The sequence below is a fragment of the Balaenoptera physalus genome (genome assembly GCF_965194825.1).
Source record: "Balaenoptera physalus genome assembly, chromosome: 7".
NCBI classification, from domain to species: domain Eukaryota; kingdom Metazoa; phylum Chordata; class Mammalia; order Artiodactyla; family Balaenopteridae; genus Balaenoptera; species Balaenoptera physalus.
Genome location: NC_138886.1, coordinates 44464005 through 44536093, shown reverse-complemented (window position 1 = coordinate 44536093; position 72089 = coordinate 44464005). Strand labels below are relative to the sequence as shown.

Below are 72089 nucleotides of genomic sequence, written 5' to 3'. Positions count from 1 at the left end.
TTTCTGTGCGAGGGCTTTCTCTAGTTGCGGCGAGTGGGGGCCACTCTTCATCGCGGTGTGCAGGCCTCTCACTATCGTGGCCTCTCTTGTTGTGGAGCACAGGCTCCGGACGCGCAGGCTCAGTAGTTGTGGCTCACGGGCCAGTTGCTCCGCGGCATGTGGGATCTTCCCAGACCAGGGCTTGAACCCGTGTCCCCTGCATTTGCAGGCAGATTCTCAACCACTGCGCCACCAGGGAAGCCCTATTCTGCCATTTTTAAATATCTTTTTTGTCAGTTCCTGGGATTTAGATGAGAGGGAGGGATCTGCCTGCCATTTTGATTTAACGTCCTGTTTAAACTTTTAATGTAATGACTAGTTTGTCCCTCTTCACTCAGGACTTTGTTGGGTGTAGCACTGAAAGTCCTATATTGTAGGAAACTCCTCAGTCCCTGGAAAATAGAAACAGCTGGTCACCCTATTTCCACAAGACTGTGGTAAAATGACTCTAACTTACTTTCTATATCTAACTGACATCTTCAGCTGTGTCTTCTCCCCTATACTCATGAAAGGACAGTTCAGATAATTCATGTAATAAGAGTGGTGAAAAGGTTCTGACTTTTGGTGGGGGAGGAGGAATGGAAAAATTTAGAAAGAATATGGCTATCCAAGAAGGGTAATGTATCGTGAGGCTCAAAGCAGCTACGATAGAATTACTGCCATTAAATAATTCAAGAAAGGCAATTTCGTTGTCCATTCTCATCAAAGTACTGAGAAAAAAATAAGGTTCACTGCCACCCCCACCCCACCCTTACACTTACTATGCCCTCTAGATAGCTGTGGGTCCGCAGTGTTGCCACGTTATGTATCAGGGCATGAATTTCTTTTATTAGTGTCAAATCAAGAGTCTCGAAACATTTTTGCACATATGATACCTACAGGACCCAGAGAAGAATCTCATACAGATAATCATTTTTGCATCTTCGACTCATTAAAACTATGGAAAGTTGTACTTACTCTAGGCAACATAGAGTAATTCAAGTAATTGTGGATCAAAACAGACAAAAGCAAAGAGAAGGTTACCAGCAACATGCAAATCAGGAATTAGCTCTTCCCATCCAGTATTTATTTTTCTGTACAGAATTAGGTTAATGGTCTACATGTATGGCCACCAAATTTTATAGACCAATCATGATTTAAATATTCTGTCCTGTTTTCTACATGACTTACATTGGCCTGCCGCCTGGTTTGGGGTTTGAAAATATGGATACTGTGACTAATTGAAAAGCCAAAGTAGCACATGGGTGGTAAAACTGTGAACCATACAAAGTGTGTTGGGGCAGGTTCCTACTTCTTGGAACATGTTCTGCCTCTTAACTCCCATGTCTTCCTTCCCAGTTGCTTAGCCTGAGTCACAGTCATCCCTTTGTTCCCTTCTACCATGACTTCTTACCGAGCTAGTGTCAACGTCAGATAGTAAGACTTAAAACCATTCTGCAGTTCTTGTAGGGTAACAATGGCTCTGAAAAGTAAAGAACAAACAAAACAAACATCAGGATTCTGGGTTACAGAAGGAAGGACAAGAATTGTGTGGTTATTGCACTGTAGACACTGCATCCAGAGCTGCCATGTGTGGTTGTATAGCTTTGAGACATGATGTAGATTTTATCCTCATAGGACAAAATAGATGTAAAATTCTCTCCTCAAAACATTGTAGTGGCTGGACGATTCTGATCAGTTGGATCAGTTTGGGGTTATTGGGGAAGTATTTCCAGGCTGAGGAACCTAAAATGTGGTCAAGATGAAAGAGTATATCATATCAGAGGGTAATGCCAGGAGAGTCAAGAACTGGCCTGGGTAAGGTGCAAACACAGGTTGGAGGGTGGTTCAGTATTTAGCTTATGTAGGATGTGTAAGGGCTGAAGTGTACTGAGTTACAATGTCGTGGAATGCAATTAGATGGATACTTCTAGTCTAGGGTCACAGTTCAAATTACAATTTGTTAGTTCTTTTCAAAATATTGGGACTGAAATTAAAGAGTTTACATGCCCTTTTCTTTGTGCCACTTAAGATTTGGTGCTGTAGAAATCAGAGCCTAATAATGAAAAGATCACTTGGAATTCTTATTCTAGATGCCTATTTTGATTCATTATGTACTTTGAGGTAAGCTGCCATGCAGTTTTCTTTCAATTTATCCAATTGATAATACTACCTTTTCTACTTTTCTCACCAAAATGTAAGTGATCATTGAAATGATGTTATAATCAAAAGTATTACAGTGGTTACTGTAATAATAAGTTACAGTGCAAACTGTTAAGTGCTTAGAATACCAGCAAGTTAACAATTGAATTTATGCTTACAGATCAATCCCTAAAAATATGAAACAACTGACTGGAAGTGAAAACATATTCAAAAAGACATGTAAGGTGAAAGTTAATATATAGGTGAAAAGATAATGGTAACAAACACATAACAAATTTACTGTGTGCCAGGCACTGTTCTAAGCACTGTATGTACATTAACAGGTTTTAAAAATATCATTTAGTGAAAGATTAAAGATTCAATTCAAAGAATGATGGACAATATAATCAAGTTATTCAATAAAGTAAGACTGTATAACTAACAAAGGAGAATCTCAGAGCACAGCTACGTGTTGTGAGACCAGATGTGTTCTGGAGTATACACGGAGTACCTTCTAAGTAGGGAATGAGACAGAAAGGCTAATAATCCAGTACAATGTGATCAGTGCTATAACTGTATAAGAGAGGAAGCAGAGGGAGTGACTGATTCCACACATGGGGGAGGAGGGGAAAGCCTTCCAGAGAAAATGACATCTGAGAGGACAGTGAATAAACAAGGGGCGTCTTGAGCCCCCTTGAATTTGGTGTAAAGAAACTAAAGAAATGGGATCTCTTGGGGGCATTCCTTTCAAATGAAGTATTTTGAAACCAATTTTCCCTGAACCACATGTCTAAATCAAATAAGATTTTCCATTATCCACATAAAATGTGCTGACTGGTGTCTGTTCAGTGCTGAGGGTTCATGACTATTTGGCTGATCCCTGGGAGCCTGCATACTGTCACTCCCACCAGTTAAGTCACATGCTTCTCAAAGTCCGTTCACTTTCTTCTTAAACTTCCTGTGGCAGTTGTACTTAGCAAATGATATAATTTGATTAAATATTTATGCCAGTTGTACTTATATAATTAGGACTTTAATTAAATATTAAATAAATCAATGAAATGTAAGTGATAAAAAAGAAAAGTTATTATTCATTTCAAAACAAAGTTGAATACTTTGGAAAGACTCCATAAAGGCCAGTCACAAAATAAAGATATTCTAATGACTTACATGTAGACAACGACTATTAAAGTTTGAAGAGGGGATTATAAAACTAGAAGGATCCTGAACTCAGATTGTGCCAAAATTGTGTGTAACTGTCCATAAGTATTTTCATTAAAGTGTCTTGTATCACTTTAAAGAAGTTGATACAAAAGAGAATAAGCAGTAGATTGGAAATAGTAGTTTATTCCTTGTGGATATGATTTATAGAAGAAGGATCTGGAATTCTAATCATAGTTCCCATACTCAAAGGAAAGACCATGACCCTATATCAAATGATTACCAATGAATATAGATTTATATACTTTAAGTTCAAAGTAAGAAGTCTATAGTATTTATGTATTTTTTATAATTTTCAATTTAAAACTTTATAAAATTACTCAACTAACAACTGATCCCAACTGTACTTGAAAAGAAACCCCATAGGGTATCATGAAAACCACTTATTTCTCCTCTTTAACCACAAGTAGCACTTTTGAGTGAATCATGCTAAATATGAATAAATGGTATGAGATGGTGTGTGTGTGTGAGTGAAAATTTATCATTAAGAAATCTGCTAAAAATCATAATTCTGTTTCTGCTGTTATTGTATTCAAGTCTTACTCTTTTTTAAATTTATTTTTTATTGCACTGTAGTTATTTACAATGTTATGTTAATTTCTGCTGTACAGCACAGTGACTCAGTTATCCACATATATATACATTCTTTTTTATATTCTTTTCCATTATGGTTTATCCCAGGATATTGAATATAGTTCCCTGTGCTATACAGTAGGACCTTGCTGTTTATCCATTCTATATGTAATAGTTTGCATCTACTAACCCCAAACTCCCAATCCATCCTTCCCCCACCCCCCACCTTGGCAACCACAAGTCTGTTCTCTATGTGTATGAGTCTGTTTCTGTTTCATAGATAGGTTCATTTGTGCCATATTTTAGATTCCACATATAAGTGATATCATATGGTATTTGTCTTTCTCTCTCTGATTTACTTCATTTAGTGTGATATTCTCTAGTTGTGTCCATGTTGCTGCAAATGGCATTATTTTGTTCTTTTTTATGGCTGAGTAGTATTCCATTGTATATATGTACCATATCTTCTTTATCCATTCATCTGTTGATGGACATTTAGGTTGTTTCCATGTCTTGGCTATTGTGAATAGTGCTGCTATGAACACAGGGGTGCATGTATCTTTTTTTTTTTTTTTCTTGGCTGCATTGGGTCTTCATTGCTGCATGTGGGCTTTCTCTAGTTGTGGCGAGCGGGGGCTACTCTTCATTGTGGGGCATGGGCTTCTAATTGTGGTGGCTTCTCTTGTTGCGGAGCACAGGCTCTAGGTGCATGGGGTTCAGTAGTTGCAGCATGTGGGCTCAGTAGTTGTGGCACATGGGCTCAGTAGTTGTGGCACACGGGCTCTAGAGTGCAGGCTCAGTAGTTGTGACGCACAGGCTTAGTTGTTCTGCAGCGTGTGGGATCTTCCTGGACCAGGGATTGAACCCATGTCCCCTGCATTGGCAGGCAGATTCTTAACCACTGCGCCACCAGGGAAGTCCCCGCATGTATCTTTTTAAATTAAGTTTTGTCTGGATACATGCCCAGGAGTGGGATTGCTGGATCATATGATAATTCTATTTTTAGTTTTCTGAGGAACCTCCATATTGATTTCCATAGTGGCTGTACCAACTTACATTCCCACCAACAGTGTAGGAAGGTTCCCTCTTCTCCACACCCTCTCCAGCATTTATTATTTGTAGGCTTTTAGATGATGGTCATTCTGACCAGTGTGAGGTGGTACCTCTTTGTAGTTTTGATTTGCATTTCTCTAATAATTAGCGATGTTGAGCATCTTTTCATGTGCCTATTGGCCATCTGTATGCCTTCTTTGGAGAAATGTCTGTTTAGGTCTTCTGACCATTTTTCAATTGGGTTGTTTGTGTTTTTGTTGTTGAGTTGTATGAGCTGTTTGTAATGTTTGGAAATTAAGCCCTTGTCAGTTGCATCATTTGCAAATATTTTCTCCCATTCTGTAGGTTGTCTTTTTGTTTCGCTTATAGTTTCCTTTGCTGTGCAAAAGCTTGTAAGTTTGGTTAGGTCCCATTTGCAAGTCTTACTCTTTTATCATCAACTTTTTAAAAGTTAGTTTTGGTTGGTCATTAATGCTGCTAGAGTTCATGAGGGCAGGGCCAGCTTTCTGGATGCCTGACCTGGGCAGCCTCACAAGGCTGTACTCAGAAGGACCCTGACTTTGGTTTGAAGCTTTGCTATCACCATCTTGAACTTCTTAATAATTTTTTCTTTGAACCTCTGTTCTGTGAGTGAACTTATGTTCTGTGAGGGGCAATGGAGCATGCAGTTGAGCAGACAAGATACGTGCCACATGTAGTTCCCCACTTCCTAGCTGCCCCATTCATTTATGGTGTGTGCAGTGCCCCGTGAGTACAGAATTCCAGTGGCCCCATGATGCATGGGAGTTCAGCAAGTCTAAAAGTGAGTACAAGGTAAATGTGTTACATCTGTGGCAAAGTGAGAACACTGACCATCCAAGAGGCCACACTTTGCTTTCCATTGGAACCAGAACTTGTTTTGAATGTAGAAAAAAGGCAACGGTATTCTAAGAAACAAGAACCACTAAAGAATCCTGTGGTAGGCAGAATGATTCATCTTCAGCCCCAAAGATGACCACATCCTAATACCTGTAGACTTGAATATATGAGGTTACATGGCAGAGGGAGATTTAAGATTGCAGATAGAATGAAGGGTGCTAATCAGCTGACCTTGAGATGGGGAGATTATCCTGGATTATCTGCACCCGTTGTAATCACAAGGGTCCTTATGAGTGAAAGCGGAAGAGAGAGATCGATGACAGCATGAGAAGGACTTGGTGGCTTTGAAGATGGAAGAAGGTGCCACGAGCCAAGGAAGGAGGGTGACCTCGCAAAGCTGGAAAAGGCAAAGGACCAGATTCTTCCCTAGAGACTCCACAAGGAACACAGCCCTGCTGATACCTTGATTTTAGCCCAGTGAGACCTATTTCAGACTTCTGACCTCCGGAACTGTCAGATAAGAAATCTGTGTTGTTTTAAGTCAGTAAGTTTGTGGTAATTGGTTACAGTAGCTGCAGAAAATTAACAAATCCCCGTCATACTCTGTCTTATTGATATTATTGATACTTTCCTATATTAACCAACTATTTGTGCTGAAAAAGATGACAGAAGGAAAGGGAAGGGTAGAACAACCCGCAGTTCTTTTTCATTTGAGTCCTTCCTTACTCATCAGTGAGCTGAAGGTAGAGCGGTGGTCAAATGTGACCATAGCAAGGAGCAAAATGAAAACAGTCAAGTTACTTTTGTGAAGCATTTCCACTTGTGGTAAGAACGAAATACATATGCATGTATGAGCTACAGAATGCAAATGGTGTGATTTCTGTGATTCCGCATGTGAGTTAAATGCTCTTGTGTTTGTATTTAAGATGGGAATTGCAAAATATAATGACAAATGGCAAAATTCATGCTAAAATTTAGCATATTTAATATTTCCTTACTTAGAACAACATTAAATTGCAAAATTAAAGACACCATAAGAAGTTGAGAGACCACAAAGACAGGAAAACATTTATATTTTAATACTATTGGGAGAAACTTTTTCCTGCTTTTTGAATAAGGGTCTCCACATTTGCAGTTTTGCACAGGACCCTGCAATTTATATAGCTGGCCTTGCACCAGGTGCAGGGCCCGGCACTCCATAGATACTCCACAAGTGTTTTATTTAAAAAACCATGAGGAATGAAACAATCTTAAAGTACAAGTTGAATGAGTTTGGTCTTTCCAACACCAGTCTGCCCAATAGATATTTTTACCCCAGACAGACACCCCACAGTAACCTCAGAGCTGCCCCTCAGGTGGCATCTAGCATTTGGTAGGTTTGTTTTTGTACTTCAGTGGTGCCCACCCTTTGACCCAGTGCAGTACACCCCTGGGAAGGGCTGGTATAGGGAGACTGGTCTTAGGCCCCCTCAAAAGCAGAGCTCCCTGCACCCTGAGAAGCCCTCAGAAGCCTCCCAAATACACTTACGCACTGCACAAGAAACACAATGTGATTACGAGTGCGTTTCCTTTAGGGATAAAGATGACATTGCCCTGCTCATTTAATCCGGCAAAAACATCCACTCACCCTATCAGAAGTCTTGTGGCCTCCTTGGGTCCCTTCCCCCTGTGGAACTCCTTTCCACATTCCTTCCTCAAGTCCCTGGAGCCCCTGCTACCTTCAGGTGTCATCCCTTCTTCTAACCCAGCAATCCCCGCCCGATTCCATTGCCTTCCTGTCAGGTACCCCCAGCTAATTCCTCTCCTGTGAGACAGCCTGGATGGGGATGTATAACAAGTGCCTAACAGTTTGTTTAGGACCAGAAGAAATAAAAACCATGAACAATCCTTGAAGCCAGAAGCCCAATACTTTCTAGAAATTGAAAAGAAAAAGTTAACTCTTCATTCTTCTGGAGTCCCCTCTGCAGGGAGTCGGAACAGCAATTAATAGCTTGGTAAATTACCCTGTGACAAATGTAAATTATCTAAAAGAAGTTAAGGTAGATAAGAAATCAACCTATAGACAGGAATAAAGATGCAGGCGTAGAGAATGGACTTGAGGACAAGGGGAGAGGGAAGGGTAAGCTGGGACGAAGTGAGAGTGGCATGGACATATATACGCTACCAAATGTAAAATAGATAGCTAGTGGGAAGCAGCTGCATAGCACAGGGAGATTAGCTCGGTGCTTTGTGACCATCTAGAGGGGTGGCATAGGGAGGGTGGGAGGGAGACGCAAGAGGGAGGAGATATGGGGATATATGTATATGTATAGCTGATTCACTTTGTTATAAAGCAGAAACTAACACACCATTGTAAAGCAATTATACTCCCATAAAGATGTTAAAAAAAAAAAAGAAAGAAATCGACCTATAGAGAGAAACAACCACGTCCTATCACTGTCACCTTAAGCTCCATACCAGGCTGAAGAACCTGAAGAATCAGCACCCTCCCAAGCCTCTCTAACAGAAGGAAGGAACAGAGCCTGATGCTCAGGGGAGGTAGGGGAGGCAGCTGCCACAAGTCTCCTAGGTGCCCTTTGGCATTCCTAAAGAAACCCAAACCTGGTTTTGTGGCCACAAGAAAATACCAGGCTTATTTTGGCTCAGGTTTCCATGGTTAGTGGAATTTTTAGATGAAAATTCTCAAAGGTCATGTGAGCAGGTAGAAATGAAAATATCCTGGATGGTGATGGGTATGCAAAGCCCCTCTCAACCTCCCTCCATGCACCTGGCTAGGCTTTAGAAATCAGGGCAGGCACTCAGGTAAAGCTGAAGGTGACCCTTTCTTCTCAAAGCCCAAGCCCCAGGGATAATGCAAACCTCAACCCAAATTAACACACAGACAGAAGATGCCACTTTCGTATTAGAAGAAACAAATGTAACTGAGAAGGTAAACACTGATTACAAAAACCAGAGACTATCCTCATCTGAGGATGTGCTCTTGTGAAAATTAATGGAGTTGCTGAGACTGGATGGAAACATTTCTTTGAGCAAAATTTTCATCTCAGGAGTGGTTGGAGGAGAACTTTCTGGTTGACAATGAAACACACCTCTCCAGAGATGGAGATGGTGTCCTGAGGTTCCTGGCAAGGCTCCCTGGAGGCCAATGTAGAGTGGGCAGCAAGCCATGAGAAGGCTCAGCACAGGGGCCCATCCCTGGTGGATCTTCCCAGCCTCTTGCCACATGGACTCTTGGGTGTCATCCAGTTGCCTTTGGTCTTGGTTCTACCTTTGCCCCTTGGGAATTCATTCCCTGAGTCTTTCCTTGAGTGATTCACCCAGTTACTTGCCTCCTTCTCAGGGCAGCCCCCAGACCCATCACCACGTAGAATTTAGAACCCCTTATTATGTTATTTTTGAGGCTCTTCTCCAGGCCATGCCTGAGACCCTTCCACATGTCCTTCCTTGGAAGAATCTTTGCTGGGCCCCTCACACAGAAGCTTCCTGGGTGGCAATGCAATCTCCCCAAGATCCTTGTTGCTCTGGCTCTTAAACTCAGAAGGCTTTGAGGGTACAATCTGCCCTTTGGCTGAGATGTCCTTAGTGATTCACCCTGAAGGTACGCCAGGGCCAGGGATGCTAGGGTCCTATGATCCAGGTCCCACCACTGTTAAATATGTCTCTTTTAAAGGTGGTGCTCTAGGTGCTTCCCAGCCCTACGTGTTGTAAAATGTCCAGGAAGATGGAAACCAGCAAACAGGTTTAGAAGGCAAGGCAGCACTGAGGAAGCTTGGGAGTGGGAGGACTCAAGGATTACTGAGATTTTTGGACAGAAGGGAGTAAACTCTATGGACAACTTCTTTTGCAACAAGAACCAGTTAAGATGTTCAGTTTTAGTGGGAGTGATAGACATACCTCATTTAGTGCCATGTAGAAGGGTACTCCCAGGTCCTAATCAGCAGTGGAGTAGAAGTAGGACAAGTAAGAAAGAAAGAGGATTGAAGCTGGGCCTAGGCTCTGTCTGGGGCAGATGTGGGGTGGTAACTGGTGGGGTGTCAGCTGAGCTGTAGCGTGACCGTGGAGTGGGGCAGGTTCCAGGCAGGGAAGGAGTGGGGATCCCTTAGCCTGCATTAGGACTGAGGGCCACGAGATGGTCCTATGAATAAGGGAGAAGGGGCTCTAATGGGGAAGAGCCACAGCAATGAGGACCATCACAGACTCGTGCAGGCAAGGGTGCCCTAGAAGAGCTGGCTCCATGTCTGCTACCCCGGGTGCCCATGGGCATGGCGGGGCTGCCATGGCCTGTGCACCTGCTCTCATTTGCCTTCCTTGCTCTTGAAGGATTGGACAGCTGTGGTGTCCTGCTTGTCTGCAAGTGACTCTAAGGTGTTCCCAGACTTCACTTGGTAGCCTGACCTCAGGAGTTTTGGAAATGGTCCCTTTTTGTTCTCTTCCTAAATGCAGAAATCCCCTCTGTTGATGACTCTTCTCTCCAGGTGCTCCTGGACATCAAGGAAGAGGAAAGAGTCCAGCAGCTTCCACATGCTGCTTGCAGGGTCCCCCCACCACCACCAAGAGAGGCCTCTGGTGAGATCAGGTCAGGGACCAAGTGAAGTTTGCACCAGAATCTGAGTGTGCTTTGGTGCTAGAAAGGGGATATCCATTATTTCCTGGTTCATGTGACGCACCACACACAGTGCAAGACATATAATAGACACTTAATAAGGAATGTCTAAAGAAACCAGTGAAGGGATGAATCCTTGAGCTCATAAAAATAATCTAGGGCAGCAAATGAATAGTGACTTAAGATACTTTTTTGGGAGACATTACATACTTGAGAATAAATTCTACATATAAATATTATTTGTTTTCTGAATAGTGCTATTAAAATTTCTAATCTAGTTATATTGTTCTTCCTCCCACTCCTGTCCTTCATCTATTCAATTCTGCCCCCAGCCTCTGCCACCCCAAGTAAAAATTTCTTATTAGGTCCTTAAGTATTTTCCAGAGTTTTTAATGTAAAAGTAAGCAAATCCAAATATATTTTCTTATCCTCCCTCCTTTTCTACAAGAAATGTCGTGTTATATTTATTGTTTTGCATGCTACTTTTCCACCTGATAACAGATGTTAGAAATCTTTCCTTATTATTTGTGCCCTCATTCTTTATTACCAAATTGCATAGTAATGATGGACATTTGTTTGTTTTTTCCTCATCTTTTGTATTATCAACAATGCTTCAATGAATAACTTTTTCAAGGTTGCAAGTTCCTTGTAGAATAAATTTTCATTAATGGCATTTCTGACTGAAAGGGTACATGCATTTATAATTTTTGTGGCCATTGCTGAAAGCCCTCCATATAGGATGTACAAATTTATATTCACACCAGAAATATATGTGCCCATTCACCACAGTCTTGCCAACAGAGCATGTCATCAAACTTCTTACAATTTTGCCAGTCCAAGAGGTAAATTATATATGGATTTATGTAATTGCTTATATTTCAGTGTCATCCTCCCCCTCACCCCTTTCCCCCGATACACACACACACACACACACACACACACACACCCACACACACACCCTTTTTCATTAAAGGTTTCTGTTAAGTGAATAAGTGAAGGGGGTCACTGGCCTAAGAAGATAGTATAGTATCTTACTCTTTCAGGAGAAAAGAAAAGCCTAATTGTCTGAAGCCCACGCTTTGGAGACAAGGGGATAAATGACATGATCCACCCAGACCTAAGCATTGTGTCCTATAAATTCAGGAAGAAGTAAAACACTACTGGAAAGTACCAGGTTGTAAATCGCTGAGAAAGAACAATCTCCCATACGTAATTCTGTGACACTGTCCAGTTGCTTTTATGATAAATGTTTGATGTGAATCTCTTTCTGTCAACAGAGCTATACATTATAAGGTGAGGCTAATCAATGTCATCAAGAAAGGTTGCATATTTCAGTGATTTGAGGAGAGAGAGGCAGTGCAATGAGACAAACCAGAATGGATTCATGCATTTTCTGACTGTGAGCATAATTTGCTTCTGTAATTTTATTCAGCAACTCCCAGATGGAATATAAAGAGATTTCCGTTTTTGTTTATCTTGTCATAGATCATGCTTTTGGTTAAATTAGCCTACAAAAAGTTTTCTTCAGTATTTTAGTCCATCAAAATATCTTTGGTTTACAGATGTCTATCTGTAAACCATCTTTGGTTTACAGATGTGTAAGAAACTGTTGACATTATACAAATGACACCTCCATTTAATTACCCTCTTTTTTTACTTCCTACTGCATCCCACCACTCTAAATGAAGGAGTATTTGTAATTTAAAATTAAATTAAGCAGCTTTCTACAGTAACCTTAGTCCCAAGTTTTCAAAGGCATTTCAGCTCTATTGAAATTATTGTAATAGTTAACCAGTATTAAGCAGTTACTAAGTGTCAGGCTATGTACTTGTATAAGATGATTAATCCTCACAGTAATTTTATGAGATAGGTATGGTTATTATTTCCATTTTAAAAATGGGAAACTGAGGACCTGATAGGATAAATAATTCACCCATTATCTCTTCCTACAAGAATGGAGTCTGGTTTTGAATGCAGATAGTTTTGCTCCAGAAAATGGAAATTTAAAGAGAGAGAGAGAGAGAGAGCGCATGTTTCTTTAGGTCAAGTAACTGCTTGATTTCATCCAAGGCTCATTTAGCTGACTCAGATCTTTCCCCCCAACTCAAAAATTTTTTAATAACTTTAAAGGCACTAAAATAATAATAATGTTGAAAATTTCACCTTTACTATGACCACCACAGAAGATTTCATAATTTTTCTATGTTTTCTTTGTCTTTGAACACATACATAGTTTATGTAGTTGTAATCATAGCAATCATAGTAACTTTATATTTTGCTTTTTCAATTAATAGTATATCATAAATATTTTTCACACTGTTACATGGTATCCGTAATTATTTTTAATGACTTCATAATATTCTATGCAGGCAACCCACTAAATCGATTTAGCTATTCCTCTATTGTTGGAATCACAAGTTCTTTTAAATTTTTCTACAGTCATAGGTCATATGGCAATAAATATTTTAATGCTTATAGCTTTATGCCTCACTTTGAATCACTTTCATAGGATAAATTCCTAGAAGTGGGTAAAAGAGGCAGAAAAGACCGTCCCAAGTGCTGCTGCCTTGGCAGTTAATGAGCCTCTGCCTTTCTCCCCACAAACTCACCAGCAGTGGTAATTACCTAAGATTTTGAAGCAGTTGGGTCAATTTAGCAGATTACAGTACTATCTGAGTGTGAATTATTTATTTTTATTTCATTGCTAAGTTGAATGATAATTCACTTTAGAAATAATATGAGATACATTAAACAAATAAACAAACTAATCTTCTAATTTACATCAATTATGCTTTATTCTTTCTCCTACCTCAACACCTAAACTAGGTCCTGAGCGTACTGTGTTTGATCAGGAAGAAAACAGTCTTCTTAGCTTTCTGCTATCATTAGAGAGTGATGCATTGTGTTCTGACCTGGGGAACCTTGGCCCAGTGCCCTTGAAGGACCTGTACTATGTTTTCATTGCCAAGATCTCAAGGTACATTGAGTGACATCCTCTGGTAAAAGGAATAGAGGAAGTGGGTAAGGACATGGTACAAAAATGAAACTAGAGACTCATTGTCCTTAACTCATTCTAATAAGAAAAGATGCAGACACAACTCCCAATTGCCGCCAAAGTGAAAATCTACAGTTTCCTCCGTGAAAAACCATCTACATTGATTTTTTTCTTGTATCAGTAAATGTCAGAATGAAAAATACCTCGTCCTTTAAGATTATCCCATAAATAGGCTAGTTTTTGCTGAGAGTGAGAATTTTCCCACACAGCTCTAATATCTCATTCATCTCCTCTCCTCTACAGACACAAACAGCTTAGGCATTATGAACAAGCCCACTACAAAGAAAAGCCCATATGGGGGGCCTTGGCACTGTAATTCATAGGGACAAAATGCCTTGATATATATTCCTTAGACACTGGAATTATTGTATAAAGCTGATAGTTTTGTCACTTTGCTCAACACACATCACATTACCTGAATTCCTTTCTATAACAGGGCATAAATAAGATGTAAAATGACACCACTGAACATTGCAAGGCCTTTTTAGGGATTGCATTACATGAGAGGAAATGGACAAAAGAAACCTGTATCAGTGATCAATTTTTCTTCTTCACACATCAAATAAAGACAATCTCCAGAGCAGTTACAGTGGTGTGCAATACCATATTTTTTTATTTTTTTGTAATTAATGAGTAAAGCATAAGGTCCAGAGAGAGTTCTTGGAAATCTGAGTGTTTGAGAACCAATATGTGCCTTAGCTCACTGCCTTAAATTTTCATAGGCCTTTTACATTTCAAAAATAATATGTATGCTAGGGTCCAGAGATGACTTTTTTTCCTATATGAATTCTTGTGTTTGTTGGTTGTAGTTTTTAAGAGTAGAGATAGCCTAGTATAGCTTTTGTAGCGATAAAAGTTGATTTTATTGAAGGTCTGCTTTATTGCTACTGAACACAATGCATTTATTATCTACCTTTATCTTCTCTGAGGAAAGTCTCAGAGGGAAAAGGAAACCTTTGCAAATCTCTGCATTCCAAAAGTTTACTTCAGTGCATTGATAGTACCATGGATAGCACATTCACATCCATGAAACATTTTGAACCTTACAATTGCCTAGTTAGGGTAAGTAAAATTAATTTCCTTTTCTAGGTGAAGAGAGTATCCCTCAGTGATGCAGCAGGGTCATCACAGGTCTTTGCTCTAATCCCTACAGCACCATGGCTCTACTGGGAATAAAAAAGCATCTGAGATTACAGACCAAGTTTTGGTTGGAGGGTTAGGACCTATCCCTCTCTGCATTCCACACATCACTTGTTGCCTTGAAGCAGGGTATGAATCCAGTGTCAATTCTTGTGAACTTCAGCCTGTTCCTTTGCAGACGTTTCCCAGTCATTCCAAGTCTTTGTAGTTTCTCCTTCTCCCCATATTGAGAAAACAAGAGGCAGATAAAGGCTGCAGACTGAGTTGAGGGGCAAGTTTTAAATACCGTTTTTGCATGACTGGAGGCAGGTAGCCAAATAGGTGAAAATTACATATTTTACAGTGAAAATATGTAATTCCTAGGAAAATTTCTGAAGACAGAAGGGCCAAGAAAGATTTGAATTTGCTCAGATCCTTGCAGCCTTAAGTCCATAAATTTGTGCAAAAAGCATATTTTGGAAGCTCATTCAAATACTCTACCCATAGAACAGAATTTACCATAATCCAGACTCTTTTTGGGTCTGAGTAAAGATATTTATTTGCTGAGTTGCCACATGGATTCCATTATTAAGGACACTTCCTGGAAATTAGCCCTCTTTGAATCTTCTCCATCCTCTCCCAACCTTAATAATATCATAATAAAATGTCTATGTATATAAGACAAGAAGTTTGGGAAATTTCTCTGGGATATTTGTTTATTATTCTTCGCATAAAATGTACCACAACGGCCATGGAAGAATTAAAATGACTGTAATTGATTCTGTATTACCAACCTCAGCCTACAATGTTTCGCCTGTTTTCAGTGGGTCTTCATCTTATCTTCTTCACACTGCTGAGTAAGGTGAAAGACAAAGGTGCATCGTTAGAGAAAACTTACCTTGGCAATTAGCAGTGGTAGAAAAGAAAATGTCCTTCGGAGAAGGAAAGTGCAATAACATTTCACAACTAACAGCAACTCTGGCACTATTATACTAATTAAACCTTTAAGGTCCTGTTTCATCCTTTAGTTTTACACAGCTTGTTCTGCCCAGGCAAAATGAAGGGGGCAAGTTAGGTAATTATATGGATGATGTAAAAGCTCTCTTTTGCCCCTGCTTTCTTCCTTTAGGAAAAAAAGATAAACGTTGGTTCATAACTTTTTCTTTGCACAAAGATCTATATTGCTTGAGTGTCGTGTGTATGTGTGTGTATAAATAATATATATGTATGTGTGTGTATTCTCATATTCACAGAGCATGCCTAGTCCTATTGCTGTTGTAATATTAGGTGTAGGTTGGGTAGTCTATACATTTGTAATGGCCAAGCTGAGCGTATCATATACAATCCCCCTCACTTTTCACACCCATTTCCCTACCAATATTGGAAGAAGGGAGTTAGTGGTGACATGCTCTGTCAGCAGTGCATTCTAGAGTTGTAGCTGGAGCAGTTTTAGTTCTCTCCTCCCCCAGGACATTAAGACAACAGCACCTCCTTCAAAGATGGTGATTCTGGAGGATCGATAAGATATGTGAATAAAAGCCAGTTGCTTTTCCCAATTATTTTGAATAAATAAGTATTAGCAAGGTTCATAGCTCCCTCATTACTTAAGTTTTTAGAAGCTTAGCACTGTAACTGACAATTCTGGAATATTTTGAGACGGGAAAAAATAACCACTTTTGCATTTCAACAAAATAAGGAAGAGGGACTCTATCTTCAGGGTGTATGGAAATACATACAGTATTTGGAGTAATGGATTTACTTCATGTGAGTGCGGATAACCATCACTTAACATGCCATAAATCATATTACATTATACACAACTGGTTGGAATTGTTGAATAATAATCAAAGTAGACATGACCAGAATGCCAGGCAGAAGCCTTCCAACCCAGCCTTTCACTTCCTGGAGCTTGTGTGGACTAGAACAGGCAGTGGAAATGGAGAAAATACATCAAGATAGATAGAATCAATAGTGAAGAAACGTCAGTGAGGTAATGTCATAGTCAAGGAGTCATGATTTGTATCCTTTTTGAAATTTTCAGTAAAGCAAATTAACATAGGGTGCTTTACCCTGAAAAGGCATGGCCTTAATCTATGGAGCATGTGGGAAAAGACCCCTTAGCTTCTCTCTGTACATAGACCATTGTAATCTGCCACTAGACAGTGTGGTTGGCCTGAAAATTCAAGTTAAACATCCATAAGAGATGTTCAGTTTCTAGAGCTTTTGAGGGGCCACTCTACATAGTGCAATCGAATCCTTGGCAATCTGTTTACTCTGAATAACTCTGGGGATATGGACTAATATGGTTTGACTATTAGGCATTTGAGATGGCTTTTCATGATTAACTCCTAACATACTCTCTCTTGGTGTGTGTTAGTTGTGTACTCACAAGACGCAACAGCCACATAGGAAACCTAGGGTTATTTTATTAAGAGCTGGCTAAGTGCTCAGTGTCCTCTCACTGCCTGGCTTTCCTGACAAGTTGTGCTGGAGCAGGTGGGCTATTCCAGGAGACTCGGGGTGTACTCTTCCAACCAGTGGCATGAACAAGGATGGAGAGTCAAAGAACAGGATCTTCCATACTTACATCATGGAAGAAGAAGGCACAATGCTATTGAGCACCACGCTGTTCTAGAGACTGGGAGTAAGGGGAATGCACATCTTTTATCTAGGCAGGGCACACAGGATGGAAGTTTCATCTGCTAATGAGCAGGTGTGCCCCTGAATGTGCGACATATCAGAGTCTTTCCTCATTCCCTCAATGAGACATTTCTGAGCCTGAACATGTGTAGTCTTCATACTTACTTCTTTCTCTGGACTCAGGTTCCTACACCTGTGATTCTCAAAATGGCCCCCAGTGCAGCAGCAGCGGTATCACCTGGGAACTTGTTAGGCATGCATGTTCCAGAGCCCTACTCAGACTTATGAATCAGAAACACGAGGCAATCTGTTTCAACAAGCCTCGCAGGTGATTCTGAAGCACGCTTAAGTTTGAGAAACACTGTTTTAGAGGAGTGCTTCTAAAATTAACGAGCATACAAAACTACTGTGGATCTTGTTAATGGCTGCGTCAATAAGAGGGGCCTGAGGCTCCTAGGTGATACCAGTGCTGCTGGCCTGGGCACCATACATTGAGAAGCAAGGGTTTGGGTGTCATGGCTGCTATTGATATGTATAGTTTGGAGAGTTTTATTATGGTGGTGAATGTCTTCCTTCCTTAAGAAGGAAGCATTAACCGCCTTTCCTCTGGGCAACTATAGAGATGATCATATTCTATAATTATTTGTCTACTTCTCCCTATTCCCAATTGATATCAGCTTTTTGAGGGCAGGAAAAATGTCTGTATTTGCAGCAACTTTAAGTGCCTGGCATATAGAAGTTCCTTGATAATGAGAGATAGAGCATATCTATGGCTATATCTGTATAGCTTGTCAGTAGGAGTTGTATTATAACTTGTTGCAAAAGCTTGTGTGTTATTTATTTGGTAACCTTATTACAGTTATTTCCTACCAGCTTATGATAGAATGGTAAAACCCACAAGGCTGAAATTCTTCAAGCACAGCCAAAGTAAGATGAACTTTTTGTCTTAAGTGGCTGTGTCTCCAGTGGAGGGTGGGAGTGAAGTAAGGCTGATTTTGGCCTGGTTCCTGGTGAACTGTGACTAAGGGGTCGTTAATGGCTTTCCTCTTTGAGTTAGAGATTGTCAGTCCTCAAGAGAAAAACTGGAGAGTTCAGCATTCTATCGTGAAAAGACTACTCTTATTTTACCCATGACAGAAGCTGAAATTCTTTTCTCCCTCTGTTCAGAATGATATGGTCAGTACTGTGGATTATCTGTTTTTTAGTCTGTTTCACCTTAGTCAGTAAATTCCTGATAAGGATGAAAGTATTTACCTAGCTTGTGAAAATATCCAATATTTTATTATAAAGAACCCTGGCTAGTGAGGTCACCTCTCCACTGTAGCATCTCCTTTGTATGCTCAGAGGAATTTTCTCTAATAGAGTGAAGATTGACAACAGTGGCACTGGGACAAAGCTAGGGATATCTGGTAATATCCAAGGGAAGCGATCGTCTCATCACCCAGAAGAAAACCTACTGGAGGGACTGGACTATCTGTCTTTGTAGAAAGCAAGTCCCACATTAAAAGTGGTCAGTAGGTAAGAATTTCGTGAAGAATATAAAGTAAAACTAAGTGGTCTAAACTTACCCATCCTAATTTAAATGAATGTTAAAGGCTTGAAAACATATCTTTGCAGATACAGATTCTATTTATTGTAGTTATAGGTTTCAGTGGTGCTCAATAAAGTTCTCCAAAATTAAGAGCAGTGCCCAAAGTACCATTCACCCAAAGACCTAGATAAACGCCTTTCTTCCACAAACTACAGAAAACAGTAGGTCGTATTGCATTTTCATTAGATGTTTAATTATCATAGTCCCTCACAAAACATTCTATCTACAAATTCTAAATTCATTTCACTTGGGATCACAGGAGTTAGTCTATTGGAGTGATTTTCAGTAAAGTCTGGCTTTAAATTAAGACTGTCTGGCTTTCACAGATCAAGTAGCAGGTACAAAATCTATTGTGCGCTCCAGACCACCAGGACTATAAACTGATTTGAAGCTCTGGCCCCATGGAATGTTTCCTCTCTGGGCAGCTGTCCAGAGACAACAGTAAAGAGGGCAATTATCTTGTTTTGTAGTCATTCGTAGTCATTCTCTCTATCAAAACATTTCTTTTTCAAGTTTATATTTTGAAACAAAAATTTTCTATTAACGTGAAAGAATCATCTGACAAATCTTTATTACATTTGTCAAAGGATATTTTGTTCCTGGGGGAATTATCAATCAGGATATGAACCTGAAAAAACATATCTAAAATCCCTATTATCACTGTTTTCCTATATTTACCCTTATAGAGCAAGCAGCTGAGAACTGAAGAGGTAACCTTCCTTCCAGAGTTTCCAAGTAGGAAGGACAAAGGCTCTTCCTTGAAAAATTTGTGATAGCATCATATGTCATTAGGAAAATGAAAATTAAAACAACAGTGAGATACTACTACACACATATTAGAATGGTCAATGTCTGGAGCACTGACAGCACCAAATGCTGGTGAGGATGTGTAGTAATAGGAACTCGCATTCATTGCTGGTGGGAATGCAAAATGGTACCAGCACTTTGGAAGACAGTTGGGTAGGTTCTAAAAAACTAAGCATCCTCTTACCATATGATCCAGCAACCGTGCTTCTTGTTACTTACCCAAAGGAATTGAAAACTTATGTCCACACAAAAACCTGCACACAGATGTCTATAGCAGCTTTATTCATAATTCCCAAAACTTGGAAGCAACCAAGATGTCCTTCAGTAGTTGAATGGGTAAACTTTTGTATACCCAGACAATGGAATACTATTCAGCATTAAGAAGAAATGGACTATCAAGCCATGAAAAACTTAAATGCATGTTACTAAATGAAAAAGCTAAGCTGTAAAGTCTAAATACTGTATGATTTCAACTGTATGACATTCTGGAAAAGGCAAAACTGTGGAGACAGTAAAAAGATCAGTGGTTGCCAGAGGATAGATGGGGGTGTTAGGAGGGGCAGGCGAATAGGAGGAGCACAGAGAATTTTTAGGGCAGTGAAACTGCTTCATATGACAGTATAATGATGGATATATGTTATTACACATTTGTCCAAACATAGAATGTTCAACACCAAGAGTGAACCCTCATGTAAACTATGGCGTTTGGGTGATTTTGATTATGGTATAGGTTCATCATTTGTAACAAATGTACCCCTCTGGTCGGGGATGTTGATAGCGAGGAAAGCTATGTCTGGGTGGGGACATACGCATACATAGCGGGTATATGGGAAATCTCTGTATCTCTTCTCAATTTTTCTGTGACTCTAAGCCTGCTGTAACAAAAAGTCTTTTTTTCCTAATATATAAATCCAGCATTTATTTTTTTAAAATCTATTATAGTTTAATTTATGGCCTAGAGAAAGAAAAACGTACCTGATTATGAAACAAAAGGATATTAACTCCAGATACTGCCTAGTCTTCATAGGGTCAAAGAACAGTGTGATTATCTAAGTTTTATGTCTTAAAAGTGATGGATCATGAAGAAAGATTAATAGATATCTCATTCTACCTCTTCCAGAACAGGGCCCAGGCCAGATTGCTAATTACCAGAGGGCCAAATAAACAGAGGGCACTCAGTTTTGGAAGACATCATTCATTCATTCATTCATTCATTGTACACATTTTTTGTTCAATAAACAAATGAACCCCATTTAGATGGCATAACAACATTCTGTGGGCATTTAGAACATATCTTGAAGCAGCCTCTTCTGCATGAGAGCCCTTTCGCAAAAAGCCTATCCAGCCAACAGGAAAAACCAGGAAAGCTAGCTGCTGCTTAAATTTGGGCAGGCCCTGATGATTTATTCTGATGCAACAAGCAATGGAATCTAAACGTGGTATGGGAGGCAAAGAAAAAAAAGAAGGAAAGGAAGTTTGGTGACTCTGCTTATCCAGGAGCCTTCTCTCAGCATTAATGTAAGAAAAGGAAATGGCATTTTTATTTTCATTAAAATGCAACAAGCATCAAAGTCAGAAAACAGATCACCTTTCCCCATGGCTGGAAGCATATAGAAGCAGATGAGCGGGTGCGTTCTGCTGGGTGCTGCTGGGAGTTTGACTGACCCAGATCTGTCAACCTGTATGTGAGCACAAACTTGTAGGGAGGAGGAGAAGAGACTGAGGAGGACGGGGTGGATCCCTGTCCAAGCAGACAAGCAAGCCCTCGGCTAGTTCTGGAAGACACTTCCTTCCTTCATTCCACAAGTCTGTACTGAATCCCTTCTGTGTACCAAGACGTGGCCGTGCTCTCAGGTTGCCCCCAGTCTAATGGAAGAGACAGATGAGCAAGCAGGCAACTGCAACACAGTGTTGAAGGGTCATATATAAGAGCTTTAAGAGCATAATCAAGAAGGGCGTTTACTGGGCTTCCCTGGTGGCACAGTGGTTGAGAACCTGCCTGCCAATGCAGGGGACACGGGTTCGAGCCCTGGTCTGGGAAGATCCCACATGCCGCAGAGCATCTAAGCCCGTGAGCCACAACTACTGAGCCTGCGTGTCTGGAGCTTGTGCTCTGCAACAAGAGAGGCCGCGATAGTGAGAGGCCCGCGCACCGCGATGAAGAGTGGCCCCCACTTGCCACAACTAGAGAAAGCCCTCGCACAGAAACAAAGACCCAACACAGCCAAATAAATAAATAAATAAATAAATAAATAAATAAAAAGAAGGGCATTTACTTCTGACTTGGGTGGTTCAAGGAAGGCTTTGTAGGGGAGGTACCATCTAGGTTGATACTCAAAAGATGAATCAGCCAGGTGACACCCCAATAGTGTGGACAGGAGAAGGGGGCAGGGGAGCAGAGAGGAGGCAGCAGATGGTGGCATTGGCAGAGTTCACAGCATGTTCAGAGGCCTGGAGAAGAAAGGGAACGTGGCACGTTGGGAACCAACACATAGTGCGTGAGGCTGAAGCATGTTCTGGAGAGAGAAGTGAGGCTGAAGAGCTGAGGAAAGGAAGACCCGTATACATCACACTAAGGGCTTTGAATTTGCATCAAAGAGTCGCAAAGGCTCTGCTCTGGACACTTTTGGAACCTCTGTACAATGTGGATTGCATGCAGGAGGGGCCGCACCCCACACATGGTGCCTTTCGCATACCTCAGGGCACTGAAGAGAGCTGTTTATATTTCTCTTCACCCCAGATCAGTTATCAGTATCTGGAGGGCAAAGAACAGTCTTTGAAAATGTCTACATTTCCTCACTATGGGGGTAAATAACCTATCGGGACCTGCTGTGTTAGGGGCAGGACATAGGCAAAAACACATAGGCAAAAGTGCTAGTCACTTCAAAACAAGACGACCACCAACCTTTCCAACACTCTGTGAATCCAGTGCCATTGGTGGATACTAGTCATGGCAGGTGAACAGTGTAGTAATTGGTTCTTTGGACAACAATTGCACATTTCAAGACATTTCTCTGCCCTTTCAGTACATTAACAGTAATGAGGCCAGTTATCAAAACAATGCCAGTGCGCCACTGCCAGCCTTTTTCTAACAGGGCAAGCATTTCCCACCAGGTGGCAAATTATGAATCAATCCCTTGAAAATTTTTAAAATGGTAACTATTTGAGAACAACTGTGATTTTGGGGTCTTTGAGTAATCATATAATGACTACGCGGGGAAGGGAAGTACGCTAAATAACAACAGTCTTAACGGTGCAGGAAGGATAGTTCATTCGTTCATTCAGACGTTTATGGAAACACCACTATGCATCAGTTGGTGGAAATTGAAAGACAGATCAAGCACTGATGCTGTGCTCAGGGCCTCACGGGACGGGTGGTGTGATGAGGGATAGGGCACAGTCATTATAACGCAGCAGGGCAAGTGCTGTGATACGGACCTGTCAAAGGTCCGGGGGAAGCGGCGGGGGTGGATGGTGAAGGGGACATGGGCTCAGCCTGGGGCTGTCTAGTGGGTCAAATGGTGGCTCTCCCAAAGGTATGTCCACCCAGAACCTGTAAATCTGGCCTTATTTGGAAAAAGAGTCTTTGCAGATATAATTAAGTTAAGGATCTCCAGATGGATCATTCTGGATTAGGGTGGGTCTTAATCCTATGGCAGTTTCCCTGTAAGAGACAGAAAAGAAGATAAAGACATAGAAGAGAAGGCCATGTGAGGATGGAGGTGGAAAGAGTTTTGTTGCCAAAAGCTAAGGAATGCTTACAGCCACCCAGCTGGCAGAGCCAAGACAGGACTCTCCCCTAGTGCCTTCGGAGGGAGTGTGGCTCCACCAACGCCTTGATTTCAGACTTCTGACCTCTAGAATTATGTGGGAATAAATTTCTGTTGTTATAAGCCACTCAGTTGTTGGTCATTTATTACAGTAGCCTATAAACTAATACAGGGTGGAAGCTGTGAAAAGTCAAAGACACTTCTTGAAGAGAACATGCCTGAGTGAAGTCTTGAAAACAGGTAGAGGGAGCCAGCTGAAATGATTCGAGTGGGATTAGGAGGAGGATGGACAAGAGGTAGGAATGGAAGGGCGTGTGATGTGGCGTCCAAGGAAGCGTCTGGAACAACTAAAGCAGTGATGCTGAACACGTACTTGTATCTGATTATCTAGTGGTTGAGTTGATGTGGCCAAAGAGAAAAGGGTTATACGTAGGCACATGCTTCAGAAAAGATTTCTGTGGACAAATAGGTTTGGAAAATGATGTATTATATATACTATTTGTATTTTAGAGATCCAAAGTCCACATAAACATATTGACACCTCATGGAAATTCTCTTTCCCCTAGGGTTTTAAACTTCGTGCCTGTGTGTGTGTGTGTGTGTGTGTGTGTGCGTGTGCGTGTGTGTGTGTGAAATACCTACTAACAGCTCAAGGAAAACAGCACTTCCAGAGCATGTTTAGGAAACAATGCCCCAGATAATGTTTGGAGGGTGTTAGGAAGACTCCCTCATGCCTTACCAGTATGAAACCAAACTGTCAGGGCTCTTTTCCTTTTTTTTTTTTTTTTTGTAATTATGTAATTATGGGAGTTTTTTTGTGATTGTAATAATTGTATATTTTTTGTAATTAACTTTATAATGACAATTTTTTTTAAAGCATTTTTTGGTAGTTGTTAAAAGACTAATCGTTTGCTTCTAGGAGTTTACCCTTTAAGCCGAGGCCTTAGAAATTGTGAAAAGCTGATTCTTTTTGCAAAATGGGTTTAAATCAGGACTAGTGTGAGAGGCCATGAAATGTCCTGAGAAGAGTAAAAGGCTCAACCTCAGCATGGCCATTGGTGGATGGAGGGGTGAGGATGCAGGTAGAGAAAGTCCTGGGGAGAGTAACAGCCAGTTCTGGTGTCTCCAGGGTCTGGCGGCACCAAAACTGTGTTCACGCAGCCACTGACTCACTTTGACTAAGTGTGGTTTGTTTTTGTAGCTCTTTCTTCCCTGCTCTTTCATTCTGATTTCTGGCCAAGCAGGCAGCCCCCTTAGGGGGTCTGAGAGAGTGATCTCCTTGACTAAGTCCTGGGAGCAGGGCATGTGCCAGTGTCCTGGTCATCTGCTCTGGCTTCTCCTAGGATACTGCAGTTTTTCCTCAGGGTGGGCAGAAGAAGACGAATGACTTTCAGAGGATGACATTTACAGATAAGTTCTGTTTGACCGAAACAAACTGCAAGTGTGCAATGATCCAGCCAAAGATAATTGAAAAGATTTTATTTAAGTAACAACGACAAAACCTCCAAGCCAATCAGTTCCTGAAAACTACATTTTATGGTGGTAACTTAAATTACAATTAAATGATGCCAAGCAGCTCAGAGTCACTCCTGAGCACTCCCATATCATGGTCTCCAATTTAGTTCACATTGGGGCTTTTGGATTCTTAACCAAAAGCAATTTACAGAAAGAATTTTCTTCTGTGACAAACATTCAAAGCTATTACAATTTGATCTGTCCTCTCTCTGTTTCTTTCTCTCGGCTTAGTTTTAGCTTTGTGCTTGTTTGTTTTCTAGATTAGGCCTGATTTTAAAGTATCTGTAAATCTTTCCCTAAGTAAAGGACAGCTTGCTGATCTGTATGCAAATGATATACTTGCCTGCCTTAAAAATTTAAGATTGACTTTGAATTGACCCCGTGCTTTATCCCTCAGTGGAGAAAAATGAAAGGATATTTATAATACCTGTGGACATTGTGTACGATACCAGTGGGAGTTTTCTCCAACAGTAAATGAATAGCAGAAACATGGGCAGACTAAAATGTGGCAGATATAGGCAAAAGGCAGATTGAAACTGTTACATAGCTGGGTATTTCTTACTGTAGCTCTCTGTGGTTTCTCCCTCTCAGATACCTACAATGCTATAATTTTCTGTAAAAATAAAGAATATAAAACTGAAAAAAAGCACACATATGATCACATACCAACAACTGAGCCCCCAAAAGTTTACAGTACAAGTTTCATTTTTTCTTTCTAAATATATTATAATTTTGAGGACAACTTAAACAATTTTTACAGTAACCTTTTTACCACCTAGGGGCAAGCTACAAAAATCTCATTTATGTTGGAAGTTCATGTGCTTCAATATACATACCCCACTGCACATCAGTTTTCACCATTAGCAGAGACGTTCTTTGTTTTATTTTTTGAACCTCTTTTCTTCACACTGCCTTAAAAATTAAAATAGAGCAGAACATTGACCTGGGATGAAATACGGATTTTTTTATGCTTCTCTCAAACTCAAATTTTACTAAGGTTATTGAAAATAAGATCACTTCACTTAAAAATGCCAGAGAAACCCAAAGGATAAAATTGCATGAGATTAACATACCTATTCTTATCCTACAACAAACATATCTCAGTCCAAACCTCAGAGTTTCTTGGACTACACTATTTCAGAGCTACATTTTTTAGTGTTTAGTTTTGATTTCCACAGTAGCACATTAACTGTCCCGTGTTCTCAAATGAGAATGTTGCAGTTCTCCAGGTCACTTCGGTAGTGGCTGGAACCAGAGTCTTCATATCCTAAGGATCATGAGTTAAGTCTCTTCCCTAAAAGTTTTGCATTCATTGGCTCACAGTGACACGACTGGGAGTGCTGGGGCTGAACATCCCAACAGGGCATGATTGTGAAAGTAACGAAAGACAATGCTCTCCTTTCTTTGCCCCTTGTCTCCCTTCATGAGGACCTCCTACCCACCACCTGTTATGTCCAGGGCTCACAGACTCCTTTCTGTTCCCTTTATTTATCAAGAAACTATCTGATACCAGTCTCATTCACTGAGTGCCTAGCCATAAGTGTTTGTTATTGAATGAATAAATGAATGAGTGAATCCTTTACTTTCCAGTTTGTGGAGACTAATTAGAAAGATTAAAGAGGATGAAATGGGTCATACAGTATAAATAGATCTTTCTGGCAATAAAAGAAAGAAAATAAATCACACTTGGGTCTTCCAACCCCAGTCTTTTCTTCATAGGGTAAGTGGGAAGAAATATGGCTAAGAAGAGTTGATACCTGTTTCAGGAGCAGAAGGAAAATGAGAGGTGACAGAAGAGGGATAGAACCTTCTGGTAGAAATCAAATTATTCCAATACTTTCCCATGTGTTCTGGCCTGATGTCATTATTGAGGGCAAAGGACTATTCAGAAGGGAAATTACTATGGCATTATGATGTGTTCTACAGCAGGAAGGAAAGAAGTCAAAGTGCTTAGCGGAAGTTAAAGAGATATGTTTGCAATATATACAGGAGTAGCTGTACAGGCCCCTAAACTTTGTGGGAGAAAGACTGGGTTTGGCAAACCTGTTGCATTTCCTGTCAGCTCTGCAGTGCAGGTAACGAAGCATGGAGCTACATTTCCTTGAGGTGGGAGCTCGGCCTCCTGGTTCCTAGGTGAGCTACTCTGGGCTTAAAATTGCCCTTTCTCTCTGTCTTTAACCTCCTGGTGGTCCCTTGTGTGGTAGGTGGGAGAGGAGGATGGGGCATCATCAAGGGGAATGAGGTCACCCCCTGTGTGGGAAAGAAGAACTCAGGATTCCTCCATGCATGCTATGCTGAGTCAAGGAATGAGATTCCTTCATACTTCCTTTTGGAGTAATCATCAAAATACTGTCTGTCTTGTGGGTCACCATTTCTTTATTGGGAGATGTCAGAGTTAAATAATGTGTTGCCTTTACTGGGGGAATTTGAATTTTATGACATTTCTTTCATTAGGCAGTGAGAAAGTTTGATCCTTGTTAATGGGAATTCTGTCATTATTCAGCTGCAGAAAAATTAAGGTGTTTTACCAAAGCCTTCTTAGCCCTCTCCAAACAAAATGAGGAGGAGAGCTTCCTATTCTGCCTGTGCAAAGAGTGGCTGCTGGGAACAGAAGTGCCAAGTTCAACCTAAAAGGGGTCTAGACCCCTTACACTGTGATTTTGCGTCTCTTACCTCACAAGAAAGAGAAAAACAGCAGACCCTGACATCCAGGAACTGGTCTGATGCTCACAGCCAGCCCTCAGTGTTGTTGGAAGCTGGCCTGGTACTCACAGCTAGACATGCTATTCTCCCGTTGGACATAAACAGTCTCACAGAACACGAGCATCAGGCAAGAGCACTCTCAGCCCGTGATAAAATGAGAAAACTCGAGCCCACTTCATAATTTTGTTGAGCGCAGAGAAAAATAAAATCACCGTGTAATCCACAAAGTACCAAACATCCCCTTTCTTGGCTAATATGAAGGACTGCTACTTCTTTACCAATTACAGCTCACTCTAGTCTGCCTTATTTATAGGTACAATTTATTGAGATAACCTATTATAGAATCGTTGCCTCTTTCAGACAGTCTTCAATCCAGAGAGAGCCCCTACTTCCTTAGACCCTGCCTCAAAATACCATAAGTCCTTTCTAATACTCTCTTATTGAGTTCCTTGTGGTGGGTGTTCTCCTTTGCTAATAAACCCCCAACTTGTTCATCCATGGATGTGTACCTCGTAGCCTTTGGCTGGAGTGACTTGACACCTCACTGTTCCTGAAGTGTGATAACCTTGCCTTCTGTTGGACGCTTCAGGACTTTGGTCATTGCTTTTCACACACCTGCTGCTAATACCTGAATCAGAAGACTGACATAGGCTATAGATACATGAAAGTTAGGACTCTGATTTGCAAATGAAAGAAAACCTAACCCAAAAACTCACTAAGAAATAAAAAAGTGAGGAGAGTCATTATCTCATTTAATGAAAAATTCCAGGGATACATCTGGCTTCGAGAAAGTCTGTATTAAAGGACATCCTGCCATTTGCAACATGGATGGACTTTGAGGACATTAGGCTAAGTGAGATAAGTCAGACAAAGAATGACAAATACTGTATAATATCACTTATATGTGGCATCTAAAAAAGCCAAACTTGTAAAACCAGAGAGTAAAATGGTGGTTACCAGGGGATGGGAGGGGGGATAGGAGAGGTATTGTTTAAGGGTACAAATTGCAACTAGTAATAAATAAGTCCTAGAGATCTAATGTGCAGTATAGTAAATATAGACCACAATATTATATTATAATCATCAAACTTTCCAAGATACTAGATCATAATTATTCCAACCACTAAAAAGAAATGATAATTATGTGATGTGATGGAGGTGGTAATTATCACTACGATGGCAATCATACTACAATATATAAATGTATTGTATCAACATGTTGTATATCTTAAATTTTTACAACATTATATGTCAAATATATTTCAAGAAAAAAGAAAGTCTGTGTAGGAGATTGAAACAACATAATCAAAAATTGTTTCTCTCCATTTCTCATACTTTTTTCTACTATATTGGAAACGTTTATCTTTTTGTTGGTTCTCATAAGCCTGTCACAATGCATCAGGAACGTGCACTGTTCAAATGGCCTAGCCTGGGTCATATGGTCCACCTCTGTTACTAGAAATGATCCCACCCAGGCCAAATGGAGCAAGAGCTTGAGATATGGGAACTGTCAGGCTGAAGTTCATTGCACATTATGAATCTTACTGGGGGCAGGGATTTGAGAGGCAGCGACCGAAAGCTGGAGCAAAGAGAGTTTGTGGAAGCACAGGTTTTAGAAGCTGTATAGATTAAAGGAAAACCCTAGTCCTGCCCATGCTTGCTGGTATAGCACTACTCTAAGTAGCATTTTAGGGCTGGATGGGCGTTGATGGGGGAAATATCAAAAAAAGAGTTCAGGGGATATGTGGAAGCTAAGAGCAAGATTTTAATGTTTAAAGTACAGTTGATCCTTGAACAGCATGGAGTTAGGGGCGTCCACCCTCCACGCAGTCGAAAGAGTCCACGTTTAACTTATCGTCAGTGGCCCTCTCTATTGGAGGTTCCTCTGTATCCGTGGATTCAACCAACCTTAGATTGTGTAGTGCGATAGTATTTACTATTGAAAAAAATCCACATATAAGTGACCCCGTGCAGTTCAAACCTGTGTTGTTCAGGGGTCAACTGTATAATTATGTGGGTCCAGTGTTTTCCATTAAGAAGTGAATACACACACAATAAAACAGGCTCCACGGAAGCAAGCAGTGACCTAGTTTTCCTCTGCCTGGACAGCTCTCCCTGTCACTCTTCACTGCTTTCCTAGTCCTCCTTAGGTCCCAGCTAAAGAACGTATCCTCTGGGCAAGTCTTTCCCAATCCTTTAAAGGTCAGATTCCATCTGCTATAAATTTCATAGTATAATTTCCCTAAAATTTGCATAGCATTTATCACAGTTTCAACCTTAAATTTATTTATGTAATTGCTTGCTTAGTATTTGATTTCTCTATTAGACAGCAGGGTCTAGGAGGGCAAGGTTTTTGCACCTAGTGTCTTATCTGGCACATATGAGGTATGCATTAGATATTTACTGATAAATTTATAAGCAAACACCCCAACAAGTATTTAAAAAGCATACTATACTCTTCTAATACAGTCTGTGTTATTGTCTTCTTAAAGGTAATAAAGGGTGAACAGATATTCAGCCACATCAGATGAGAGATCTGAAGTCTACATTATGACCTGAGGACAGAACAATGCCTTTCAGCCTTATAATCTTGAGGATTGTTACCAAATGACCGCTTGGAGTTTCTGTTCTTTGCAACACCATGATGCTACAGGAGACCTGAGTCTGAAGGTTGCCTGTTTTATTTCAGTTCAGCTGAGCAAGAACCAAGTGAGTATCATTGACCTAACAACATACACCAATGGCTTCTCACACGCACTAAAGGTTTTTTGGGTTTGTTTGTAGTCTCTATTCCTAGTGACATGGTTCTTTGTAACAAGTAAACTAAGACATTTGTCTATGACAGTGATTTTCAAACCATCACTGGGGAAGTAGCAGTTTTTGAATTTCCAAACTGTTGAGGAATACCTTTTTAAGGTACAATAAAAGTAAATTACTAGTAAACAAAAATACACAAAATACACACCTAAGTTTTTATAGGTGAAACAAACAAAATTACTATGTCAAGTTGCTAAAAAAGGTTTCTAAACACTCTCAGTTGTGTACTTTTCTTGTTTCTCGTGGCAACCTTACTTAGTCTACAACTGATATCTTACTATTTGCAATGGCAGAAAAGTCTCAAGACACCGGTTCAGTTCACACGTAATGTGTGTGAAACCCCCAGCAAATTGTTGTCTCTCTCACCAAATGAGTCGGTAAAGGTAGGAAAGTCAATATCAGCAGATAAGCTTTCTGTTCATACGGTGCAATTTGAGAAGGTAACACGATTGTTATGGGGCTCCACATGACTATTTAACATTTTTTTCTATCAAATATTAAATATTAAAAATTCAATGGAAAACACAGAAGATACTTAAAAAGGAGTATGAAATGAGGGAAGCATTTTATATTTGGCCAATGTTTTAAAACTCATTATCCACTTTAAAAAATAAAATGCATATTTCTTTAAAACCTGGGGCTTCCATTTCTATTACCCTAGAATTTAAATTTGAAGAAAGAGGTGGACTAAAGCACTATAACATATTGCCCTCTTACAACAAATTTCAGATCATAAGAATGGTAAATGTGGTGCTGTTAAAATGATTTTGTTAACTTGTGGCCAGTATGACAGGACACTTCATTTCAAACCGTTGGTTTTCTAGACAAAATATACCACTGGGATGAAATCAGATTTCCTTTGACAATCTGTAGGAGAAGGAAGGATCTGTGAGAGAACTACATTATCATAATTGTGAGATTAAAAAGACACACACAAATAGCATCCAAGTTATCCAACACTGGGAGACTGTAAAACTTGATCATTGCAAAGGTGGATTGGCATATTAATTAAAAATAAGACTGACATTTGAAGCATATTTTAGATTTCATGGCAAACTTCGTCATTCTAAATATAGTTTCAGATAATTATGACACATTTGGTGCTAAGCTATTTTAGAATTCAGAACACTTCCATCTTGGAATGGTTGCAGCAAATCAGGGTGTTTGATCAAGGCTGCAGAGAAAAGACAGTGGATGTAATATTCCAGGTCTCCTCATATTCTGCTTTTAGCTTTTATTTTCTGTGCAGGTTAAGTTGATAGAGCTTTTGCAAGGTGATGGTACTCTGAGTGCAAATGGGATTTGACATTTTGAGTGTAAATAAGAATGGTTTGTCTTCCTGCAATATAAGTCACTTTTCACCAGCAGTTAAAATAAAGTGAAACCCACAGAAATGTAGGGTTATTCATTTTCTTGTAAACCATCCTGAGCTTCATTTTCTTCATTTGTAAAATCAAGCTGTTAGACAAGATTATCTCCAAAGTCCCTTCCAGCGCTAATATTTCAAGGATTGAGTTGTCAAACATTCGGGTTTAAGTCCTGGCTTTGTCTCTTTACTCCCTGTGTGATCAGGGGAGAGGTTGCTTAAACTCTGTAAATCTCAGTTTCCTTGGCTCTAAGATAGGGGTTAAATAATTAATTCAGCACATATTTATGGAGTTTCTCTTTTGTGCAAGGCAGTGAGGACACTGGTGTGGATGCGGCGGAAATGGTCCCTGCTCTTGTAGACTTTACGTTCCTCCATTAATTAACTCATTTGTTCAGAAAGTATTATTGAGTGTCTACCATTTAGCAGGCAATGTGGTAGGTGCTGGGGATACAACAGAAGATATTCGTAGAGTCGAGGCAGGTGGCCAAAAAGCCTCAGCAAACAGCAATAGGTACTATGATGGAAACAAACATGAAAAATGAGAGGACAGGGCAGGAGCTATGTCCTTTATAAGGAGGTCAGAGAAGCCTTCCTTATAAAAGTGACATTTATGCTGAATCTTAAAGGACAAAAAGAAACTAACAATGTAGAGTGGAAGAGAAGAACCTAAGTGCATCTGAGCAACAAAAAGAAAATCAATGTAGCTGGTAGTAGTAGGATGAGATGACCATTGGAGAAATATTCAAAGGCCAGACATGCAAAGGCCTTAAGAGTTTGCTTATTCTGAGTTCAATTAAAAGCTACTGATAGTAATGATAGTAATATGACTTCGTGATAGTAATGGCAAGATATGAACAGTCACTTGACCTAATTTATATTTAACATCTTCCTGGCTGTTTGGTGGAGCATGGACTGAGGGGCAGCAGTGAAGGGGGGAGGACCAGGCATGTTGCAGTAATTCAGGCAATAGGTCATGGCAGATGACCTCCAGGAGAGGCAGGGGAAGTGGGGAGATGCAACCTACTGCAGAAACAATTTAAGGCAGAACAATCAGAGTTGCTCATGAATTTCATGTGGGAATTTAAGAAAATGGCAAAATTAAGGCTGTCCTCTAGTGTTGGGGACATAGGTTTAGGGAGGAGAATCAGGAGTTCCATTTTGGACATGCTGTATTGAGATGCTGCTAAAGAGACAGAGTAGAGCTGTCAAGTCATCAGTAAGATATGTGAGTCTAAAGCTCGTAGAAGAGGACTGGGATGGAGAAAGGTAAATATGGGCATCATGAGGAAAGGCCACGAGAATAGATGAGATCACTAGAGAGCTGAGAGACAAAAATGGTTTAGTTCTGAGCTCTAAGGAACTCGCCTATTCGGAAATCATAAGAACAGGTCCCATAGGAAAAACTATCAAAAACAGTCAAAGAGGAAAGAGGGCATAAAGACATTGTGCTGTTAGAAGCTACCAAAGAAGAACAGTTCAAGAATGAGGGGGCTCAGAAGTGTTGAAAATTGCCAAAGGATAATGGAGATGAGAGAAAAACATCCACAGGAACAGGCAACGTGATGTTTGCTGGTCAGTTTAAAAAGAGAAGATTGACATATTGGAGGAGGAATCCATTCTGCAGTGGATTAAGTTGTGCTATAGGGGATGAGGGAGTGGAGATAACACTTCTGAAAAATTGGGCCTAGAAGAGAGCAAAAAATAGGTAGTAACTTGAGACAGATAAGGCTCCAGGAGGTTTTATTTTCCTTTTTAAAGATGGAGGTGTTGTATAGAATTGATATGCTGATAGTAAATAGCCAGTGGAGTAGGAGTGTGGGTGGCAGAGTCGTGGTGCAGAAGTTGCTGTTATAAAACATAAAAGAGGGAACTGAGAGAAAGGAAAGTCCTTGAGAAGCTGAGGAAGGTTAGAGTCTGGAGCACAAGGAGAGGGCTTAGCACAGTGTGTGGCATGTAGTGACTGGCCAGTAAAGATAGGTATTGCTGATGGCGATGGCTCTAAGGAGCTTTTCCTCGTCTCTGTGTTGGCCTAGCCTGGGAAGAGGCTGCAGTTGGAGAGAGGAGTCCTGGGAGTGTAGAACAGTGGTGGGGTCACCAGTTTTTCAGGTCTAGTTATCAGTGGCTTCCTAATGTAAAATGGCAAATTTAGGGGAAAACATTCTTGACAATAGAGGTTTAATCACAGGGCAAGCCTGGACAGGGCAAAGAGGTTTGTAGGGACATTAGAAAAGAGTTCTCTTCCCTTGCCTCCTTCCCACACTCTGCCACTCAAAACCATTTCCTCTCTCGAGTGCAAAGTGGTACAACCTCATGGAGAAAAATTTGGCAATACCTAACACAACTTCTCATGCATTTGCCTTTTTATTTATTTATTTTTTAATTTTTATTGGAGTATAGTTGCTTTACAATGTTGTGTTAGTGTCTGCTGTACAGCAAAGTGAATCAGCTATACGTATACATATATCCGCTCTTTTTTGGATTTCCTTCCCACTTAGGTCACCGCAGAGCATTGAGTAGAGTTCCCTGTGCTATACAGTAGGCTCTCATTAGTTATCTATTTTATGCATAGTATCAATAGTGTATATATGTCAATCCCAATCTCCCAATCATCCCCCCACCCCACCTTCCCCCTTGGTATCCATATGTTTGTTCTCTACGTCTGTGTCTCTATTTCTGCTTTGCAAATAAGATCATCTATACCTTTTTTTTTTTCTTGCCTTTTTACAAAGCACTTCTCTGCTGGGAATTTTACCCAGAAGATACACTCCACAAACATGAAAAACAAAAATGAAAACACATGCAGAAGATTCATCACTGTGGCATTATTTGTATAAACAAAATATTGGAAACAACATAAATGTTCATTCTTAAGAGACTAATTGAACAAACTCTGGTAGTTTCACACAACGTAGTACCGTGCAGTTGTGAAAAATAATGAAGTGATAGTGATTTCCCGGATACATTGATAAGTGAAATATAAATTTTATATGTATGTGTGTGTGTGTGTGTGTGTGTGTATATATATATATATATATATATATATATATATATATATGTATAATTTTTTGGTAAGAGGTTACACAAGAAGTATAAACAGAAACAAATGAAAATGATTACGGGAGGTGAGTAGGCATACAGGGATGGAAATGGGATAAAAGTGGGAACTCTTTGAAAATAACTTTGTATTTAGTTTTGACTTTTTAATTATGTAAATGTTTAAAATTTTCTAAATAAAAAGCAAGATAGATTAGATAGATAGACAGATAGATAGATATCAAGTATTTCCAATTCCAAAATTTTTCAATTCTGATTATGGATTCTTTTTATTATAAATCCTTTCCTTTTATTCCTGTAGCCAGTGCCTCAGCTCTGTCCCTAATTTTCTCAGCTTAAAAATACTGGGTCAGTATTATCCTGCATTGTCCTGACCCCATGAGCAATTTGATTATGTCCAAATTGCAGGCTGTCATTTACTGCCATATTTCACTATAAGTTAGTAGCATCACTGTCTTAAAACACACTCTTAAGTAGCTCTTAATACTCTGTCTTAAGTGACACTTGACCTCCTGGGCCCAAAGCCAAGCAGTGACATGGTCCTTCTGCCTCTGGTTTTTGGGGCAACCTGTAAAAGTGACCCTTGGAAAGGTTTCCAGCTATTAGAAGGACATGTAATTCTCCTGTCTCCTTTTCCTGAGCAGTGGAGACAGTTGGTCAGTGTGACAGCCTCCTCACTCATTCCAGAAGTAATTGTATCAGTTTGACATTGTAGCCTGGGGAATAGGGGCTATGAGAGAGTAATGGGATTTAAACTCCAATTCTTTTCAGCTGCTAGCTGCGATTAGTGAATAGAGATAAATAGAACCCTTTTGCTATTTTTATTTTTATAAATAACAGCTTTGATATAGGTTTAGATTTGAAACATCTGAAATTTCTCCAGAGATGACATATAAAAACTACCAGTGGAAATGTAAGGAAAACCTACCGTTGGTTAAGGAATCTGGCTCAGTTTCTCTCCCAGACGGCATTTGGGGAAATGATCTCCATAAGGTTTTATTACTACTGATCACTCTATACTCCTTCTTGGGCATTTGTCAACAAATTGCTCCAATAGAAGCACTTGTAATAAATCCCGTGTGCCCTGTGGATTCATTGCCATTTAGGTACAATCCTTCTTGGAGATATTGCTGTTTGGTTGTTCAATGACTTTGTAATTTAAACTGTAACTGGTAGAAGGAAGAAAACAATCTCATCTTCTCAAAGTAATGATTTAAAGCTACTATGCTGAAGACATGAGAGTTTCATGGCTCTGTCGTTTCTGTCTTGTTTCTGTGTTCATTAGAGTGTGCTTAAACTGAGGAGGGGATAGTTAAGTCTGAGAACTATCTCAAATCAAGCAAATGTGTTTACTCACGTTGGAGAAGAAAAGACATAGGGGACACATGCTTAAAGTATTCAAATATTAGAAGGGAATATCATTAAGGGGAAACAGGCTGATTGTGTTTCCAGCAAGGCTGAACTGTAAGCATTGGTGGGAAGGTACAAGGGGTCAGTTTTGAATTTAATAGAAAAATGAATTTTCTAACACTATCCAGCAGTGGAACCGATTGCCCAGCACTAAAAATATCCAGGTAAAGGCTAAATAACTCTGTCAAGTTTATAATTTGTTAATCTCCAACATCTGCTGTCAATTTTAAGAGCCAATTCATTCATTAATTCATTCCACATTCATTCATTCATTCAAGTATTAATTATTATTGAGGAATTGTCATGGATACCAAGTTACTGCCTAGACATTGTAGGAAAAATGATGAATGACAACAGACATGGAACTTAATATCACAATCTGGTAGAGAGAGAGGAGGGACAATGACCAAATAATCACACGATGAGTGCATGATGTTAAACTGGGATGAGTATATTGAAGGGAAGGAACGTGGTCCTATTAGAGCATAGGGCAAAGGAAACTTCCTGAACATGGTGGTGGTGGGGTGGGGTTGTGAAGAAAGGCTTTCCTGCTAACGTCATGCCCGAGTAGAAAGTTGGGAGATGAGTAAATCTGGTATGGCGGGAAGAGGAAGGGAGGAGGAGACTTCCAAGGAGAATGAAGAGCATTTGGAAAGTCCTGTGGAAAGAGGGATCGTGGCATGTTTTTCCCAAACTTTTCTGCTAGTAAGAATGACCTGGGGATTAGGAACTAAGATGGTGGAGTAGAAGGACATGCTCTCCCTCCCTCTTGAGAGAACACCAGAATCACAACTAGCTGCTGGACAATCATCGACAGGAAGACACTGGAACTCCCCTAAAAAGATACCCTACATCCAAAGACAAAGGAGAAGCCACAATGAGACGGTAGGAGGGGCACAATCACAGTAAAATCAAATCCCATAACTGGTGAGTGGGTGACTCACAGACTGGAGAACACTTATACCACAGAAGTCCACCCACTGGAGTGAAGGTTCTGAGCCCCATGTCAGGCTTCCCAACCTGGGGGTCTGGCAACGGGAGGAGGAATTCCTAGAGAATCAGACTCTGAAGTCTAGTGGGATTTGACTGCAGGACTTCGATAGGACAGGGGGAAACAGAGACTCCACTCTTGGAGGGCACACACAAAGTAGTGTGCGCATCGGGACCCAGGGGAAGGAGCAGTGACCCCAGGGGAGACTGAACCAGACCTACCTGCTAGTGTTGGAGGGTCTCCTGCAGAGGCGGGGGGTGGCTGTGTCTCACCGTGAGGACAAGGACACTGGCAGCAGAAGTTCTGGGAAGTACTCCTTGGCGTGAGCCCTCCCAGAGTCTGCCATTAGCCCCACAAAAGAGCCCAAGTAGGCTCCAGTGTTGGTGTGCCTCAGGCCAAACAACCAACAGGGAGGGAATGCAGCCCCATCCATCAGCAGTGAAGTGGATTAAAGTTTTACTGACCTCTGCCCACCAGAGCAAGTAGAGCAGTCACCTTTACTCACCAGTCCCTCCCATCAGGAAACTTGCACAAGCTTCTTACATAGCCTCATCCACCAGAGAGCAGACAGCATAAGCAAGAAGAACTACAATCCTGCAGCCTGTGGAACAAAAAACACATTCACAGAAAGACAGGCAAGATGAAAAGGCAGAGGGCAATGTACCAGATGAAGGAACAAGATAAAACCCCAGAAAAGCAACTAAATGAAGTGGGGATAGGCAACCTTCCAGAAAAAGAATTCAGAATAATGATAGGATGATCCAGGACCTCGGAAAAAGAATGGAGGCAAAGATTGAGAAGATGCAAAAATGTTTCACAAAGACCTAGAAGAATTAAAGCACAAACAAACAGAGATGAACAATACAATAACTGAAATGAAAACTACACCAAAAGGAATCAATGGCAGAATAACTGAGACAGAAGAACGGATAAGTGACCTGGAAGACAGAATGGTGGAATTCACTGCTGCAGAACAGAATAAAGAAAAAAGAATGAAAAGAAATGAAGACAACCTAAGAGACCTCTGGGACAACATTAAATGCAACAACATTCGCATTATAGGGGTCCCAGAAGGAGAAGAGAGAGAGAAAGGACCCGAGACAATATTTGAAGAGATTATAGTCGAAAACTTGCCTAACATGGGAAAGGTAATAGCCACCCAAGTCTAGGAAGCACAGAGAGTCCCATACAGGATAAACCCAAGGAGAAAAATGCTGAGACACATAGTAATCAAATTGGTAATAATTAAAGACAAAGAAAAATTATTGAAAGCAGCAAGGGAAAAATGACAAATAACATACAAGGGAACTCCCATAAGGTTAACAGCTGATTTCTCAGCAGAAACTCTACAAGCCAGAAGGGAGTGGCGTGATATACTTAAAGTGACGAAAGGGAAGAACCTACAACCAAGATTACTCTACCCGGCAAGGATCTCATTCAGATTCGATGGAGAAATCAAAAGCTTTACAGACAAGCAAAAGCTAAGAGAATTCAGCATCGCCAAACCAGCTCTACAACAAATGGGAAAGGAACTTCTCTAAGTGGGAAACACAAGAGAAGAAAAGGACCTACAAAAACAAACCCAAAACAATTAAGAAAAAGGTCATAGGAACATACATATCGATAATTACCTTACATGTGAATGGATTAAATGCTCCAACCAAAAGACAGAGGCTTGCTGAATGCATACAAAAACAAGACCCATCTATATGCTGTCTACAAGAGACCCACTTCAGACCTAGGGACACATACAGACTGAAAGTGAGGGGATGGAAAAAGATATTCCATGCAAATGGAAATCAAAAGAAAGCTGGAATAGCTATACTCATATCAGATAAAATAGACTTTAAAATAAAGAATGTTACAAGAGACAATGAAGGACACTACATAATGGTCAAGGGATCAATCCAAGAAGAAGCTATAACAATTATAAATATATATGCACCTAACATAGGAGCACCTCAATACATAAGGCAACTGCTAACAGCTATAAAAGAGGAAATCGACAGTAACACAATAATAGTGGGAGACTTTAACACCTCACTTACACCAATGGACAGATCATCCAAAATGAAAATAAATAAGGAAACAGAAGCTTTAAATGACACAATAGACCAGATAGATTTAATTGATATTTATAGGACATTCCATCCAGAAACAGCAGATTACACTTTCTTCTCAAGTGCACACGGAACATTCTCCAGGATAGATCACATCTTGGGTCACAAGTCAAGCCACAGTAAATTTAAGAAAATTGAAATCATATCAAGTATCTTTTCTGACCACAACGCTATGAGATTAGAAATTAATTACAGGGAAAAAAAACGTAAAAAACACAAACACATGGAGGCTAAACAATACGTTACTAAATAACCAAGAGATCACTGAAGAAATCAAAGAGGAAATGAAAAAATACCTAGAGACAAATGACAATGAAAACACGACGATCCAAAACCTATGGGGTGCAGCAAAAGCAGTTCTAAGAGGGAAGTTTATAGCTATACAAGCCTACCGCAAGAAACAAGAAAAATCGCAAATAAACAATCTAACCTTACACCTAAAGGAACTAGAGAAAGAAGAACAAACAAAACCCAAAGTTAGCAGAAGGAAAGAAATCATAAAGATCAGAGCAGAAATAAATGAAATAGAAACAAAGAAAACAATAGCAAAGATCAATAAAACTAAAAGCTGGTACTTTGAGAAGATAAACAAAATTGATAAACCATTAGCTAGACTCATCAAGGAAAAGAGGGAGAGGACTCAAATCAACAAAATTAGAAATGAAAAAGGAGAAGTTACAACAGACACCACAGAAATACAAAGCATCCTGAGAGACTACTACAAGCAACTCTATGCCAATAAAATGGACAATCTGGAAGACATGGACAAATTCTTAGAAAGATATAACCTTCCAAGACTGAACGAGGAAGAAATAGGAAGTATGAGCAGACCAATCACAAGTAATGAAATTGAAACTATGGTTAAAAATCTTCCAACAAACAAAAGTCCAGGACCAGATGGCTTCACAGGTGAATTCTATCAAACATTTACAGAAGAGCTAACACCCATCCTTCTCAAACTCTTCCAAACAATTGCAGAGGAAGGAACACTCCCAAACTCATTCTATGAGGCCACCATCACCCTGATACCAAAACCAGACAAAGATACTACAAAAAAAGAAAATTACAGACCAATATCACTGATGAATATAGATGCAAAAGTCCTCAACAAAATACTAGCAAACAGAATCCAACAACACATTAAAAAGATCATACACCATGATCAAGTGGGATTTTTCCCAGGGATGCAAGGATTCTTCAATATACATAAGTCAATCAATGTGATACACCATATTAACAAATTGAAGAATAAAAACCATATGATCATCTCAATAGATGCAGAAAAAGCTTTTGACAAAATTCAACACCCATTTATGATAAAAAACTCTCCAGAAGGTGGGCATAGAGGGAACCTACCTCAACATAATAAAGGCCATACATGACAAACCCACAGCAAACATCATTCTTAATGGTGAAAAACAGAAACCATTTCCTCTAAGATCAGGAACAAGACAAGGATGTCCACTCTCACCACTGTTATTCAACATAGTTTTGGAAGTCCTAGCCACGGCAATCAGAGAAGAAAAAGAAATAAAAGGAATCCAAATTGGAAAAGAAGTAAAACTGTCACTGTTTGCAGATGACATGATACTATACATAGAGAATCTGAAAGATGCCACCAGAAAACTACTAGAGCTAATCAATGAATTTGGTAAAGTTGCAGGATACAAAGTTAATGCACAGAAATCTCTTGCATTCCTATATACTAATGATGAAAAATCTGAAAGAGAAGTTAAGGAAACACTCCCATTTACTACTGCAACAAAAAGAATAAAATACCTAGGAATAAACCTACCTATGGAGACAAAAGAACTGTATGCAGAAAACTATAAGACACTGATGAAAGAAATTAAAGATGATACCACCAGATGGAGAGATATACCATGTTCTTGGATTGGAAGAATCAATATTGTGAAAATGACTATACTACCCAAAGCAATCTACAGATTCAGTGTAATCCCTATCAAATTACCAATGGCATTTTTTACGGAACTAGAACAAAAAATCTTAAAATAGGTATAGAGACACAGGAGACCCCAAATAGCCAAAGCAGTCTTGGGGGAAAAAAACGGAGCTGGAGGAATCGGACTCCCTGACTTCAGACTATACCACAAAGCTACAGTAATCAAGACAATATGGTACTGGCACAAAAACAGAAATATAGAATAATGGAACAAGATAGAAAGCCCAGAGATAAACCCACACACCTATTGTCAACTAATCTATGATGAAGGAGGCAAGGATATACAATGAAGGAAAGACAGGCTCTTCAATAAGTGGTGCTGGGAAAACTGGACAGCTACATGTAAAAGAATGAAATTAGAACACTCCCTAACACCATACACAAAAATAAACTCAAAATGGATTTGAGACCTAAATGTAAGACTGGACACTCTAAAACTCTTAGAGGAAAACATAGGAAGAACACTCTTTGACATAAATCACAGCAAGATCTTTTTTGATCCACCTCCTAGAGTAATGGAAATAAAAACAAAAATAAACAAATGGGACCTAATGAAACTTCAAAGCTTTTGCACAGCAAAGGAAACCATAAACAAAACAAAAAGACAACCCTCAGAATGGGAGAAAATATTTGCAAACGAATCAACGGACAAAGGATTAATCTCAAAAATAAACAGCTCATGCAGCTCAATATTAAAAAAACAAACAACCCAATCCAAAAATGGGCAGAAGGCCTAAGTAGACATTTCTCCAAAGAAGACATACAGATGGCCAAGAAGCACATGAAAAGCTGCTCAACATCGCTAATTATTAGAGAAATGCAAATCAAAACTACAGTGAGGTATTACCTCACACCAGTTAGAATGGGCATCATCAGAAAATCTGCAAACAACAAATGCTGGAAAGGGTGTGGAGATAAGGGAACCCTCTTGTACTGTTGGTGGGAATGTAAATTGATACAGCCACTATGGAGAACAGTATGGAGATTCCTTAAAAAACTAAAAATAGAATTACCGTATGATCCAGCAATCCCACTACTGGGCATATACCCAGAGAAAACCATAATTCAAAAAGACACATGCACGCAATGTTCATTGCAGCACTATTTACAATAGCCAGGACATGGAAGCAACCTAAATGTCCATCAACAGAGGAGTGGATAAAGAAGATGTGGTACATATATACAATGGAATATTACTCAGCCATAAAAAGGAATGAAATTGGGTCATTTGTAGAGACGTGGATGGATCTAGAGAGTGTCATACAGAGTGAGGTAAGTCAGAAAGAGAAAAACAAATACCGTATATTAATGCATATATGTGGAACCTAGAAAAATGGTACAGATGAACTGGTTTGCAGGGCAGAAATTGAGACACAGATGTAGAAAACAAATGTATGAACACCAACGGGGAAAAGTGGCGGGGGGGTGGGAGTGGTGGTATGATGAATTGGGCAGTTTGGATTGACATGTATACACTCATGTGTATAAAATTGATGAGTAATAGGGGCCTGCTGTATAAAAAAATAAATAAAATAAAATTCAAAACTTAAAAAAAGAATGACCTGAGGCTCTTGTTACATATACCACTTTCAAGCCCTTCCCCTTAAAGTATTATCTAGTGGGCTTGGAAATTTTAATTTATCCAATAACTTGAATGATTCTTCCCCTAGTTTCAGACATGATGTTAGAGGGCCTTTCGAAGGCCAGTGTGGCTGAAGCATAAAGGCTGCGGGGTTGTTGGATGAGAGGCAGGACATGTCCATGTATTGGGCACTGTCTTGAGAACAATAGGTAGATTTGTGGAACTGGTAACTGAAACCTGAGGGAATTTTTTTCTGAGAGCTTCAATTTTCTCTGTGGTGGAAGGAAAAGAAGATGGTTGGTCATACACAGTAGGGGCAGGCTGATCAGGCACATCACAGTTTTGAGGGAAATGGAGAAGTGAGAGGGCCAGTTGTCTAGGAGAAACAGGTAGGATTGATGGGCGGTGTTGAGAGCTCACTTGAGGTGAGTGATTATGGATTTATAGTGGTAACAGTTTGCCCTGTTGTGTTTTTCTCCAGAAACTATTAGATGCTTAAGTGTTACCAGGAAGAAAACCCAACAGCAGGGTTGATCCCAGATGAAATGTGACAAAATACAAAGAGATAAAGGAGTTTGGGGTATCAGTGAGAGTGTTTTTTAAAAGAATTAATTAATTAATTAATTTTAATTGATATATAGTTGATTTACAATGTTTCAGGTGTACAGCTAAGTAATTCAGTTATATATATGTATACACACACACACACACACACACACACACACACACACACACACATACACATATATATATTCACATTTTTTCAGGTTATTTTCCATTATAAGTTACTATAAAATACTGACTATAGTTTCCTGTGCTATACAGTAGGTCCTTGTTGTTTATTTTATGTACAGTAATGTGTATCTATTAATGCCAAGTTCCTAATTTATTTCTCCTCCTCCCTTCCCCTTTGGTAACCATAAGTTTGTTTTCTCTATCTGTGAGTCTATTTCTGTTTTGTAAATAAGTTCATTTGTACCATTTTTTTAAGATCCACGTAAAATTATATCATATGATATTCATTTTTCTCTGTCAGGCTTACTTCATTTAGTATGATAATCTCTAGGTCCATCCATGTTGCTGCGAATGGCATTATTTCACTCTTTTTTTGGCTGAGTAATATTCCATTGTATATGTGTACCACATCTTCTTTATCCATTCTTCTGTCGATGGATATTTAAGTTGCTTCCATGTCTTGGCTATCGTAAATAGTGCTGCAGTGAACACTGGGGTGCATGTATCTTTTTGAATTAGAGTTTTCTCTGGATATATGCCCAGGAGTGGAATTGCTGGATCATATGGTAGCTCTATTTTTAGTTTTTTAAGGAGCCTCCATACTGTTCTCCTTAGTGGCTGTATCAATTTACATTCCCACCAGCAGTGTAGGAAGGTTCTCTTTTCTGCACACCCTCTCCAGCATTTGTTATTCATAGACTTTTCGATGCTGGCCATTTTGACCAGTGTGAACGAAAGTGATTTTGAAATCAATGATTATGCCATATAAACTGGATGAGGAGGGAAGTGAAGAAATTAAACAGGCTGAAGGATTGCTTAGCATATAGAGGTCAATAGACCAGAGGTTCTGATGAGTCCAAATTGGGAATAGTTGGAAGTACAATGTCATAGTCGAAGGGTAATATGCCCAGGTTCATGATTTGGAGATAGAACGGTCTTATATAACATTTATGTCCACAGTATTATGGGTTTGAGATAGGTTTCGTAGGATTGAGTGGGGAAAAATTTTATTGGAAAAGAAGCAGTGAAATAAGTGAGAGATAAAATCCTCTCATCTCTGCTACTATGATATAGGAAAATTAAGACTGGAGGAGGGGATTTTGCTTCAAGGCATGGCCTGTTTTTGCTTTCACTGTACTAGTCAATGTCAGGGTGGCTGTAGGTCAGGGAATTGGGTAGGGCGATGAGACTGCTTTAGGTCATCACAAACCACAAAAATCTTAGGGATCAAGACGGCAATATATCAGGGCTCGGAGCCAACAGAAGTCAGGAGGACATAAGTACTAGAGAACAAAACATGGCAAGTGGCCAGGAGTTGATGGGGATGATTAGCAAGTGGAAGATCTGTAGACACTGAGTGAGAAGAAAAAGAAAGATTGAAAAATACGCAGAAAGCCAAGAAATATCAGGAACTGAGGTGAAGACAAGCTAGGCAAGAAAGCAGGTGCAGCACACCTGTAGTGAAGGAATCACCTTGCTTTAACTCAACTTGAGCTGTGTTATTTCCTTGTGACCCTGATGAAAACTGATCCAGGACAAGCCTGGCCTGCAGGTGGTAGTAAATGAAAACAGCCAGGGATAGGAAAACGTCTGGTTGAAACAAAAGCTTGGAAACATGTGGTCCTTTGTCCTTGAAGATGGTCCTATTATACTTTAGACTCTAAATTGGGATTTGTAGCCAAAAAGAAGAATTTCTTCCTATTTTCTCTTTCCTGATGGTAGGTTATTAGCCTATATAGCCATTGGAAAATAGAATTGTAATGCTTCACAAGTCCAAAAATAGCATTTCTTCAAAAATTCATCAGGTGGGGACTGAAAATCAAGTAAACACACTTATCCGACCCTTGACCCAAACCAGTGCATCTGAAGCTACAATGCTGCATGCATTTTTAGATGATTCACCTTGAGAAAAATGTGATGAAAAAGGCTAAGCAATATTGCATTTTAACCCAGGCAAGAAGGAGATTATGCCTCAGAAGGCCTCGCAGTAGCCCTTGACTGCTGTGCCTCACACTATAGGCCAAAGAGTGCCTGGCCCACCCCAAGAGGCACTCCCTTCTGACCTGACTCTGCTATCTAGGACCTTGGAATTCCTGTTTAAGTGGCTTTGACCCTACTTTCAGAGCCTGGGTGAGTCTGTTCCCTCTGTCTTTGCTCCTAAAGACAAAAATGGCACCCCTGGTGGGTACACTCTAGACTAAGTAGTGACCAAAGGACAGCTGTTTGTGGAGGCGGTGGCTGGAGCTTGTATATACCACCTGTGTGTCCACATGTTTGTGAGCAAGTATGGAAAGGAACCAGGGGGAGGAAAAGTAGGGAAGAATGCCAAAGGCCACAAGCTGGGAGCCAGGGGCCATCTTTCCCTGTACTGCCATGTTCTCAGAACTCTGAGAATTCCAAACTCAAGACCTGGCCTTCCTGGTATTATGAAGTTCTGTTCGTCACAGAAGAAGAGTAGAACATGTTCTATTTAGCAGTCTGTTAGCTTGATATGTCTCTTTTAAACACTTAGACATGTGTTACATGGGCCTCCATCTGTATTCTTTCTAAGCCCCAAATATTTGGGATAGGCCTGGGTTTATGTGTACAAACTGCTCTAACTTTTTATAGTCCTCCAATGTAGCATTGTCTTATGCCTGTTTATGTATCTATCTCTCCTCCTGGACATTTTGCTCCTTAAATCATCTCCTATTTATCTTTAAATTCCCCAACATATAGCTGATTGCCTCTTGGCACATAGTATATTCAGTGTGATTCACCTCTCCATCCCCCACCCCTGGAAACTGAAGAGAGAACTGCATTCTACATTGGGATTCTATGGTATAAAACAGAAATATATGCAAAAATGCAGAATCCCAGAGATCAGGATTACTCTGAGAATGAAATGCTAGCTTTCTTGAAAATTTGCAGAACTCCCAGAGAAGGTTTTGAACTTCCGTGGATTGTGGAAGGAGTAGGAATTCAAGAGTCTTATCTAGAAAGTGAGGTGTATTAACCATGTCTTTTATTTTCTGAATTCTGATGCTTTGACATCTGGGGTCTTGCTGACCTTGGAGGGACTGCCCCGTCCACGGTTGGCCAATTCCTAGAGAAAGTAAACAATTCATCCATAAGTCTGCCTTTCAAATGCAAACCACAATAAGGGCTCTTGCCCACAGTTTCGCTCTGTCCCTCTGTTTCTTGACCAACCCCAGTTCTTCCCTCTGTGTCCCCCATGATGTGGTGTGCCCTCTCTTCTTGGGATCTGTGAGTATAACATTCATCTTTTCAATAGCAGTTGTCTCCTGATCTGTTGGCCTTACCATAAGTAATAACAAAACATGGGGCAGCTAGTACCCTTGAACTTTTCCACTGCGGTCCTTTCTCCCCTTTCAGTAACTCTTGCTATTTCCCTCTGGCACTGTGCTTGTAACAGTTTGCTGTTAATCCTGCTGCCCCTGCTTCCTAGTGAAAATTGCTCCTAGTTTGCAAAGAGGATTCAAGTGAAGTTTATTTACAGAGGACTCTCCTGGTTACCTAAATTTCTTTTTAACTTACTAGTGCTTTTTACTTACAAAAGTAATACACCTTGTAAGAAAATTTTAGTACAAAAATTTGTAGAGTAAATGAGTTTAAAATATACATATAGAAACAAACACAATGTTTATTAATTTATCACTGTATTTTAGGGTTCTTGTTTGAAAGCACAGGAGTCTAGTCTTGCTAACTTGAAAGGAAAAGCAATTTATTGGAAAACAATTTTAAGATGTTATATCTGTAGGTAGGGAACACAAAGAATGTCCATTGATGTGCTAAAGCATATTTCTTCCTTAAGGAAGAATTGAAGAAAAGGTTGAAGAGCTAGGTAAAGATATTTGGAAAGGACAGGAATCAGAGTATTCTGGGCATTGTGGTAACAGGAACCCACGTCGTAAGCGTGCATCAGCTCTGTCCCTTTTTGTGCTTGTGTAAATATCATTTGAGATTCAAACTCCCAGGGAAGTGTCAGATTGCTTAGTTTGAGTCACAAGCCTTCCTCTTGGCCAGGGTACCTTGATTGACAAAGGCGAGAGATGGTCTCTAGACAAAACATATTTCCATTACCAGAAGCTGAGGGAATAGATTTGTAAAACAAAAACTTCAGGTGTTCACTATAATTTTTCACATGTCAACTGAAAAAATGCACAGCGTGAGAGTTGTGAGTTAAGTTTTATTTGGGGCAAAATGAGGATTATAGCATGGGAGACAGAATTTCAGATAGCTCTGAGAAACTGCTCCAAAGAGGTAGGGGGAAGGTCAGTATATATGTTATTTTGGTGAAGGGGGAATACATGCAATCAAGCACATATGTTTTGCAGAAGGCTGCTGCTAGTCTCTTGAAGGTTACTGCTAGTCAGAAGGAGCAGATGTCACCGTGAAGGATTTTAGTGCTTTTCTAGATAAGAGGAGATGCAAGAATTGGGCTCATAAAATCTTCTGAAAATATCCCTCTGAAGACCTGTTCTGCAAGTTTTTTCCAGAGCACAGAGTGCCTCATTCCTGATCTCCACCCTGAAATCCTTTCAGGGGGTGTTGAAGGTCAGCAGCTGCAGCAGTTCATGATTTAATCCTTGTAGAGGTAGATGGCAAGTGCCAATTTGTAGTTGGCACAAACATCTATATGTCATGGACATTCATTTATGGCAGCACATGTAGAGCTACCCTTTAAATAAGGTGCAGTGTTTTGGGAGTATGGATGAAGTATCTAGAGGTCAAAACTTTTTGAACAAGGAAGGTTATCCTTGAGCTTCCTCTCATCGGATTAGACCAGCTGATTTTAAACTACAGGGGTTTTAATTGACCCCTTATTTTCATGTGCCTTGCTGACCTCAAAGTCTCTAACATGGCTCACACTGCTTAAACAGCATTGAAGTTGACTCCTGCCCTAAAAAATGCATTTTGATTTGGAGCCAACTTCTTGAAATAAAAATAGGTTTACATCTAGGTGCAGGGACTATTGATTTTGCATTCCAGGTACAGTTGCAAAGAGTTCAATTTGCAAACTGGCAGCCGCTATTTCCATAATAATAACTCCTATTTATTGAGCCTTTACCATGCACTAGGCACATTACCTACTTTATCTCTACTCCTTATAGCCACCTCAGGAGCTAGGTGCTGCTAATCTCTAAAGACATACAAACTGAGGCTCAGCAGATGTTAACCATTTCCTCAAGGTCATGGGATTTGAAATTAGGTTCGTTTCCTAAACCTTTGGCTCTTGCCCTGCTGCTGTGTGTGGAAACCTACACTCAGCAGTTTGGCTCAAGCCCCTTTTCCCAGCTTCCTCTTAGTGTTTGTGGACACAACTGCCTCCAAAGTTATGCTGGAAACGCCTCTGAAAGTACAGATTATTTTTAATTCTCATTGTGTATCCCACAGCAATCATCGTGGTGCCTTACACAAAGTAGAAGTTCTTTCTTCACTGACGTATGCTCTATCTCTTCTTTCTGTTTGCAAACACATGTGTGCACGTGCACACACACACACGGATTATTGGGGGAAAATGAATTTTTTAAGACAATATAGATAGCCATTGAATCTTTCCATTTTCTGATGAGCCAATTTCTAAAGTTAATTACTCATCCCTCTCTTCTTTTAGCAACTGTGTAAATAAAAAGTTTGAAAAGCTAATTGGCTCCTCTATAAAAAGCACAGGGAACCAAACTTAAAAATCTCTAAAGCAACTGCAAATGCTCCCTCAATAGTTGATCCACTTTGCTCAGGCTCAGAGGGAGAACAAATGAGGCTAAAATGTCTTGAAAGACAAACACTTAATAGTACAGAAAGTAGATTTCAAGGAGCCAGCAAAATTCTAATCTATGCAAGTACAATAGGTTTGTGCAAATTAAAAATGAGGTGAGTGACCTTGGGCAGGAAGATAAGTGCTAGTAAAAGCGAAAGCCTGAGAGAAAGCTGAAATACTCTTGACTTAACTAAGTCAGGTACAGAGGATGAGAAGAGGAAAGGAAGGCACTACAGTGGGGATGGTGAGGAGACAGGGGACAGAGGATCATTTGAGCAAAAGTATCCATAGGAAAAAAATGCCCTTAAATGTACTTGAATTCTAACTTATAATGCAACCTTTCACCTCTCACTGAGAAGGAATCTCTGAAATAAATTTGTTCTTTTTTTTTTTTTAAGAGCCAGAGTTTGCATAGGCAAATGGAAAATCAGAATTGAGGAAATGTTTTTTGAGACTCAGACCCCAAATTTCTGAAAATAAGAATAATGGGATTTGGATGTGTGAGATAAAGGGAGATTGAATTATCCAACTTTTCTCCACTCTTTGTCTTAATTTGTCTATAAAGGTAGGTCATTGATAAATCCTATAGAAATAAGCCCATTTCAGTATTTCAAGGGGCAGTTGGTTGAATAGATTTTGTTTATCTAATTTTGAGATCATGTATGCATTTTAAAATACATATTTTTTAAAATCCTGCAACTAAATACCTGGTTTTCCTGGTTTATGGGAATGAGGATACTTTACCTTGATATTTTGTGTGTGTGTGTGTGAAGTAGAAGAGAATAGCTTTATTGCTTTGCCAGGCAAAGGGGACCACAGCAGGCTAATGCCTTCAAAACTGTGTGTCCCAACCTGGAGGGAGTAGTGAGGAGTTTTATAGTAATAGTTCAAAGAGGGCATGATCAACTCATGGACATCCTTCTTTCTGGTTGATGGTGAGCTAAGTGGGAGTCAGCATCATCAACCTTCTGGTTCCAACCAGTCTGGGGTCTACATGCTTGTGGGCAGCATACGGTTCACTTCTCCCACCTGGTAGGATTTCAGAACCTGCAAAACAGCTCAGAGATATTGTTATGTATATCCCTTGGAGGTGGGGGGGTGGGGAACGGGGACACAGGACCCTGCCCCAAGGCTGCACTATTGTTTCTTTCTTTTTTTTTTCTGAATTTTATTTTATTTATTTTTTTATACAGCAGGTTCTTATTAGTTATCTATTTTATACATATTAGTGTATATATGTCAATCTCAATCTCCCAATTCATCCCCCTGCTACTTTCCCCCCTTGGTGTCCATACGTTTGTTCTCTACATCTGTGTCTCTATTTCTGCCCTGCAAACTGGTTCATCTGTACCATTTTTCTAGGTTCCACATATATGCGTTAATATACAATATTTGTTTTTCTCTTTCTGCACTATTGTTTCTTGACTGTTCCTCCCTTGTCTCCGCATCCCCTCCCTTCCCTAGTTAGTAACTGTTTGAACCTGCCCTTGGAACTCAGGGAGGGTCATGAAGGCTGAATGAAGCCTATTTTCTGTAATCAAGAAGTGGGGGACACAGAAAGGCTTTTGTGCCTAAGAGCCCCACAGGGTCCTACTCAGTTTCAATCCCCCCTTTTCTTTGATACTCTTCAATCTTGAGGAGAACAGGTGTTGGACAAGAAAGGGAATAATCGTTTTGGATAGAGACATTAATCATAAACTCAGCAGAAGGCATGTCTGTTGGCAGAGCGGTCGTGAATCCGCCTGCCAATGCAAGAGACATGTGTTTGAGCCCTGGTCCAGGAAGATCCCACATGCCGCAGAGCAACTAAGCCCATGAGCCACACTACTGAGTTGGCACTCTAGAGCCCGTGAGCCACAACTACTGAGCCCATGTGCTGCAACTACTAAAGCCCGCATGCCTAGAGCCCGTGCTCCACAACAAGAGAAGCCACCACAATGAGAAGCCCATGCACTGCAACACAAAGTAGCCCCTGCTTGCTGCACCGCAACACAAAGTAGCCCCTGCTTGCTGCAACTAAAGCCTGCATGCAGCAATGAAGACCCAACACAGCCAAAAATAAATAAATAAATAAAAATTTAAAAAAAGAGATAGAGAGCTATAAAAAAAATTTAAAAAGTAAACCCAACAGAGGATCTTGGTTTTAGGGGGACTCGGTTTCAATCCCCCTTTTTCTTTCAACCTTCCACAAATCTTTTAGGGTGACAACTGCTCTACTTCCTGCTGAAATGGGACATAGTCCTGCCTCAATTTGGGGAATGGACATCTGAGTTCCAAGTCCTGGATCTGAGTTTAGTATGAAAGATGGCTCTCAAACTGTCCTGTGTGTAAAAACTTACTGAGAAATTTCTTTAAATTGTAGATTCCCAGCCCCCCACTCCGACCCCAGTCTAAGTCACTTGGGTGGTGGTTCCATCCTGGACTCAGCACTTTGAATATAATCCCAGAAGATTCAGACGTAGGATCCTAAAACCATACTTTAAAAAATATTGGTTTATGTAATACTGCCAATAATGTGATTAATGAAACATCTAGATGTAAAGTATCTTTATAACAAATTGATATATTTTCCAATTCATTTGTAATCTTTATAATTTATGATTGTTAGATGGCCTATATTCATGAATATGGTAAAATAAAGCAGAGGATGTTCTAATACCATCTGGTTATAACTCTCAGGGAGGAGTGTATGTTACTTCAAACATAGTGTTCATGCTTGAATGGGTATGAAGAATCAGTCAAAGTTGGGTCAGAGAGCTGTGGTCCACCTCACCTGGAAGGGACAGAAGGAGGACTCCAACTATATACATTTCGGTCTTTTTCACATTCTCACTTAACGCCGACAAGGAAAATGATTCTCAGAGTGTTGGTGGAAATATGGTTTTATTGGTAGACATTGCTTCAATCTATTTACAAATAAGTGCATCTAGTTATAAGGAGGACATTTTTTTCCTATGTGAAGGTAGTAACAAATTTATAGGTTATGGCTGAGAAACAGCATGAAATGAACAGAATTAATACTCAGAAATGAGATGTAAGGTTTATAAGATAGAGTCTGAGTAGGAGTGTTTGTGCCTATACTGGAGGAGCAGAGTATTAAGTAGCTAAGTGCCTTCACTTGAAATCCATGACCAGAAACCCAAAATGGTTACTGTCTGGCAGTCCTGTTACAATGCTTTCACCAAGTATGGCAGGCTTAATGAACAGGCTTCCTTCCAGAGGGATGAAGCAGGAAGTCTGTTTACTTTTCTCCTACTCAGAAAAATGGTCAGACCTTGCAGAGATAAATTCAAACCACAAGACAATTTTTATATTTTGGAAGAGAAGAAAGCACTATGGATTCCTATAATTTTTAACATCTGTATTATGGGTTCACCCACTTAGTAAAACTTTGTATCCTGTTCAAAAGGAATCTCTAACTAATGGGAATACTCCTTAACTTTGGCATGGATTTTCTAAATAAAGTCCATGTAAATGTAAGTCACTATAAATCTAAACTAACCTTATAAGCCACTAATCAAAGTAAAAAACAATACTTAATGCTAACATACTGTGTAATTTAATGTAAATTATTTTATTTTATTTTATTTTTTCATGGTATATGTTTCTCTTATTTATTTAAGTATTGTTTATTTACAGTGTTGTGTTAATTTCTGCTGTAGAGCAAAGTGATTCAGTTATATACACATATATATATATATTCTTTTTCATATTCTTTTCCATTTCCAATATCACAGGATATTGATTATATTTCGCTATGCTGTACAGTAGGACCCTGTTGTTTATCCATTCTGTATATAATAGTTTGCATCTGGTAATCCCAAACTCCCAATCCACCCCTTTTCTACCCTCACCCCCTTGGCAACCATAAGTCTGTTTTCTATGTCTGTGAGTCTGTTTCTCTTTCGTAGGTATGTTCACTTGTGTTGTATTTTAGATTCCACATATAAGTGATATTATATGGTATGTCTTTCTCTGTCTGACTTATGTTACTTAGTATGATAATCTCTAGGTCCATTCATGTTGCTGCAAATGGCATTATTTCATTCTTTTTTATGGCTGAGTAGTAGTCCATTGTATATATGTACCACATCTTCCTTATCCAGTCATCTGTCGATGGACATTTAGGTTGCTTCCATGTCTTGACTATTGTAAATAGTGCTGCAATGAACATTGGGGTGCATGTATCTTTTAGAATTATAGTTTTCTCTGGATATATGCCCAAAGTGGGATTGCTGGATCATATGGCAACTCTATTTTTAGTTTTTTGAGGATCCTCCATACTGTTTTCCATAGTGGCTGCACCAATGTAAATAATTTTAAATTAGGTAAAACAAGTTCATATTTATTTCATGGTTGATGAAATCAATGAGGTATAAAATTAAAAAATGATAGATCTATTGGTTCAGCACGAATCAAACTGGTTTAAACTGAAAAAAATTGGTCCAACTCATTTAAACTAACTCAAACTAGTTCTAACCAGTCCACAATATACTTTTAACCTGATCAGTTTCTTAACAACCTCACCTCCCACAAAATTTTCACCCAACCAATCTTACCCTAAATCTTGCCCTCATCACAAGTTGCATCACCTCTGAAATTTCTGTTTCAAGTAATAAATCACTCTTGGACCTTTGCAATTTATTCTTCTAGTTACTTCCTGTAGCTTCTTAACTGTAACAGTTCTTGCCTTATTGAGCCTTTGCTCTATAATTCTACTTCCTTTTCACTCTTCGTCCCCCTACTGTCTCTGTTTTCCTTCTCTCTCAACTCAGATTCCATTCATAATCCATCATTGTAGTTGCTTTCTTGAAAATAGCAATAGTTCACCTCTCACTCCCTTTTTATGTATTTGTACAGCAAAATTCTAACATTGGTCAAACCAGATCGTTCACTTCTTCTGTTCCAATACTGAAGGAGCAGAATATTTTGGGGGACTATCACAATGTAGCTGACTGGCTTCACTTGAAATCCATAACTAGAATCCCAAAATAGATACTGTCTGACAATCCTGTTATTTACAATGCTTTCACTGAGTATGGCAAGCTTAATGAATGGGCTTTTCTCCATAGGGACAAAGCAGGAAAGCTGTTTCTTCTCTCCAGTCACTGCTTTCCAACCCAATGAGTAGGAGTTCTCTTCCTCACTCACCGATGGCCTCTCAGACATATTTCATGAATTCTGACCACTTTCAAATATAAACAAACACATTCTCAGGTCAAAGAAAAAAAGTGTAGTCCAGTCTCAATTACACCTTGAACTTATCATTCAATTAAAAGTTTCTCCTCTTCCCAGCTCAGCTGACCCATGGTTTGAGGATATTCAGTGGAGGAGTAGAGCATAGTCTATATTTTCAGTGTTTCTTCACCTTGCTCTTCCACTTCTCTACCCCAAGCCCCTTGTTATGTTTCTGTTGGATCCTGGAGGGTCAAGATCAGGAGAGGATGAGTGAAAATGGGGAAAGACCATTTCACTTAGCTAAGGCTAATGAAAGTTCTCTCTTGTCTGAGAACCTGACGTTAACCTCTGTCAGGTCAGGTATTCAAATGCTGGCTCTTCTTTTGTCTTTAGTGATCCCCCCAACAGGGTTTTCAGTGACCTCCTCCCCCAGCAGAGGGAATCTTGGCTCTGTTAGAGTTAGCAAACTCTTGTGACCCACTACCTCAGTTTCTGCACCCACCAACTCCACCAATACCGTGACAAGATATACATCAACAGCCTTTTGAACTTGGAGTTTCTTCAACCTTAAAGGCAAAGAATTATTTGAGCAAAGATGCTATAAGAATATTCATATCTGACTCCCCTCTACAGCGACCACTCGTATCCTACAATAAACAGTACACATCCTTGGTCTGCTGGATCAACACCTTGGTCTGATTCCAGTACTGAGCTCTTTTCTTATTCTCTTACTAAGAGCAGGTGAAAGCAGGAATCAAGTGCCTGTAGCTCTACTTTATTTTTTTTTCTTGAGGCTCCCTCTAATGGCTCCCTTGGAGCCCTACCAACCTTCTGCTATCTATGGGGAAGGTGGTAAAATTCATCATTCAAAACTCCATCTTTCCTTGAAATTCCCTTTCAAACAGTCCTCCTCTGTGAATTCTTAAACGTTGCTTGTAATTCTATAGGCTATAGAACGTGGTGATTACTAGCCATTTTGCTGTCTTTTTATAGATCCTTCATACAAGCATCTGGCAGACCCATCAATTCTCTAGGCTTTTGGGATCTAACTGCAATTCTGAAAATAGAAAGTATCTCATTCAAAATTCTTTTACATCTGTAATTTATTTCTTTTAGTCTTTGAGATGATTATTTTATGCCTTCTCCTTTCTCTTCATATCTTGCACTCATTTTCTTCCATTCCCTCTCAACTGTTGACTTTGTCTCACATTTTGTTGAAAGAATAAATATCATGATAGGGAAACTAGGCAAATGTAGCCATATTCTCTACTTTCCTTTTTGTTTCCAGGAAGAGGTGCCCCTTTCAACTAGAGTTTATTGCGGTGAAATTTCTGAGGTTATCAAACTGGAGGGGAAGGGCTTTTTAAAAATTTGTCTTGGAAGACAAGAATCAAAGTGGAAATAAAAGAGAGAATAACTGGGGCTTGAAACCTGGCTACCAAAATTTAGAGGACACAACTATTTAAACACTGATTTTAAAAAATACTCCTCTATTAGAGACTGTCATACAGAGTGAAGTGAGTCAGAAAGAGAAAAACAAATATAGTATATTAACGCATATATGTGGAACCTAGAAAAATGGTACAGTTGAACCGGTTTGCAGGGCAGAAATAGAGACACAGACGTAGAGAACAAACGTATGGACACCAAGGGGGGAAAGCGGCAGGGGGTGGGGGTGGTGGTGTGATGAATTGGGAGATTGGGATTGACATGTATACACTGATGTGTATAAAATGGATGACTAATAAGAACCTGCTGTATAAAAAAATAAATAAAATAAAATTCAAAAATAAAAAAAAATACTCCTCTATTGTAATTGGATGAAATTATGTACAGCTTTATTTTATTTTTAATTTTCATAAACATGAACATAAGCATATGTTTATTTATATCAAAAAATACAGAAGGACCTTTACTGTTGTTTTGCTTTGAGAACAAATAACAGTAGCCTTCAACTCAACTAGTTGGAACAAAAAGGAAAGTTTATTATCTCTCATACAAGACATGTTGAGATAGGGTTGTTTAACTGAGAGCTCAGTGATGTCAGGAAGGTTTCAGGTTCTTTCCATGCCCTGCCATTCTGTGGATGTTAGTTTTTTCCTCAGTCTAGCTTCCTCTTGGTGGTTATACAGTCCAGGCATCAAATTCAGACATGTCAATTTTGAGAGAGAGAAGAGGAAAGCAGTCTTCCAAGAATCCTCCTTTCATATCTCATTGGACAGAACTGGGCCATATGACATCCTTTAATCCAGTCACTGGTTAGAGATGTAGGATTACCATGATTCATTAGACTAATCAAGATTTACTCCTCGTTAGAGATGGGATCACATTCCCTGCAGAGTAGAAATCTGAATTCTGTTTGTAAGGAAAGAGGGGCAAATGGAACTATTGCAGGCTTATAATGAATGTAAGCAACAGTGTCAAGTTCCCTTATCCCCTCCCCCATTCCTGCACATTATTCAGCAAATTCATTCTTTCAGCAGATATTTATTGAGCAGTTACAATCAGGCACTTGCTATTCTAGGTACTGGAGACACAGTAGGAAAGTTCTTCAATTTATACTTCTGGTGGTTACTCCATATTTCTAAATGGTATGCTTATGGTGCAGTTTCTTAATATATCAAAATTAGACATTGCCTTTTGACTTCCTGCCATGAATCATGAGAATTTGGCTATCTTATATCACTACCGACCTCCTCTGTGTCTCTCCTACTCTCATAGTCCCTCCATGAATCTTCAAAGAGGATTTTTAAATCTGTTTCTTATTTAAGAAATCACAGACAATCTCTCTCTCTCTCTCTCTCTCTCCCCCCCCCCCTCAGCATTTAGCATTTATTTAATTCCTAATAGCAATTTGGCAACAGAAATATGAAATCTTTCTTCCTTAAGTCTTTTTCTTTCTTGCAAACTTTTCCAATGTCATTTTCAGTTGCTTTTAATTTCTGCCTTTTGGTGCCTTGGTGCTTCTTTTCCTATTGCTTCTCTCTCAGTCAAGAACATCCAAAAAGTGAGACTTGGTACTCTAATTCTTTGGGAACTCAGTAGCTGAGGGCAATGGCAGAAATCTGAGGGAAGGCTCTCACTTTATAGACGGTATCTCTTGGTTCCCAAATTCGTAAGATAAAGTCATTAGTCCTCCCTCCACGATCCTCATCCTCTTTTTACCTCTCAGTCTTCATCAGTTATATCTTTCTTTTAATATTGTCAATACTAAGAATATTTACACTTTATATCTTTTCCCTTGATTTATTTACCCTTGTTGACTCTAAAAGGTGAAAATGAATAAGTAATAATATCATATTATGACTACATAAATATTTTCTGCTGCAAAAAGAGTCAAATAGTGTCCTCAGATTACATTTTTTTCCTCTATGAGTCAGTGTCACACCAAAGAAATAATTCCTGTCAGAAGTTTGATTGGATTATCTCTCTCTCTCTAAAAAAATAAGCCACCAATTATATAATCAAGTTATTCCAAGCTTTTAACCACACTGTGTAATTTAGAAATTCCCAACAACTGACCTCATGAATGGCTTCCACGTCAGCCAGGTTCTTTGTCAGTCAGCCCTCAGCTCAGCCAGAGGGGCCCAAGGCTCACAGAACATACAGAGGTTGGCTTCCAGGTTCACGCAGTTTCCTCCATTTACTCCAGTGTGCCTGATATAGGTTACCATTTTTATTTGTGCCATGATATGAGAAAGGTTGAGAGGAATTGGAAGCCTTTCAACTTTCTCTTTTTTCCCACAGAGATCTCCCAGAATCTGAGGTTTGCTTTATTCCTGTTGCAAAGTTACCATCTCAGGACTTCCCTTCTCTTCCCTTCCCTTCTTCTGGATTAGATTTATTGTTTTCCTGGATCCCATGTTTTCTTCTTTCGGGGTTTACTCTCACATTTTTCTGAAGTCTAAAAGGTGTTCTGAGACAATTTCTAATGTGTGTGTGTGGGGGCGGTTCCCACATCACCAACAAACAGTCCTCTGACACCAGCTGGGTGTCCTATAATTCAACTCAATTCTGACACTATCTATACAGAGATAGCATCAGATCCTGAAGGTTAAAGGCTCATTCCCATAAGACTGCTCCTCCCCACCCCCACTTCAGACACCCATCACAAGCTCAGGTTGTCACCTGTGCTTCTAACCGATCAGCTATAAATCAGAGGTTCCAGTGACCTCCTCCTCAGGTTTAATTTGCTAGAGTGGCTCACAGAACTCAGAGAGACATTTTACTTACTAGATTACCAGATTTTTATAAAAGGAAACAACTCAGCAACAGCCAGATGGAAGAGATGCATTGGGCAAGGTATGGGGAAAAGGCCTGGAGCTTCTATGCTCTCTCCAGGCTCACCACTCTCCCCAAATCTCTCCGTGTTCACCAACCTGGAATCTCTCTGAACTCTCTCCTTTTGGGTTTTTATTGAGGCTTCATTACATGGATATGATTGATTAAATCATTGGCCTTGATGATTGGTTCAACTTCTAGCCCCTCTTTTTTTCCCAGATGTTGGGGGTGGAGGTGGGACTGAAAGTTCCAACCCTCTAATCACAAGGTTGGCTCTCCTGGCAACCAGCCCCGATCTTTAAGTGCTTTCCTAAAGTCAGTCCCTTCAGATAACAAAAGACACCTTTTTGCTTTCATCATTTAGGAAAGATTTTAAGAGCTCTATGCCAGGAACAGGGACTGGGGCTAAATATGTATTTCTTATAAATCACAATATCACAAGTCTGTCTTCAGGCTACTTCCTAGAAAGTATACTGGGAGGCAAGAATTCCGAGTCTTCCATTTCTCTAAATATGTTTATTCTGCCTTCGTGCAAGATTGATACTTTGGCTGAATGTAGTCCTCTCAGAACTTTGACAGCACTGCTTAGTTTTCTAGCATTCAGTTGTTGATGAAAAATTGGGGCCACTGTTTTTTGGGGGGTTTTTTTGGTACATGACCTGAAAGCTTTTAGGATCTTTGGTTTATCCTTGATCTTTTGAAATATCATGGTGGTGTGTCTGTAGGGCCATATCCATTCATTCAGCTGGGCACTCAAGAGATCCATTCATATAGATACCCATGTTCTTCTTTAGGTCTAGAAAATTTACTTTTGTTTCTCTGAAATTTTCCCTTTCATTTTCTCTATTCTGTCTTTCTAAAATTTAAATAAGGTAGATATTGGACCTCCTAAGTAAATCTTTATTTTCATTTTTCTTTACTCTCATATTTTTCTGTCTCTTTTTCTCTTTGTCCTATATTCTTAGAAGTTTTCCCAATGTACGTTCAAACATGGCTATTAAAACCCCAGAACAAAGTCCTCCTTACTCTGAAATTTGGGCCTCTCCAAGTGTAAAAGCTGCTTCCTAATTTGTTTAGCCTAAAGCAAAACCTTCTAATTGGCAAACCCCATTCACATACACAGAGCTTCTGCTCAGCCCTTCTATCACCTTTTTTTTAGATTTTCCTGAATTTTATTTTATTCTGTTTATTTTTTAATTGAGCTATAGTTGATGTACAATATTTTATAAGTTACAGGTGTACAGTATAGTGATTCACAATTTTCAGAGGTTATATTCCATTTATAGATATTATAAAATATTGGCTATGTTCCCTGTGTTGGACAACAAGTCCTTGTAGCTTATTTTATACATAGTAGTTTATACCTCTTAATTCCTACTCCTAAATTGCCCCTCCCCCCTTCCCTCTCCCCATTGGTAACCACTAGTTTGTTCTCTATTTCTGTGAGTCTGTTTCTTTTCTGTTATTTTTGCTAGTTTGTTGTATTGTTTAGGTTCCACATATAAGTGATATCATACAGTATTTACTTTTTTCTGACTTATTTCACTTAGCATAATACCCTCCAAGTCTATCCATTGCTGTTGCCAATGGCAAAATTTCATTCTTTTTTATAACTGAGTAGTATTCCATTGTGTGTGTGTGTATATATATATATATATATGTGTGTGTGTGTATATATATATATCAATATATGTACCACATCTTCTTGATCCATTCATCTGTTGATGGACACTTAGGTTGCTTCCATACCTCAGCAATTGTAAATAATGCTGCTATGAACATTGGGGTGCATGTATCTTTTCGATTTAGTGTTTTTGTTTTTTTCAGCTATGTACCCAGGAGTGAAATTGCTGTGTCATGTGGTAGTTCTATTTTTAGAGTTTTGAGAAACCTCCATACTGTTTTCCACAGTGGCTGCATCAATTAACATTCCCACCAGCAGAGTACAAGGAGTCCCTTTTCTCCACACCCTCGCCAACATTTGTTAGTTGTGTTCTTTTTGATGATAGCCATTCTGACAGGTGTGAGGTGAAATCTCATTGTGGTTTTGATTTATATTTCCCTGACGATTAGTGAAGTTGAGCATCTTTTTATGTGACTGTTGGCCATTTGCATTTCCTCTTTGGAACAATGTCTATTCAGGTCTTCTGCCCATTTTTTTATCGGGTTGTTTGTTTTTTTGATGTTAAGTTGTATGAGCTGTTTACATATGTTGGATATTAACCCCTTATTGGTCATTTCATTTGCAAATATTTTCTCCCATTCAGTAGGTTGTCTTTTTGTTTTGTCGATGGTTTCCTTTACTGTGCAAAAGCTCACCTATGCTTAAATGAGAACAGATAACCAAGGATCATTAAGCATTCATGGAAAGCCTGCAACATGAAATGTAATTAAGCTAACTAAAATTAAACTAGGAAAATTTGACTCACATGGAAAGAGATAATTCAAAAAGAGATCAAAAGAGAACAAAAATAGAAACTAGAAAAAATTAATTTCTTTTGTAGGGGTTCAGTACAGGCTTCTCAAGATGTGTCACTTTGGCATGTGGATTATTTTACCTTTCTGTTTTTGAACTTCTTGTGTATATGGACTCTCTGACCCTCTCATGTATGTAGGGTTGCCATACATACAAAATTAAATTTTATTTTCTCCTGTTAATCTGGGTCTTGTCAATTTAATTCTTAGACCAGCGAGAAGAACCTAGAAAAGTAGAGAAAAGCTTTCTTCCTTCCCAACATTTTCTTAAAGAAATACCCTTTTATTTAGTTCTACCTGGAGAAAGATAATAAGGTAGCCGTTCATTGCATAGATTTTCAATGCAATCTCCCTTTTTCCTGCGCTTTTTCACTTTTGAATCCATAGCCTCTTTGGGGTTTTGCCTGACTCCCTGTTTGGCTGAGGTACCCTCTGAGAATATAGCTTCCTCTATTTGTTTCCATTGGTTTTTGTTTCTTCAGAAAGTTTTAAAAACTCTCACCCATTAGTGTTCCCCCACATCCATTTCCTTTGTTATTAGGAAAAATACTTTTATGTATCTCTGCCATCATTTTAAGGGATATCTGAGAAAAGGCAATAAATATATGTGTTCAGTGCAAGATCTTGAACAGTGGAACAAATTCTGACTTTTAACTTTTTTTGAAATTTTTTTCATTTTGTTTACCAGTTGATGGTGCATGTACTTCCCAAAAGAGACTGCCTGGTTATCAAGAATTGATTAAAATATTTTAATACCAAATTTCCCATACTGTTAATCATCTCCATCTGTTAAATGCATCCTGAATTATGAAGTTGTTGTGAAGTTCATTTTGTGTTGCTTATTCTGGTCAATGTTGCTAGTTACTACTCCAGCCAGTTTTAGCATGCCAACTAAGACTAGTCTGGGTGATGAGAGGCTGTATTCAGCATACACTTTACCCTTAGGAAAAGTATAGCATAGAATATTCATAAAAGAATTTTGTAGAAGAAATACATATTCTTTTATTGGGATGACCTTACAGATTTCTGACAATAATAGGCTGTGAGAAGTCTAGATCAGTGACCTTAAATATTTTTGTTTATGTTCCTCCTAAAAACTTTGAAAACTTACTTTCAGTAAATACCCCTTTTTATATTTTAAGTATTCAATTTTATTTGTCAAAAGATTTTTTTGTTTAGGTTAAAGCGAGTTTATTTAGAGAGATACACATTGCATAGAAAGAATGCAAAGCATCTCGGAAGTTGAGAGCAGCCTGTCAAAAGATTAAATAACTGCAAAAGATATAAGTATCACATGTAAAATTAAACTATTGCAACACTTTAAAAAATTTACCCAATGGAATCTAAATATAATATGAATTTATACCTATTACCATCCATTAAAAAATACATGAGTAAGCTATCTTTAGTAGTATATTCTCATTGCATTTCCCCCTCTGAATTTTGTCCTAATGTAATATATATTTAGGCTGGAAAGTCTTTTTGTTTAAATAATATTGATGTTCTATTTATTTATTTTATTATGATTTTTTTTTTTTTTTTTTTTTTTTGGCCATGCCACGCAGCATGCAGAATCTTAGTTCCCTGACCAGGGATCAAACTAGGATCCTTGGCAGTGAGAGCAGGGAGTCCTAACCACTAGACCACCAGGGAATTCCCTACACTGGAAAGTCTTTAATTAATTGTCTTTATTGATTAACTCTATGTAAAAAATATATATGAAAGTAAATTGAAATAGCAATATATTTCCTGTAACTCTAAGGCTCTAAAGGTTAAATTTATTTATGGTTAAATTAAAGGTTAAATTTATATATTTATGATCATTAGTAACAGCCAGTTACTCAAAACAGTATAAATGTATCACAAATTTTGAAAAGTATTAAATATAAAATGTGGAAGTGTATTGAAAATGAATCATTTAATGAGATGGATATAGTCATTTTTCCTGATTAATTCACATTATCATGAATAAGTACTTCTCATTTCCAGAATGAGAAAAGGCTCAGCATATTTTTTATTCTAGTTTTTTACTTTTATAGATATAATCAATAAGGGCTTACCTATTAAGTAGATGAGAATACAATAGACTTTTGTTACAATAATGTCACTCATTTTTTGGAACTCCTGTTGATCTATTTGTCAAAAATCACATGATGTATTTTGAAAAATTATTTTTAATCATCTAGAATCTGACAACACAGTTTTGCTTTTTCAATTTTTGGAAAGCATGACTTGGAAATTACCTGATAAGCACACGGATTTGTTATTCAGTTATTAAGGTCATTCACTTTCCCAAACCGACACCGGTGTTTTGAATTCATTCAGTGTTATGAGTTTTTACACCTGGAGCAGTGCACCATATTAAGTTGCAGCGGAACGTATGCTACCTTTTTGTAAAGTGGAAGAGGACAATTGTGAAAGGGATGGTTTGACTCTTACATATTCCCAGTCCAATCAATTTTAGGAAAGAAAATATGTGAAGGATGAGGATCCAATTTGATTCCCTTCAAGTCATTCTATCCCTTGGGAAGCCTTTGTGAACTCTCAGAGGTGGCAGCAGTCCAGCACCCTACTGAACTATGGGATTGCACTTCCTTTTGACCCTTTGATTATAAGAACTACTGATGTTTCCTTTCTCCTATAAAGGAAAACACAGCTTCAAAAAACTTTAAAGAGGGTCTCGAGGTGATTGGGGAAAATATAAATGTAAACTGCAGAGGAGAAAAAGCTCTGTGGTTAGGAAGCCCAATAGGCAATGAGGAGACTGCATAAAAGTGAACTAAATAAAATCCAATGTTTAAATCTGATTAAAAATGGAAATTTAGGGTTTTAATCTATGAGAGGTGTATGTGTGCACACACACACATACACACACATACACACACACACACACACACACACACACACCCCACACCTATTGCCTTTTTGTGCCAAAACAGCAGGCTGATATCTGAAGATTTTAAAATCATAATAAATTATCATTGCATTATAACAGTTTCGGAAGACTTTGAGTAAAGGTGGACTGATGAATGATTGCTTTGGGACAGTGGCTTTTAATCTTTTTAAACACAACTCACAGTAAAAATACAATTTACATCTATATAACTGAAATGGGAGTTCTCTCAAAAAAAAGATTATACTTACACGTACAATGTGAGATATTCTCTGATATTTTGTCTTCTATCCTCCGTTTTTCTCATCTATTAAAGACAATGCTGGTCAAGAATTACCAAATTTATTTCACAATCCACGAATGGGTAATGGTCTGTAGTCTGAAAATCATTGCATAACAAGGTCCTCTGAGAAACAACATTATATCTTTGTATTAAATATTTATTTTAAAACAATGTTGTAAAGAAAAGCACACTTATATTGAACTCATCTCTGCCTCGGAGAAACCAAGCTTTTCATACCCAAAGGATAAAACCAAGATTCCTTTGGTCGCAGCCAACCCCAACTGTAGGCATCGTGCCTAGAATGAAGTAGTTTCTGAAATGCTATAGAACAACAGTAAGTAAGAAAAAAAAATCAGCTTAATAGAGAATCAAAGGCCTCATAAGTCAATCTTTGAATTGATGGAACCCTTTTGTTCTGGGATGATAGAAAGTAGGGGTGGAATGGGAGTGGAGGAGGTAAGGAGGTAGGGAGGTTGGGAAGGAGCAAGATTTGAGAGAATAGATGATGTAAGTGGAAAGTTACTGGATCTTCTTCACACAACTGATCTTCCCAGTAGAGTGCTAGACTATCTATGTGTTCCACACATCTTGTAACTGATAACTGTCCTCACTTGCCTTTTCTCTCTAAGAGAAGAAATATGCAGAATTAAACAAAGGCATCAGCTTCCTAAGAATGTGCTCTTGGAGTTGGCTCAAGTCTGTGAGGCTAATAAGAGAACAAACACATCATTAGGGTGCAATCCAAGCAACCCAAGTTAATGAATACAATAGGAGAGGGCTGTGGGAAGACTGCTGAAGCCAAGAACTGGTTTTTAAAAGAAAGGGAAAATATAAATTTCCAATCTACCTATTACTCTAAGGTTCTTTTTACAGTAGGTAAAAAAAAAAAAAAGTTAAAGGCAAATGAAACAAAAATATCTCTGAGTTACACAATGTTATCACTATCAAATCAAATTACAAAACAAAAAATTAAACAGGATTTACTATCCTGAAATGTGTCAGGATTGAAAAAATACCCAGAGTGCCTAGGACTCTAAACACTTACAACACCTGTAACTATCAATAGAGAACTTATTGGTCGGATTAAAAAATTTTAAAAACAAAAACATTGTCCTAAAATCCATTGGAGAACCAATTGAAATGGCCCTAAATGGATTCGTAAATGGAATTACCTGGGGGAGCTTTTAGACCATCAGAAAACATAGCCCAATCCAGACCAATTAAATCAGAGTCTCTGGGAATGGGACCCAGGCATCAGCATTGTTTAAAGCTAATATGCAGCCAAAGTTGCGAACCATTGCTCTAGACCCTCCTAGTCACAGTGTCTTCTGTGGACCAGCAGCAAGAGTATCCCCTGGGAAATTCTTAGACATTCAGAACCTCAAGCCCTCCCCTAGACTTCCTGAATCAGAATCTACAATTAGACAAGATCCTCAGATGATTCTTGTGCATATTAAACATTGAGAATCACTAATTTGAAAGATCCACACTATTAAATTCTGGTGTTCACTGTTTCCGTAATACTTTACTGTTTCTTGTTTGATGTTGATCTACATCACGGTATTTGGAATGAGCCAACTGGAAGCACCTGCCTTGTTTTACTACCTCTGAATTCTCTAGTTGCTCAGAGTTGGTGTCCTAATTCCTAAGACCTGTAGGGCCAATTCCTGTCTTGATCCTAATTGTGAATAGCCTTGGCCCTTCCCAAGTGAGATCTGAATGTTGCTAGGAGCCTACGTAGAATCCAGTGTCTTTTGCTGAAAACCATATCCAGGACAGATTTTGGTGTGCTAATTCTGTTTATTTATTTATTCTTTAGATTAGGCATCAATATTAGCACTAAGACCTTGCTCCTGCCTTCTCCCTCTCATGGTTTTCTCTTTCAGTTTCTATTGCTAATTCTATTTAGAACACTCCTCTGAATCCAAAAGAGTGGCTGTAAGGGCAGTTGGCCTTCCTTGCTTATGCTGTTTCTTTTTCAAAAACGTGGCTAGAATTCTGAATGCACATGTAGAACTGGATGAAGATGCTACCCAATTGGTTCCACTGGTACTGCCTTGTCCATGCATCTAAGCTTTCTGTGACTTTTCAATTTTGTTTGTCCACCAGGCTACTGGAATGGACTGATAACCATTAAAATAACTTCTAGAGTAGAATTCTTCTTGCATTCCACTGGAGATGACTTCTAGAGCAGAAACCCTTCAGTCCCTGGCCCTGGAACTGAACTTTATAAGGTCCCAGCTCTAGTCTTCCTTTCCTTCTAGCTATATTTGGTTATATATGACCCATAAAACTTCATGTCTCATGCCCAGCTGAGCTCTAACATTATTTATATGGTAGATGGTCAATATATAGTCATCTCAGGTTCATTAGATTTGTAAGGAAATCTCAGAAGGTTTCTATGTATAGGGACAAAGAGGCAAAAAATAAAGGAAGAAATGCAAAAAGAGCTCAACCAGAAAAGTCTTTTTTACTGTGTTTCTGGCAAACCTCAGCATATTCCTGGACGTATTGTTGGATTGTCCTTGTGTAGACGTACTCTGAGATCCTGGGGAAAACGTGTCTGCAGGCACTAGAAGTGAAAGCCTTAAAGGATTCTATGATGACTAACTCCTGTAGTAACAGAATTTGGGGACATGTGCAACTCTGGCTTATTGAAGAAGAATTGATTTCTGAAAGGGGAGATATGAAATTCCTCCAGAAAAGAACATAAATGTTCATAGGGCATTCACATCATAAGAACAAGATACGTAGTTGGTTTAGAATCAGGAGCTTTCAAACTGAACAGCTGTAACCCATTTGGGCAGTCGTGCAAAACAGAAAGTTGGCAGACCAGATAGTCTTTTCGGACATTAAACACAAGATGCTTGGGGCCAAAACCTGTGATTAAGAAATCAAATGTTTTCTTTTTCCCCTTCCAACCTGTTCTCAGACTGTGGAAAGTTGTGTGATTTTTCTTCTCTGACTCTCTGGCTATAGTTGTTGAGAACTGCCTGTCTCTTCAGCCACTGGAGGTCAATTCAATTCAATTCAATCCATTCTAGTCCAGTCCATCCCAATTTAATCCAGTCTAATATAATCCAGTTTGACTTCATCTACCTTTCTTTGGGGGAGACCTATATGAACATAAGAATTTAAGTGCCATGGGGCCTGAGATACCAGGTTCTCTTCAGCTCAGCTCATAAAGTATCTTGACTGTGATGCAATATCTCTCTACTTCTCTGCTTCCACTGAGGATCTAGAAATCTGGTTTCTAGACACTTTTCTGCATCCTGGATTCTGTTTCCTCTATAACTCCCAGTTGTTGTACATTCATTTGGGCATGACCTGTTGCATTTCTGCCTAACTCTAATGGATGTAACTGACGTCCCAACTCTCTCCCAAAGTCTCCTCCCAGCTCTTCTACAGTACCTGTCTGTATCTCTGTCCTTCATTTCAACGTTTCAGACTTTACTTTCTCCTCCCACAGCTTGGCCTAGTAGGGACCACTTCCTTTCAAAGGGTTTCCTTTCAAGTACACATGCAGAAATATGCATGAGCATCTGGTGTGAGCCTTTAGTTCAACTTCAGCCCCTAGTGAAATATGGAGACATAGACACTGAAAAAAAGACAAAAAGGCAAGATTAATGAGAACAAACATCAGAGAAATGCCTTCATGTCTAGAAAATGTTAAGAACCTGCTTTGGCCACATTTGAACATTTGTATGTCTGGATTTCAGCCTCTTTTTTTCTGGTGTACCTGGAATAGACCAGACTCCCAAGAAGCCTGGCAGCAAGAAGTAGGGGGTTGTAGTGAAAAGTAGCTGCTGGCTCCAGACTCTCATGAGGAAAGGGGTGAAGTCAAAGCTTCTAGTCAACAGGCAAATACCCATGATGGTCATACTAGTTAAAATATGGGAATGCTACCCTGCTAATCGGTAACCAGCCATTGCCCCACGTCCCCACTTACTCCTCTTCTGTGCCCTGATGCCCTGACTGCCCTCATAGGCTCCTCTCATGCCTCCAGCAACGAAAAGGTTAACATTTTAATTTGTGGTTAAATGTTGTGAAAACTCATTCCTGGATGATTACTTTTGACTCTGGGAGGAATTGAATGCTTCGAACTTCTTTAGGAACCAATAGAAAGTAAATAATTTTTAGGATCTTAGGAAGTGCTGTGCTTGTAACTTGCCTCCTGAGTTAACTTCCTTAGGGCTGCCCAGATTCATCCGAATCCTTTTGCTTCAACCATCCTCCTCACTAATTTGGCATTTGACTGTCTGTCTGATGATCTAATCTTCCTGCCCCCTGTCCTCCATTCATGGAGCCTGCTGTCTCCATTAAGCGCAACTTGAAACTCCTTTTCTTCATATAGTCACCTCATCCACTTTCCTGGACAGGAACTGGTTGGTTCCAGATCTGATGAGCAGATTCTTCCCAAATGTTCACTCCATAACCCCACGCAGCCATGTGCCGGCTTCTCTGCCGCAGCCACCACAGGCAATCCGGTACCAGTGAAGCCCTCCTGCCATTATCCTCCCAGACAGTATCAGGGAGCTTTGGAATCAGATAGACCTGGGTTTGAAAGCCAGCTTCTCTTTACTAACCAAGTTACTTGAGCAAACGACTGACTTTTTATAAGGCTATTTTTCTAATCTGCAAAATAAAGGTAGATATTACTTCATAAGAATGAGAAGGAAGAACAAATGAAATAATGCTGTTGTAGTGATACATTTATTTTCTTGGCCTGCCCAGCATCTCTTTAGGGAACCACCCTTTCCTATTCTTATTCTACAAGGTTTGACAATAGGAATGCACATGACCCAGGGGACCAGAGTACTTGGTTACAGTGGTTCGTTCTGATATAGGCAGATGACCCAAGTCTAGCCAATTAGAATCTTCCCTGAGAATTTGCTGAAACAATCCACAAAGAGATAGTCTCTTTTCATGAGTACACTTTTTTTGTTTGTTTGTTTGTTGTTTAATCTTTATTGGAGTATAATTGCTTCACAATACTGTGTGAGTTTCTGTTGTATAACAAAGTGAATCAGTCATATGCATACATATATCCCCATATCTCCTCCCTCTTGAGCCTCCCTCCCACCCTCCCTGTCCCACCCCTCTAGGTCATCGCAAAGCACTGAGCTGATCTCCCTGTGCTATGCTGCTGCTTCCCACCAGCCGACTGTTTTACATTCGGTAGTGTGTATATATATCCATGCTACTCTCACTTCGCCCCAGCTTCCCCCTCCCCCGTTCCCGTGTCCTCAAGTCCATTCTCTATGTCTACATCTTTACTCCTGCCCTGCCACTAGGTTCATCATTACCATTTTTTTTTTTTTTTAGATTCCATATATATATGTTAGCATACAGTATTTGTTTTTCTCTTTCTGACTTACTCCACTCTGTATGACAGGCTCTAGGTCCATCCACCTCACGACAAATAACTCAATTTTGTTTCTTTTTATGGCTGAGTAATACTCCATTGTATATATGTGCCACATCTTCTTTATCCATTCATCTGTTGATGGACATTTAGGTTGCTTCCATGTCCTGGCTATTGGAAATAGTGCTGCAGTGAACATTGTGGTACATGACTGTTTTTGAATTATGGTTTTCTCAGGGTATATGCCCAGTAGTGGGATTGCTGGGTCATATAGTAGTCCTATTTTTAGTTTTTTAAGGAACCTCCATACTGTTCTCCGTACATTTTGAATAGACAGTAGGAGAAAAAGAATTATTTTTAAAAATTATTTGTATCCAGTTATGTATTTTGAGAATAATGGTTACAATGGTGTTCTGACACTTATAACCTAGAGTTTTGGTATGCATAAAAGCTCCAACTCTAAATATATATGTCATATCAATATATGATTTAGAGCACTAACTTAGTTCTTGATAAATGGTAGCTAAATTATTTAATCCTTAGATTAGCTTAAGAAAAAATGGAATTTATTGGTTCATGTGTCATGGAGCTAGGGTGGGGTGTTGAGGTAAAGAACTGGCCTTAGAGACTCCAGGAAGTTTGAGAGTATCACCTCTGCTTCCCTAACGGCCATTGGCTTTGTGATCCCTACTGTAAATGAGTTATTAAATTGGAACAGGGACATGACCAGAGACAACTTTAGATCTTCATAATTTCAGTTTAGTAACTCCAGAGGAAAGAGAAGACATCTTTTTCATTCAGTGTCTATGAAGTGTCTTACAGGGTCTTTGAAGGCACATTCACAAGAGCACAAGTTCTTAAAACTCAGGTTGGTCTGGCTTGAGTCACTTGAACATTGCTGAACCCATCTCTGAGATGTATATATATACATATATACATATACACACACACACACACACACACACATACATATGTGTGAGTGTGTTGAACTGTGTAATTGACACATTCACCAAAACCATTTGGAGAGGGAGACAGCAGTTCCTAAAGGAAAAGGAGGTATAATTACAAAAGAATGGTGGGAAGGGAGGCTTGAGTAGGCCAAAACAGTAAGTATCTCCTATTGATATCATCATCATCACCACCTTCATTCTCATACTATTATTCTTTATCATCACCATCATAATTACTCTTGCAGGAGGTGTACACTTAACAGTGATTCACTGTCAGACTGATTTTCAGGGGACATTTGAAAGCAAAGGGAGATGGGCATGGTAAAAGCTAACAGTATTTGGCCCTTTTGACAGTAAAAATTGACCTGCCATCTCTGGCAACAGCATATATAGGGGGTATTTCCTTATTAAGAGGAAAAAGCCATAATTCCTAACTTACAGTAAACATTATCACCCATTTAAAAATATTAGTGTCAGTAGGGGCTGAAGCTTCATGAAAAAAAAGGATGTTTTAGATATGCAGAAATTTCATGGACCACGTGCTCCTAGAAACAGTGCTCTTACCTGGAAGACACTCACATCCCATGTAACACAGCCTGGTGCACTTTGTGGCTACTTGAAGAATATGAATTCAATGCGATTATTGGACCAGAGGAGCAAAGGCAGTATCTTTTAATAGTTATTTTCTGTATGTCACATCTTTGGTAATAAGGTGCCAAAAGGGATATTTCTGGCTGTGATTGGTTAGTATCATTCCGTGTACATTAGAAGACATGCCAAATATATTTCTCCATTTTCTGCAGCAATATTTATTTCACTTTATTATGTAATTGGCTTTATTAAAAAGTAAGAAAAATAAAATATTCTCTCAGTATAACACATGAAAGTTGATATGACAACCACTTCTCCTAGTATACTGTGGTTTTGGAAATTCAATAAATGCAGATGTATACTTAGGCAGATTCAAAAAGGCACAGTATAGAATTTCTACTTCATATAAATTAGAAAGTCATTTGGAGCTTTTATGGCTTTTGGTGATAAACTGTATTAAATCAGCTTTCGAAGAAATAGATTTTTATAAATTCTAAATTGTATGCATTTGGGCCTTCATCATTTCATATTAACATGCTATCCTTCTTACCAGATGTCTAGTACTTAGTAACATTCATGTTCCTTACTAAAAAAAAATCCAAT

At 39.3% G+C, this 72089-nt stretch overlaps 1 long non-coding RNA gene across 1 annotated transcript; it reads left to right on the top strand.

Moving 5' to 3' along the window:
• The first annotated feature begins 42103 nt into the window (after positions 1 to 42103).
• LOC309665008 lies at positions 42104 to 56399 on the top strand. Its single transcript, XR_014266149.1, has 2 exons — positions 42104 to 42817; positions 56315 to 56399. It is a non-coding gene; the product is annotated as an uncharacterized lncRNA (long non-coding RNA).
• The last annotated feature ends 15690 nt before the right edge of the window (positions 56400 to 72089 follow it).